Below are 72,089 nucleotides of genomic sequence, written 5' to 3' on the forward strand. Positions count from 1 at the left end.
CGACTTCCAAATCAGCTGATTTGGGAAGACATGTTCACCACCTGACCAAGACTGGAGAACAGCGGCATTTCACATCAAAGGACTCAGATATCACAGCGGAGATTGTAAAGGCGATCCATAAATAGGCAGGCGCTGATATCCCAGTCCGGGTGTCAGAATTGAGACCCAAAAGGCAACAATTCACCTTCCGGCCCGAGAGGCCAAGAAACTAGCAAGCAAAGACCGGATAATTTTGGGATGGCATTCCTGCAAAATAGAACCCCGAACGGATGAAATAAAGTGCTACAGATGCTGGAGGTTTGGGCTTTCATCGGCAAATTACAAAGAGCCCAACCGTGCCAATCTCTTTCAATTGCGGAAGGGTTGGCTACAAGATTGGCGATTGCGTAAAACCTACAATGCCTAGATTGCGGCGTAAGGGGACACCGGTCCGGTGGCCGGAAGTGTGAACATCATAGAGTATGAACTGCCTCCAGATTAATGTTGACAGAAGGTCGATCGCGCATGAGTTACAAACTGGCCGCTCTTTTCGGAATTCTGTTTATCGACTATAAACATTCGGAGAGTTCGGACTTTCATTGGACGTGGAGAAGGAGAATCTACAATTGACATCACAGTAGTTACAGACGGACTTCTTCTGGACAAAGATCTGACGAGTGATCACCTGGCAAAACGATACAGCATTAGACTGCAGATTCCGATTAAGACATGCTGAGAGTAGTAAATGGAAACCGTCGACGGCACAGACAATCTTATCAATGCCGTGATTGAGGGACTGGAATCCAGGACTGGACAACAGAGGTTTTCCTACAAATTCTTCATGAAGAAAACGAAAATATAAAACCGAGGAATGAGGGGGCAAGACGAAAAGTCCACTGGTGGACTGATGAAATCGAGGCTGCGACATTTGTGGCGAGGGGAAAAATGCAAAGAGCAAGACTGAACCGACTCGCGGAGGTGGCAGAAGCTGAGCTTGCATACAAGACTGCACGTGGAAATCTTAGTGTGTGCACTAGGAAATCTTAAACTGGTAAAACGTGAGAAAAGAAAGGATCTAAACATTAACCCGTGGGGTAGGGCGTATTGGGTCATACTTCGGAAAATTGGTACGCCGCTCCCTACATTATCCAGAGATCAAGCTCAGAATGCGATTCAGGAATTATTTTAAATCACGAAGTGCCGCGTGAAAGGAAGAGAGAAGTTTAATTCATCTATGAATAGATTAATTAAACGAGGCAGTTGGTAAAATAAATAAAGAAAAGCACAGGCCCAGACGGTGTTCCGGGCACCCTAATAAAGGCGCGCTAGCGAAGCCGCACCACCCATGGCTCCTACTAGAGGCACTCAACAAGGCGTTGATTATAGGGAGCTTCCCTACAACATGGAAATTGGATAAATTGCTGTTGATCCCTAAACATGCCGACGATTGGCAAGTTATACGAAAGGCTGTTGGCGGGACGAGTTCAAACTGAACTCGTCCCGATTTTCACTAATGGAAAATCCACAGTGGAGATGCCCTCAACAAGATAGTGAGATGGATTAACACAAGTAGAGCGGGCACCTGGAGGACCAGAAAGATACCCTTGATGGTCCTCCTGGATGTCCGCAATGCTTTTAATAGCGTTCCGTGGAGGCATATTTTGGAAGAAATGAGGAGTAGTAATATAAGATCATACTTAAAGAGCCTCAATAAGCAAGTATCTACAAGACTAAGAGCTGCTGACACCAGTGGAGGGAGGAGAAATAAGTTTCCAGTTGTATGGGTGGGGGTCCCCAAGGATCCATATTAAGCCCCCCTCTTGTGGAACCTCTTCTTTGATGAAGTCTTGAGGTTGGGGTTTACAGAAGGTGTGACACACTCATAGCGTATGCCCAACGACTATGCGATGCTCGTTCATGGTCTCACAGAAGAAGTGGAATAAGAGGTGAATCAAGCCATAAGACAGATAAGCAATTGGCTGAGAACAAGGGGACTATGACTTGCGCCACAAAAACGCAACTCAAAGCTGTAGTGGGCCGATGTAAAATCAGAAGAATTTGCATCACGGTCGATGAGGTCAAACTAGAAACAATGCTCTGTGTAAAATATCTTGGGGTATGGTTTGATCAGAATGGACTTTTCAACCGACATCTTAAGGAAGTATCCAATAAGGTGGAGCGTAATACCCTAATTAGATTGATGGGTGTCAAATGGGGACTCAGAGCAGCTAAAAGGAAACTATGATAGCGGCTACCTCTGTAGTGTTATATGAAGTGCCTGCCTGGTTTTCGGCACTATACAGCACAAAGAACGTGCAGATGTCTCTGCAACAATGTATGAATTTAAAGATCGTGGAGCATACCGAAGGCTATCAGCAGAGGCGGTGAAGTCCTAGCTGGGATCCTGCCGATCCAGTTAAGAGCAATCCACATGTAGAGGATCTATGAGGGCATGGAAAGAGAGAAGACAAATGATTTATTACTGACAAAAAGGGCAGGAGAAGTAGAACCTCACCACAAAAGGGGTGTGGACAAATAAGCTCATCCCCGAGGTAAGACCGTGGCTGGGGAGGAAACACTGTGATGTGGGATTTTACTTATCGTAGTTCCTCTCTATCACAGAGAATTTGGCGTATATTTGTACAGTTCAGGAGAAGAGCACCCAAATTGTGTATACTGTGGGCAAGAAGACACTGTGAGTCATACCTTTTTTGAATGTCCATGTTGGGAGGATCTAAAAGCACGGTATAGCCTCTGAAGAGATTACCCCAGAATCCAGTAGCATACTTGTTAAGAGGAAAAGATAAATGGTTGGCAATTGACACAATTGCAGCAGAGATGATAAAGGCAAAGGAAGTGGATTACGACCTGGCTGCTGGGATGGGCCTGGGAAGGGCATAGCCGGGCCCGGTGTCCCTGGTCTCAATGGTTAGAGGCGAAACTTACAAATTTAAAACTTACAAATTACGTTTAATACCTTATCTTCTCGTGCTAAATCGGCTTTTGCAGATAATAATTTAGATACAATTTTACTGTCATCTCTTGACCCAGCCATCATTAGTGGTGTAACGCCTCTACCATTAACACAGTTAACATCAGCCCCTTCTTCAATAAATTCCTCTAATACTGAATCCCATTGCCTCTTTACTGCATAATGTAGTGCTGTAAATCCAGCCTGAAATTTAGATAACTCAAACATAAAAATACAAAAATAAATTTTTATTTTTGAGGGATTCCCTCAATTAAAATTATTGTTTAATAAACCTAACCAAATTTATTCATATTCTTGGTAGACAGTCTCATTACACTAGAGCAATCCTTTACACTGTGGTCCTTGCTGAAGTAAGGTGCAGCATTTAAACGCAGACATAATCTATTTGATTTGAATTGCATTTGTTCATTATGTTAATTTGCACTAATATGGTCCTTTTTTTATAAATTAGTATTTGTAAGAGGTAGTTGGCAAGATTTTATTCTATATTTTTTCATTGTTTAATTCCTCAGTGTTATTTATAATTTTTTAATTAATAAGAATGCTTTAATTAAACCATGGCATTTGCAATTGGCATTTATTTTCTCAATTCATAATCACGAAAAGTTTCTGTTTTCAGATTTCAATGGAAACATCCATCTTGACCATCCCTGAGTCAAGACTAGTTTCGGTGTGATGTATCTGTATGTATGTATCTTGCATAACTCAAAAACCATTAGTCGTAGAAAGTTGAAATTTTGTATTTAGGACTGCTTTAACATCTCTAGTTGTGCATCTCCCTTTTGACTGCAATCAACTAGGCCAAAAATGTGTATACAGTCAGACCTCCAAATAAAGCAGGGTTTCAATTTTGAAATATTTGGATTTTGGAATTTTTCTTAACTACAGTAATAAGCCTTTGTTGAGAGCTTTCAACGAGATATTAAAAAGTGGTACTTGATTTTCATTAGTTCCAGAGTTATAGCCAAATAAAATTTTAATTACTCTAATATTTGTATCTTGCAAGGGGAAGGCACATCAGTTCGAACAACTTTAAATATATTGATTTAATAATTATCAACCTCAGATTGTAAATAAATTTTAATAATAACAATGCAAAAAGAATATGAAAAAAATTATAAGTTATTAGTGAAACAAAATTTTACAATCAGAGTAATAATTTATCAGAGTAATTATTAATATATCAATATATTTAAATTTAAAAGTTAAAAAAAGATATATGAAGTTGGATTAAACCGATGTATGCATGGTAATGGATTCAACATGTTCTCACTTACAACCACATATCTACTTAAGCAACGTGAAACCAAAAAAAACACTAAGGAAATTTTTAGGGCCATTTTTCTTGAGTATAATTGAATATTGTGTGTTAATTTGAAGAATATGAAGACACGTAAACAGTGTACTATTCACACATTCAACATGTTCAAAAATCCATGTTCTGAAGCCTGTATATCTTCCCCTAGTCAGCTACTGGAATTTTTTATAGGAAAAAGTTATTTTTTATTTTATAGTTATTTTCTTTCAGAATTAGGAACTTATGAAAAACAATTTATTTTTAAACATTAAGCATATTTGTATATTAGAATATACTAATATATATTTCCAAAGGCTATCTTACCTTTTAGACATTCTCAAAAACGATTAGCCGTAGAATATTGATTGTTGTAACATCTAGATGTACACTTCCCTTAATACATAATTTTATTTATGCATTTTTTTCAGTCTACTTGATAATAAATATTGCTGTAAAATTAGTAACCTTCTTCAGTTTCATTTTGTTAATGGTTACCATCCAATTTAAAAAACATATTGTTAGATAGATAAAGGACTTACATTTATTTGAAGAGTTATAAAGAGACTTTTACTCTATCCTAATATTTCAGGTAAGACTATTGAATTAATAATTGTATAAAGTGCAGCAAAAAATGTGTTTATGTAATTTAATAGGCATACAAGGAAGTCATGTGGTGTCCCATCAGATTTTTTTACTGTTTTCAGGAGTTGAGCTAACAAATTGTGAGGGATACACAGTTTTTAATCTCATATCTGAAAACATTATTTCATCAGATGACAGGATTGTATATGTATTAAATTTCTGCAGCTCGAACTCAATTAAGATATAATTTGGAAGTTTTGTCCTTTTACGATTCCATTTTAAGTTACCAGTTAATATATGTAACTAAACCTTTCAAAAAGGCTTCCCAGTAAACCAGAAAAAGAAAGATTCTCTCAATCTATAATATAAGGTCCATAAATAGTGAAGTGGTGATAATTTCATTTATCTTTTAAAATTTTTTTTTTTACAATCCAAATAAAAGAAAATATGTTACTGGCAAAAATTGATGTTCATTCCTTTCAAATTATTCAATGAATAATTATATAAAGTAGGGTCTTTCTAATTCTTGTATTTGCTTTCTAATAATTGTATTTTACAAATTCAATGATGAAATTCTTTGGAAACACATAAAAGCTATCAATTACAATCACACCTCATTTAATTTTACCTCTGATAACAAAGCCTCAATATAACAAAGGCCAAAATTTAATCTTTTTATGGTTATGTTTTAAAATCTTATTTTATAAAAATGGTTTCTTAAGAGTATGAAGATAAAACACTGTAGACCAGTGAACCATACAAACCTATGCATTATTTATTAGTTATTTCCAACTAATAAATACGAAATATGCTTTCACATTCAAAATAATAATAAGAGGCTGCTTCTTGGATGTTAAAAATATTAGTAAAATAGGGTTAAAACTATGATGAAAACTAAGATAATAATAGGGAAAAATTCTAATAGTAAAAGAAACAAATTAGAATAATACATGAAACCTAAATAACAAAATTATCAGAATTTTTGATAGGTCATTAATTAAATATATTAATTTTGGAAGTAACAATAACCAGTCTAGTACATTCTTGTCATTTCCTAGAATGCCCCATATGTCCCTCGGCAATTTAAATTTGCGACAAGGCCACATAGCATATGCAATACACAAGGATGTAGTACACAGTTAAGCGGCAGTCATGTCAAGACACATGGTGGTGCACTCTCCATTGACATCAGGGGTGTCCTAAACATTCTAATCACAGTCAACACAGGTCCTTCTCACAGCGAAATTTCCTGTATGAAGATTTCCATGGTAACAGTGTCTTATGTGCGAGTTTATTATCCTCTGTAGCAATCAAGTCATCTTCCCACCTTCTTCAAAGTGTACATTTAATGGAATTAATGAAATCTATAGTTTAACTCAAGTGGAGAAAGACTGTTGACAAAATAATAGTAGAGAGAATTATATTAAAGGATTATTGAAGAACAGTTTTATGTAACTCAAATATACCATTTAAGTAATAAAGATTATTTTATTAATAGTTGATCAAAAAATCAGAAAAAAATTTCGAATAATGACAAGGTTTGTCATTTGGAAGTGGTTCATATGTGCAGTGAAAGGTGTGAACATATGACTATTTTAGGAAATATTATAAATAAGTTCAAATTTGTAGTCTGCAAGACTATTGTGAAAATTCAATCCATGGGGTTTGAATGCTTAAAAAAAATTACATTGTATGAATCAAACATGCAAACTCAATTCCAGTATTATGAATTTGTTGGGAGTTACTATATTAAATTGTAAGTAACAATTCTTTACCTGAACATGAATATGTTTATTTCTGTTTATTATAATTGCTGGGATGGACCTTAGCCAGAAATATAAATACTGCTGAGAAACAACAGTGAAACAAGTGAAGAGTGCATCATGAGTATTACATTTTGGAGAGTGGTTGAAAATGAGAAGTCGTTTGATAAGTTCTTAGTGAACAGGAATGGAAAGTGACATTTTACAAAGTGTTACTCAATATTGTGAGTTCTACCTCTGATTCAAACAAAAGGTTACTGCATTTATTATTAGATGACTGTACAGTATAAGATAGAACACTTTTACAACTCTCATTAAAATGCGTTTAAATATTATGAATTAATTATATGTTTTTCATTCTAAATATATTTTTTTCATATAAAACTGAACTTTTTAATAAAATACATTCTGTATTACATTTTTTTATGATATTAAGCCTATTTAATAACGCAATTAATGGGAGAATATACATTTATTGATATTATTACTTTTTTTTTAGTTGGCTTGGTCTGTATTTTGTTTTGTATACATGCCATAAATATAAAATAGTATATTTGATATACTATAAATAAAATTTCAGAATCTTATTTGTTGAGCTGTATGCTAAAAATGTCTAATGTAAGAAAAGTTTTGCTTCTAAATCTTTTCATACCTAATTATGCAGCTTCATCGGTGGATATCTATGGCTGTATTATTAATTCTGCTCATTTTTAAAGTGATTTGCAATGCCTTTAATATGCAACTAAATACTACTAATGTTTGATTTGTATTCATACTTGTTCCATTCAATTTTTTTTTCTTCATGTTCACAGTTTGTAAATTTTCTATGAGATGTAATTTATCTCTGTCAATTCTGTTGTAATGCTTTTATGCACTTTTTCATCTATCCTGTCTGCCCAATATAGTGTTTAATTCAATCACTTCGGTTTAATTTATACATTTTTAGGTTGCTGTGTTTGAAGTCTATTTTGTGTTAACTTGCTATATGATTTTGTTTGTATTCAAAGTTTGACACATACAGTTTTTTGAAGTTTACAGTTTCTATGTGATTTGAGGCAAGCCATTAATAAAATGTTTTGATTGGTATCTGATTCCGTGGCATTAAGAATGTTTAGTATTGACCATAAATTAAAGATTCCCTTTGTTTTGCCAAATTTCAAGTTGAATCCTGCAGTCTTTTTATCATTGTTGGGTTTTATATGCATTTTCAATACTAATGTATGAAAAAAATTGCTTTAAAAATTACTCTGTGATATACTAATAAAATTATTCTAATTTTTTTCTTTCCATTTTTGGTTATGGGAATATAAAAATAAATAAAACAATGTTATATATGTGTCCTCATAGGGAAGACTGGGACACATTTAAAGTATCTGATGTAGAAGTACTTGCTTTGAGTGCAATGATACTCTCAAAAGCAATGATAGTCAGGAAGGACTGTACAACCAGTCCTTCCGGTGATTGGAATAGAGAAAACAGGAAACTACTTAACTTTTCACTTCCTGTAGTATTTCTGGCTTGGGGTGTTTGTTAATTCTTGAGAATGGCTGTATCAAATTTTTGAGAAGGATTTGTTACTCGTGTCATGTCACCTACATGACAAGCCATGTCATGGACATGGCTTTTAATATAATCATTTCATTAATTTTAATGGAGATAATATTAACAATGGCCAACTAATGATTACACAGAACAGTCTCATACTGACAACAAAGACACTGCCAACACCCTCTATCTTTGCTGTTAATGCTGTATTGCCATCAGTGGAATAGCTATATAAAAACATATTACAGAATTAATATAACTTTGTCATATTATGACAAATAATCATTTGTTAACCAGATTCCACAGTTAAGAGGCAACTTAAAAATAATAATAATAAATAACACATACTTTATTAGATTGATTTAATAGTGCTGTACTATTTTCCCGGATTGAATGCCAGAAATCAAGGAATGTGTCTTGGTCCCAATCATTTGATTGTATAGCTATTAATAATGCATTGTCTCCATTTACATCAACAGCTGATGTATCGGCACCGCGTCTTATTAATAAATCCATCATTTCCAGCCTTTTACATTTAACCGCCCACATTAATGATGTCATATTATCCTGTATATAAAAATGAAAAGTTTATTTTATTAACACTAATAACTAATTATATCACTTATATAATTATTTAATATTGTTAGCTCTTAATTTTAAAAGGGACTATACCCTTAATGTTAAAACCTAAAATTTGATATAAACTAATGAAAAAACTAGAATTGAGATATTAATTCTTAATATTTCAATACTGACCACTCCCGCATAATTTATTGGTGAGCCCTGCTTTAATAATCGTTTTACAACATCAAATTTACCAAGAACGACAGCACCTAACAACATGTGGTTATCAGTCTGTAAAAAATTTTTAACAAATATTAATATATTTATATCAGAAATTTATTTACATTTAAATCTTTGTTTGCATTAAGTTTTATTTGTACATTAATGATGGTTGTTCATTGTTCACAGCATTATATATTTTGCTCTCAAACAACTCACTTAACACACTTAAAAGCATAAGAAGAAATGAGTTCATTTCTTCATTGTTTTTACTATTTGGAAGTTTTAAAGTGTACTTCCATTATCACATGGTCTTGAATTTCATTGAATCTATTCTGCCCTTGATCTTACTATACTACTTTTTCCCATTTATTTACACAAATGTAGGAGGAGTTCAACCACATTTTTCCAGCTTCAGCTTGCTGAATCTTCCTTTAGTGGTGGAAGTGGTAGCCATCCTTTTTGTGAATCACACTTCACCTAACCACTTTTAAACTTCTCAATCCACTTGTACATACTTCTACATGGTAGAACACTGGATAATTTCTCTTTGTTCCTCTTTGTACACAGTAACAAGAAAAATGACTTAGGCCAAACTTTGATAATATGACCACAGCATAACAGTTCTAACCATGCTTTCCAGATGACAGTGTGAAAAACATTAAGATATGTTATGCTCTATGTGCAAATAATTTTTGATTCTTAATTAGTCATTTCATTGAAGTCAGTACTCCAATAACCAAAATATTCTTCTTATTTTTATTGGTATGATTTCATTTTAGTTTACCTGCAGGCTGAAAAGTAAGTGGAAATATTAGTCCATTAGGATCCTGATAGAAAAATTGTATGCATTTTAATTATATGTCAAAGGTGAAATTTTATACTTACAACAATTAATAGGACTAGGTGGGATGATTCAGTTTTCCAAAATTTATTATGAACAATAGTCCATATACTACAAATTAAGTACATAGCTCTTGGAATAAAAATAATGAAAACCAAACATATTTTAAGTACACATAAAACAAATTAGAAGTAGTCAGGGTTGTATAGACTCCCACAAATTATGCAGGTTGAGAGCATGTTTAGGTAGACCATTTTTCTTGTTGTAGCAGATTGTCAATACAATAATCTTGAGGTATTATAACAATGCAGAGGGTTAAGTCTATCCCAGAAAATTGACAAGTTGAGATCAAATTGGTCAAGTTATACTTAATTGGTTATTGGCTCCTCAATTATGGTTTCCTGACCATAATTCTGTTTGTGTTCAGAATAATAATACTCAGATCTGGGGTTAAGTTACACATAATGTAAAAAAAACGTTTTGAATGTTATATGAATCTGTCAAAAGCAACAACCAAATAGAATTGAATTCTAAAAAAAATATTATTTCTGTCTTCTTGATAAAGCATGTTAGTATAAAATTGTGTAAAAATTATAAACATATTTTTTTTTATGCTAAACAAAGCTAATATAATATTTTTAGTACTTGTCTACTTTACAAATTATTGGCTTTACATATTTTGAACAAGCTGGTACCACTTTTTTCTTCAAATCAGTGGCTATTTGGAGGCATTTGTAAAGAAATTATAAATATAATCAACCAAATTTAGTTTACGCTCACTAATCAAGGTTAGTGAGCGTAGTTAAGTGTAATTAGATTATATTTATAATTATAAGTAATAATGCTTATATTGGACTTTTTCCAATAAGACTGAAGAGTAGAAATAAAAAAAATTAAGACTAATCTAAGATTATTGTTAATATGGAAAACTGGTTCTTTTTCAGTAAAAATGTTATTTTATTATTGTTATATAATCAAATGCATATTTGTGCGTTTTTATTATTTTTGAGAAAAAAGAAAAAAGCAGTATCTGCTTACAGATACATGTTCCCAGATTCTTGCCAGGAATTAAAGCAGAATTACTATATAGTCTATAGTCATTCATTAGTCAAAATATAAATTTTTACATTTGGTTATTACTAAACAGCTCATAGCTCTTGTGATTTGTGACATGACCACTTTGGAGGAATAATTTTGATGAGTTTTGTCTAAGCTCTTTTCTTTAGTCATTATAACTATGACAGCACTGTCTGTTACCAACATCCTGGAGCTTGCATTATAATGTAAAAATGCGATTCTAGTTTATCAAAAGAATTTTTTTCTATTTTACATTTGTAATGATTGAAGTAATTAAAAAGTTTACTATCAGTAGTATATGCGATCAAAATGTCTAACTGTAAAATTTTGGTTGTTCACATTATTTATACATTTCATCTAAATATTTATAAGAGTGGAAAAATTATTGATAAATTAGCAAGAAGTTGCTTAATGTCCAAAGCAATCAATTTACTCTTGCCAGTTTTTGTCTTATTAGTTTCAGTGATTTGTGCACATCGTAGGATGCTGCTCCTTTATAGAAAACTGTATTTAGTTTTGATTTTTTTTGCTGTATTTAATTTTTTTAGTAACAATGGTTATCTGTAACCATTGCTTACAATTTATGTTTTAGTTTTCAATGTGTGCCATTAATGTCTCATTTTAATTTTTATCAAGTACATCAGTCCTGTTCAAAAAAAGACTATGCATAGTTAAATTTTAGTTAACAGGACTGGTATAATGGACCTGAGGAACTGATTTCTACCAATTAAGAAGAGAGTAGTGGAAAATATAATAATGGAAGGAATCCAGAACAGGGCTAAAAGAAACTCTTTAGTAAAGGTAATAGGGTCTGTTTAACAATTGTCTTTTGTAATACTGGCTACTGAAACACACATGTCATGTGTATTTCAGTAAACATCTAAACACATGTCATTCTGTGAGAAGAGTTACTGAAGCAAGATTTGAAATTTCATGGGAAAATTTGAGGGCATTTTCACACTTGAAGTAGGTAAAGAGGATAGGAGTATAAATACGCGAGATGCGAGTCCGCAAGATGTCAGTCAGTGAGAGTATTCTAGGAAGAGGCCAGTGAAGAAGCAAATTTCTAGTGAATTAAGTTCTTGATGGGATTAGGATGACATTACAAATAATTCCAGTACATTAAAACAATAAATGGTTTGGTGAATTGCTGTTAAGATTAAATGAAAGAGAATGTACTAAATTTCATTCATAAACTGTTAGGGTAGTTTTATTTGTGAAAAAATTAAGTAGGGTAGTGAAAGAACTTGTACTATTGTTGTTAGTACAAGACTAGTGGTTAAAAGTCAATGGGACTGAATTCTGGTTTTCATTATTTATCTACCTGTGAATAAATCCTTATGATTACTTTAAATTCTGTTTTGTATTAATCACTTTATTATTATTATTATTATTGACTATTATTATTATTGTTGAGGTTGTGTTTACTACAATCATTAATTGTTTATTTATTAATTATTGTCATTATTCTAATTATTTTTAATCATTTATTATTGTTGATTATCTCTCAATATCCTGATCGAGCTGCGAACACGTGACAGTATTATTGTCTGACGCTGTTCATTTAATTTCTTTTTGTAGCCTTTAATATTTATTAGTGTGTCACAACTTACAGAATTTCCTGTCTCTTTCAAAATTACCATATTATATATATATATATATATATAAGGTCAAAATCTGTTATATGCTCACAATGCTTCGTTACATATTCAACGCTTAAATATTTTTCTATGACTTACTGTTAAGGGACAATTATAATCTAACCAAACTTAACCTACGCTCACTTCACGTGTTAGTCAAGGTTAGCAAACCTAGATTAAGTTTGGTAAGATTATATTTATAATTTTATAAATATAATCATTTTGAAAACATTGTTTAACAAAGTATATAAAATATATATATATATTAGAAATAGAAATTTGAATTAAAAAATTAAATTAAATTAAGGAAATATATATACCAGAGTTGAGAAATATTTGTAAAATACTGCATTACTAAAGCAATGTATGCGTAAGATAAAAGTGCAGTTAGAACTGACAATTTTTTTTTCTTTATATAAGAGGTTTTTTTATAAAGCTTATACAACTATTTGCATTATTATCCCTCCAACTAATTGTTATGCTATTAGTCTAATTATGGTTTAAAGTACAGGAAAGAATAATATATATATATAGGGATAATAATAATGCCAATAGTTGTATAAGCTTTATGTACTATATAATCTCATTTCTTTAGAAATTAGGAATACAGGAAGAACAATAGCATGTGACTATTTCCCTTTTAAGAGTTAGGTATCCAATTGCATTACAATAAATTTGGTCAGAGCATCTGTGAAGTTTTATATGTTATGAAATCTGTGTGGTGTAATATAAAAAAACCTCTTATATAAAGAAAAAAAAAAGTCAGTTCCAATTGCACTTTTATCTTATGCATACATTGCTTTAGTAATGCAGTATTTTACAAATTTATCAACTCTGGTATATATATTTCCTTATTTAATTTAATTTTGTAATTCAAATGCTGTTTTGTTTTTAAAAATAACTTTTGTATTCAAAAAATAAATAAAACTCTGTTTGAAAAAATTCAATATCAGAAAGGAATATTTGCATCCTTAGAAAGACAATTTTCCTATCCATACAGTTTTACACAGATATTTATTATGGTTAAAGAAATTTACACAGCATTTCATTTTATAAATAAAAAAAATAAGAAATAAAAAAATAGATATAGAAATTTTGCTGGACTTTTTAAATATTATTGGAGAGTATGTGAATTACTTTTTCTGCTTGCTCTCTTAAATGCTCTGGTAACATAGTTATCAGAAAATTTAGAATAGATTATTACATTTTAAATGCAATTTTTTCAGTTGTGACTGAAGGAGAAAAAGGCTTTTTTTGTGTTTTGATAAGGTATTTCATTAAATATTTGATAAGTGCGGTAATAATAAAGTAAATGTTTACAAAAACAACTATTTGGGCTGTAATAATAATTGTTATTACAAGAAAAATTAACACATAATAAATTAAAAGATTGCTGAAGCGTGTGGTAATTTTTTTTTATAATTAGTTATTTCAGATGAAACCTCCCGCCAAGTAATTATTGTAATATGAAAACTTATTTGTTCAAAATTCAAAAACAAAGGGCATTTTTTGACAAACGGTAGTAGTGAAAGTATTAAGAAAATACACTGTCAAAATATGCAAAGTAGTATAACTATATTATCATAACATTTCCTTTAAAAGAGAATGTTGAAAATTAGGTGGGTAAATAAAATATGAAATAAATTTGTCTTAAGACAATTAGGAGAGGATAAAAATTTGTGGCAGAATTTTTTAAGAGCTGAACTAGGTAAAGGTTGGTTAAATCATTTTATTAAGTAATTTTAATTTGTCCAATTTATTAACAGTGGCTGTGTGAAACAATTGTTTTACAAATTGTCATTTTTAAAAATTATGAAAAAATCAGATTCATTTTGTTATGTTCAAACTGTAGAGGAACACCAATATATTTATTTTTCTTAATACTTAAAACAGATACAAGTAGCTGAGTAGCCTGCTTTTTATGTTTTGTTCACTTCATTCACCCTTTATAATTTTATTATTATTATAAGTAACAAAAACCTCTGATATGTTAGTGTGAACTTAGTATTTAGGGAAGAGGTTAGCAAAGTGTTATGTATGGAGTGAAGTGTCTTGTTGTGTGGGAGTGAAGCATTGACTGAGGAAAAGGTTGCACAGCATTTAAGCTTTTGAGATGTGGATATGGAGAATAATTGATAAAAATTGGTTGATGAATTGAGGAATAAGAAAGTGATGAACAGAATTAAAGAAGAAAGAGCACTTGTGCTGAAGTATAAAAAGATGAAACCGATTTGGACATGTGGGTAGAGGAAAAATAAATGTGTGGTAATCTTAATAATGATGTGGGTGAGATCTTAATAAATTCATCAGAAGGGTCAGTAGAAGGAAAAATGAAACGAGGAAGAAAAATAATGAAGTTAATGGATAAAGTGAAGATTGACAAAGGGAGACAGCAATGACATAAGGGACCTACTGTCAAAAGAACGTCTTTTGGCAGTACTGGAAAATTAGTTGAAACTTTGCTCTATTATTACTTGAGATACTAAGAAAATTGGGTAGAGTAAAAAGACAAAATTTTATGTATAAAAAAAGATAATTTTCCAATGTGAATTGAAAACAAAGATTTTTAAAATGACCATCCATGTATTGGGCAAAATTTATACAAAACTTTTATACAAAAGTTTCACTCCAAAATAATAAATTGGGGTATAAATAAAAATGATATATTGCTTATAATTGGCATTGGTAACATTACTTTGAAGGAGGCTGTGGAATCTAATAAACATTAATAATACTTTTTATTCTAATTGAACTATTTTAAATTAAAAATAAATATTTCATAGTATCCTGCTAACTTGAAAAAAAATGTTTATCTCAGCCAAATCAATAAACAGTTAAGATGTGTGTGTAGTGTTATTTATCAAAAATATTTAACTTAATGTGTACAGTTAATAAATTAACTTGAAACTTAAGACAACAGTAAACAAAATAATGTTAACTGCTTACCAAAATTTTTACTAACAGTTTATTCCTTATTTGTTGTAGCTCATCCTTTTTAAAAAACGCTATAACTGTTGTACCATACCTTTCTTCATGTTCTTTCACATTTACATCACCCGCTTCATCACTTTTTTCTTTTTTATCATTCTCATGACCTGCTGTCCCCTTTTTATCTTTCCTTTTAATCTTTTTGCCCTTTGCCATTTTGTTATTTTATCTTTTTAAAAAGTAATTAAAATATAAGTAATGTATATCGTTTAAAAAATGTAAAAACAATTCTTTTAAAATGAACCCCATAAAACACAATCTATTAATGAAAAGGTTTTTAAAAAAATTCACTACTACCCTAATTAAAAGAGTAATAAAACAGTTTTCTTATTAACAATTAATGAATATGTAGTTATGTTGAACAATAAAATCATATGTTACTTAAAACTTGTTATTTATACTTTAAAAAAAATAAATATTTTAAACATTTTTACAAGCTATTTTTTTGTTTTTAAAATTTTAATTTTTTAATAAGTGTTTTTATGTTTGTATTCTTTACTTGGTAGAAATTTTTATAATTTTACAATATAAAACATAAAATTTGGTTTATGTAATGAATATAAGTTAAAAATATTTTAAAATCCTATTCAGTACATAGACACTGTTAATATTTCTTGTTCTTGAATTAATCCTTTATAAAACTGATTAATTAATTATACAAATTTAAATAAAGGACTGCACCATAAGAGAATTGTTTTAAGATAACAGGCTTGTTTTAAAATATATTAGTATTTTAAGCTGTTTGAATTTTGTACAGTAAGCCATATGACATCCCAACAATATAAAAAATCTATCTATGTAGGCATATATATAAAGTATTACTAAGATCAATATGTAATTAAATTAATTTAATTATTGCTGATATGAGATTCATTCACCTGTTGTTTTTTAATAGAAAAAAAATGTATTATAATTAACCAAATGTTGGATGAATTATATAAAAAAAATTTAAAACAACTAGGAATATATATACTTTAACTATGGTACTAATAAACGGTACTACAGATTTACATTCATTTGATGTTATATAAAGTAAATGTGTCGCTGGAGTAAGTCTAGCAGCACATATAAATCTATTGAAAATGCATAACAATCATTTTTTGTATGGTAGGTTAATGCTTTGCATAAACTTAATATATGATATTTTTTAAAATTCGGTGTCTAGTCCTCGGTAGTATAGTGGCGAGTATCCCCGCCTGTCACGCGGGAGACCGGGGTTCGATTCCCCGCCGGGGAGGATTTTTTTTTTCACTTCTTAGAAATCATTTTAATGTATGTTAGTTATTAATTTTTTTTTTTGATAATAGAATGTTACATCTAAAAAATTTAATAGTAAAAGATTTTGGAGTTAATAACTTCCACGAAAAACCCAAACCGCCCTATCGTAACTAGGGATCTTTGGTTTAGCAGTCGCAACTTTGCTTTCTACTGAAATTTGTACAACCTATTACGACAGAAGGATAAAAATATGACATGAAAACCAAAATTAAGGCGTATTCTAATTATACAGTGAGAAAAATACGTAGATGTATAAAATTGCTTGAATCAAAAAATACAAATTTTTAAATAATAGTTAATGAAATTATTTACAGAAGTATTAATTTTGGTGTAGTTGGGACTGATTTCTTACTGAAAAAACAGTTATGGATTCCCTCACTTTCAAATTAACTGCATCTGCAAGGTCGAAGTTGTGCTGAAATATATTTTGTTTTAAAATATACACTGGAGATCGGATCCAGTAAAAATTATAACGGACTTGTGTCTGAGTATATAACCACATTATGGTGAACTCAATGTTACCTGCCATATATAATTTCTTTACTTAGCTTTTTGCTGAAAATATATTTAAGTACATTGTTTACTCCACCAAAGTTTATGAGCATCGTTGGTTCAGTGGTAGAATGCTCGCCTGCCACGCGGGCGGCCCGGGTTCGATTCCCGGACGATGCATAATTTTTATTTCATGAAATATATTCAAAAAGTAGTTTTTGAGTGAAGTGAAATATCTAGTGAAAAATATTCCAGTGATTTTTAATTCTGTACATATAACTAGCGGATTGATAAAATTTTGACCTTGTGAAAAACCTGTGCGATTAAAATTATGTGTTTGTGTTATTTGTTTTGCAGATGAAGTTATTTACATTTATATAAGTGAAAGGTAATTAAATGAAAAATTACATCGTCTACTTACACGTTTTGATGATAGTTTTTTGTCGTAATCCTTTCTTAGTCTGAGTTTTTTACAGCGTAGTCATAATACAGGGATAAGTAGAAGTGCGTAGATAAGAAGTAAAAGCCTATTTCTGATATTCCAAATATTTTCACACAAAATTAAAGAAAAAAATTACTTGGGAACTTAGGAGGAAACGTTTATTAAGTTTAGAGTACTTATTCCCTTTATCCAGAAAATTTAGGTATTCTCGTTCAGGTAGCAGACTGCCTCATTCCTCTAAATGCATCTCTTATCTTTAGTAAGGCGTAGATCACGAAACTCCTTTGCGTTTCTTAAAACTTTTGTTTGTAAGTGAAAATAAATTTTAAAAAAAGTTTTTTTTTATTCATACTGAAAACTAAAAAAAGGTTATTACTATTTGTTTCTTAAATTTTGACTTTAGGAAGTTGGTGCCAGTTTAAAAACAACTAAAAATTTACCATGTCTTGACTGGGTGCCGACTTCTAAAAGGCTAAATTTAAATATACATTGAGACAGTATTAGTTTTTAAATTTTACTCCATATTTTTTATTATCTTTTTATTTACGAACATTCTAAGAAATTGGTCTTTTACCTCCAATTCAGGGGAATCTTTTACTACTGCCCCAGTTACATTAGAATGGTTAGTATGTACATGTAATCCACCGTGTTGGTCTAATGGTGAACTCGTTATCGCAAATCAGCTGATTTCGAAGTCGGGAGTTCCAACGTTCAAATCCTAGTAAAGGCAGTTACTTTTATACGGATTTGAATACTAGAGCGTGGATACCGGTGTTCTTTGGTGGTTGGTTTCAATTAACCACACTTCTCAGAAACGGGTGACCTAAAACTGTACAAGACTATACTTTGTTTACATTCATACATATCATACTCATTCATCCTCTGAAGCTTAATATATCTTACGGTGGTTCCGGAGGCTAAACAGAAAAAGAAAAGTATGTACACATTTATTCAGTAATATTTTTTTGATGCATAATTACGGCTTTAAATGAAAACTCGTCGAGTTGTTATTGAAGTTTGTCGGAAGGTCCGTCGAAGCCTTCTTAGACTAGTATTATTAGTCGGTATTGGTTCCTCGCTATTCTCATGCTTAGGTTTTTGTTATTCGATACTAATATACATAGCATAGGACGCAATTACGTAAGGGCCTCGAAAAATTTGCGCTGAATTTCCATCTAGACTTCGTAAGTATTAACTAAAAAAAAAAAAAATAATGATCATATTTGTTTTTCTTGTGAGTTCCGTAACTTATTTTCTTTATTAAATTTTATGAGTAGTGGAGTAAATTTTACACTTTTTTTGTTTTTTGGAGTCTTTTCATTTTTTGTTTTACAATCTCCTTAGTGCTTTTCGTTTGTGCATTAAATGTATTGTTTCTTACGTATTTTGTTTTTGTCTAAACTAAAATTATATGTTTGGTAAACGCCCATAAATAATAATATAATTATTATTAGTAAGGAAAGAAAGCTTCTTTTATATATATATATATATATATATATATATAAACTTGAGAATTTTTCCTAATTTTACTGCCGTAAAAAAAAACGAAAAAAAACATTCCCATGCCGGGAATCGAACCCGGGCCTCCTGGGTGAAAGCCAGGTATCCTAGCCACTAGACCACATGGGAGCCATTTCTTGTTTGCCGAATTATCCTTTTAAATATATTTGAGGTATGTGTTTTTGTTTTATTTGTCAGAGAACAAGCGTAATTAAAGTATTTTACATCTTGTTTCTGTTTTAGCCGGAACCACCGTAATAAGATATTACTTCAGAGGAGGATGAAAATGTAAATGTGTATAGTCTTGTACAGTCTCAGGTCGACCGTTCCTGAGATGTAAAATATTTATTTTACTTGGATGCAATAAAAATTCATTCTGATCTGAACTATTTTTTTTTCTTTATATTTTGTCTGTGTAATTTATGATAGAATTAATTTTAGTTACGTTTTAAATGTTTTTCTTTTATACTTTTAACATATAATACTTTGACTAGGCTTCCTCTAAATTTCTTTTAACGTCTCTTTTTTGCAAATTGTAGTCCATATTAAAAAAAAATACAATGTTATTTTATTTTTAATTTATTTAAAATTTAGACTAATGCTTTTTTTAATATATCGGATTTGTTGTACAACCCACCCAGAAATAGATTGGTTGATGAATTTATTTTTAGTCATTGCTTTGAGCACAGAATCAGAACCGTTAATAAAGAATTTAAATTATAGCCCAACAGCAAATTACGCCGAAATGAATAACACCGAATGAAGTTATTGTTTCAGTTCATTGAATTGAATTCTTTTGTCGTACTTCATTATATACTTTTACTTATCGGTTCAGTTTTTGGTTTCTCTCTTTTTTTCTTTTCTGAATTAATTTATTTTTTTATTAGCATCAGCTATCGTGGACATTAGACCTTTGTGCCCTTTAGCATTCTAAGAAAAACAATAAAGAAAAGTTACCTATTTTTGCCTTCGTTTCATTTGACGTCCGTGTGAAAAGTGCGAAAAAAATCTAGAAATATGCCCTTGCTATCAAATAATTCATCTTTTCTCATCGTTCTCCTTAATTTAGATACTTTAGCTAACCGTTTACAACTGGAATGCACAACGCCCATTTTTAAAAAAATAGCTCATCTTTTCCTTTTCTTATCCAAAAAATCGACTCCAAAGAAGCACGGGAAGATTCAAACCTAATTAAAAGTTATATTTCATTCACCCTACCGCCAAATATTATACCGGTTCAAGAAAGCGATACTTCGTTTTGTCCCCAGAAAAAAAGTACAAGAAAGAAATTTCGTATAAGCTAATATATGTACAGAAACCTCTTTTTAACCATTTATTTGCCATTTTGTGTTTTTCTTTTAAGTAAAAATTTATAACTCCAGAAGGGATTGAATTATTTTAACGAAGTTTGGAATATTTTTTTACGAAATAGATTACTTTTTTATAATATGTACGTTGCAGTCTCTATAACTAGTGAACGAAAAGCAACTCTCCCCCCACAGCCTATGAGATAAGAATGATATGTATGACATGTAAAAGAAGTGTAGTCTAACTCAGGCCGACTATTTCTGAGACGTTTGGTTAATTGAACCCCAATCACCAGAGTACACCGTTAACCACTGTCTAGTATGAAGATCCGTATAAAAGCGACTAACTTTTACTAGCATTTCAATCTCAAAACCTTTGACTTCGAAATTAGCTGTTAAACAACTGATTTGCGACGACGAGTTAACCATTAGACCAGCCCGGTAGGCTATGAAATAAATAATTATGGGAAATTAAAATGGCGGCTGTATATATATTTTTTTTCACTCACTACATCTCTAGGTAAAGGTGTAAGCAGTAGTTGTTCATTAGATAAATTTTAATTGTTTAATTGGGTTTTTCACCTTTCAAATCGTATTTCAAACGGCTGAATTATAATGAAAAATGTTAGCGTGAGTTTGTGCTCAAACGAGAATATAATTTCCTGCATTTTAATCTCGTCCACTTTTTTATATTAGTACCATTCAGACAGTTTATATATATATTAATTTAACTCTAAACCGGCGTAACAAAAATGTGTACTTATTTTCATTTTCAGATCCTATGCATCAAAATGAAAAAAATATTTCCTGTGGGAAAAAATGAATATTTTCCTTTTGTATTCCATCTGTTCGCCAATTTGTCGTTTTTAAAGAAATATTTACATCTCAAGATCGGATGGTGGAATCAGCATAATACTTGGCAACATGATTACAATAGCTTTTTCTAATAAATAAAAAATTACGAGGTAAGGACTTTCTTAAATTTTAAATTGGCGCTATGTCATTATTTAATTTTTTACATCTTGGTAATCAGTTTTATCAGAATCGTTTTTATTAGTGAAAATGTTAGTCTTTCCATTGAAAAAAATGACACCTTATTTTTTAAAATCGGTCGAAAAACATCTGATGTATTGTAGAAAAATTATGACGTAATTTTAATCGGATTTCATCTCGATCAATTGTTTGAATAAACAGCTGTCGTATTGGGTACAGTATTATGATATGATTTTTAAATCATTTTATTTCTAAGGATGTAATTATCTAAGGTTATGTTCCAATATAATAGAAATATCTCATTTATTTAAGTGCTGTTTATCCCACTTGAGATCCAGTTATGCTATCATGAATGATTCTTTTTAGGTGAACTTAATCAGATGTACAAAAAAACTTTTTCTACTTTTTTAAACATGTTTACTTCTTTGTAGGAAGTAAAGGAATTATTGTTATCGTGAAAAATTTCGGTTTTCAGATTTCAACGGAAATATTCATTTTGACATCTCTGAATCAATTTTGACTAGTTTTGTGACGTCCGTACGTACTTACGTATCTCACATAACTCAAAAACGATTAGCCGTAGGATGTTGACATTTTGGATTTAGAGCTGTTGTAACCACTGAAATAAATATTTCAGTGGTTACAACATCCAGTTGTGCAAAGAATTTGGATTTTTTCTTAACTGTAGTAATAAGCTCCCATTGAGAGCTTTTAAACGATATACGTATCATAAGTGGTATTTATTTTCATTGGCTCCAGAGTTATAGACAAATAAAATTTTAATTAATGAAATATTTCTCTCTTAAAGGGGAAGGCACATCGGTTTGAACCAGACTTCATCTTCTTTTTTATTTAAATTTATTGATTTATTAATAATTATTAACCTCCGATTGTAAAAACGTTTTCACAATAAATAATAAATAATTCAATAATAACAACAAAAAAAGAAAATATATCAGAAGTTATTAATCAAATAAAATTTTATGTACGTTTCATTTAAAAAAAAGATGTGTATATGTAATTTAATAGGCGTACAAGGAAGTCATGTGGTGCCCAGATCAGATTTTTTTCTATTACTAACGCTGCCTTTGTTGCATTTTAGTTTCAGCTGAATTTATGTCAACGACCTTTTTTGATTAAGCTTAATATCCGTTTTACCAAGATAGAATTTATACATTTTTTTTTTTTGTAATGCTTTATAAAATTGCTTGCTAAAGATGTAATTTTTATTATTTTTTTAAAATTTATTTTTGTCCGCAGTTTAGTAACTGTAATACAAAAACCCCGTTTTTTTGTATATTTCTATGTACAAGGTGTCCCATAAGTTTCCATACATAGAAAAATAAAACTATAAAAACAATAAAGGTTCAACTTACCAATAATAATGACTGTTAAATTATTCAAGGGCTTTCGGATTTTATTCGTCCATCATCAGGAATAGTCGATTAATTATAAAATTTACAGTTGTGCATTTAAATAGTAGAATCGAAATTAAAATGAAATAAAATAAATGGTTAAAATTTGTATATTCATAACATAATTTGTATTATTAAACTTAAATAAAATAAATATTTAATGAAATAAAATAAGCAGATAATTTCTAGTGAAATGTTTTTGACTATAAGACTACATTAATTTAAATTATTGAATGTACTGCAATATAAATACTTTGTTTTATAAATAATTTTATTAACTCTTATTTCTTGAAAGAAAGAAAAAGTACAAAATAAAAATTAATTTTATATCTCGTATAAATTGTTGGCTAGCTATGAACAATATTTTTAAATTAACGGTATGCTCGTATCTAATAGTGATTTATATAAAAATAATTCTACAACAGCGTAATTAAATGTTAATATGAATAAATGTAAAAATCTGATGTGGACATCACATGACTTCCTTGTACGCCTATTAAATTACATATTCACATTTTTAAAAGTACATAAAAATGTTATTTCACTAATAAATTCTGATATTTTTTCATATTTTTTTTTATTGTTATTATTGAATTATTATTTATCGTAAAACATTTTTTACAATCGGAGGTTAATAATTCTTAATAAATCAATATATTTAAATTAAAAAGAAGCTAAAAAAAAGATGAAGTCTGATTCGAACCGATGTGCCTTCTCCTTGATCCAAATATTTCATTAATTAAAGGTTTATTTGGCTATAACTGTGGAACCAATGAAAATAAGTACCACTTATGATATATCGTTGAAAAGCTCTCAATGAGGACTTAGTACTGCAGTAAGAAAAGGTCCAAATTCAGATTTGTTTGGATTTTGGGCTTTTTTACACACTTTTGGTTCAGTCGATTGCAATCAAAAGGGGAGGTGTACAACTAGACGTTACAATAGTCCTAAATCCAAAATTTCAACATCCTACGGCTAATCGTTTTTGAGTTATGCGAGATACATACGTACGTACAGACGTCACGCCGAAACTAGTCAATGCGGATTCAGGGATTGGTGATTTCCGTTGAAATCTGAAAACCGAAATTTTTCGAGATCACAATATTTCCTTTACTTCGTACAAGGAAGTAAAAATTGTAATTTTAAATTATAGTAATAAAGCACCTTTTAATAAATTCTGCGATTTATAGATAACGTATCGAGTTTTTATTATAGTATTATATTGAGGTTGTACCTGGTTCTAAAGTAAAGGTAGAGAGCTGCAAATTGGAAGCATAGTCTACTATGCCTTTTTATTTTTTGATTCGAAAAATGAAATCGATAACGGTATTAGGTCGTCGCCCCAGAGGAAATATTCACAACTTCACCCCCAAGGAGGGTAGGGCCTCGATCTATGACTTAAAACCTATCTGGCTTTTAACCTTCACTACGAATGTATCCTGAAAATTTGAAAGCAATCGGTCGGTTGGTCCTCGCGTGATGCTGCAAATGGACAGAACCGCCACAAACGTTCGCATTTACATATTAGTCTGTTGGTGTAGATTAATTATTCCTATTTTTTTGGTAGCTTTAACACAAGTAAAGAACTTGAGGTTCGATAGATACCACGCAGAATCACTTTCTCTGAGATTAGTGATATGATTATACAGCTAGTTCTAGTGATGGTGTCAAGCGTAGGAGGTCTGCTTTATGGTAGTAAAGTTGGCGTGCTGATAAGCAATCGTGAATTCGGATCAACGTAGTAGTAGTAAATGGGAAACCAATTTACTATTTACTCTGGATTTTCGTTAGTTCGCCTAACATCAGAAGCTTGTCATTCTTGAATATGGATATGTCATTTTGTAGGAGCGACTTGTGATTCATAACGGATTGTACACTCCCATTACGGTGTTACCGTAACGTTACATTATGTCTAATTAAAAGTATACTACTTACTATTTTTTACATATATAAATAGATAAGATGCACTTTTGGAGCGGTTGTCTCCATATTCAGTTCGAATTATTTAAGAATAATTTTATTTGACCTTTGAGCTCGATTACTTCGAAAACTGTTAAGTTTGGTAGAAAGAGGAAATCAGTGTCGTTAGATGATTTTTGATTCTCTATTAGAATATAACATTTGTTTTGCTCGATTTTGTATTTTATTTTCTCTTTTTCTTCTTCTCCCCCGGGCCGGATCTTGCAGTTAAGTATTGCACAGTCAGAGGAGTGTCTTTTACTCTAACGGGCTTCCACGTCCCGGCCCCCCATTCGGACCTCACTTTGCGCCCGCCTCAAACCCCCATAGTAGTATACACCAGGCCCGGGTATGCCGTCCCTGGGTCCCCACTCCGGGAGCCGGGACTCGGTTTTTATGCCAATGACTAAATTTTTTTATTTTTATTTTTTTAACTTCTCTACTCCCGGGCCGGACCGACTTGATGGTATTACGCCACCCAGGGGAGTGTCCGTTACTCTAATAGGCCCTCCCCACCTACCGGCTATATACCGGCATGGCAGGTCAGGCCTACCGGTTGGCTCTTTTGAGATTTTTTTTCCCTTTTTTAACTTAGTTAAGAAAACCTGACAGTCAACCCAAGGAGTCCTCAGCGGCTCATCGAAACCAGCACACCTCAGCATGCTGGCTCTCACCGCTGACGCTGTCCACCCAAACTACAATCTAAAAACCCATATTCCTTTCATCTGTAATTTTTTGTTTAAGGACTGACCTTATGAACTCTACAACCTTTCTCCAATTCTCTACCCTACTGAGCATATGATCTATTATCTCTGTCGGAGTCTTTCCGTCAATACCAGCATTGTATCTTAGCATTTGCCATTTTTGGAAATTCAGGAAAGTATGCTCTACATCGTCACGTTCGTTACAATACATGCACGTAGGTTGATCTCTTTTGCCAACTTTTTGGAGGTATTCATTAAAGCAGCCATGGCCAGTTAAAAACTGTGTGACATGGTAATCTATTTCTCCGTGGCGTCTGCCTGCCCATCTAACTATATCAGGAATCAAGGATCTGGTCCATCTGGCTACCCCAACCTGCAGCCATCTTTCCTGCCATATATTATTAATATCTTGTCTGACTTCATTATCCACACGTCCTAAAAACCTCTCAACCCTGTGTCTAGCAATGAGATCAATAGGGGGCACACCAGAAAGCACACAGAGGGCCTCATACGAGACCGTTCTGTAAGCGGATGCTACCTTCCTGTGTACTTTTTACTCTCCTGTGTATCTTTTTTAATCTGTCCTTGTTCCTGTTAATAGTCATAGCGGGCCACCATGCAGGAACCGCATACAAAATCGATAAGACTACGGTTGTTGCAAGTAGTCTCCTTTTTGATACCCTAGGAGCTCTGTGCTTTGACATAATAACGTTCAAGCTTTTAATCGTTTTCTCTGCGCTATGACAGACGTTCAACACATGTTCAGTGAAACGACAATTTCTTTGCAGAGTAACTCCCAAGTATCTCAATACCTGAACTTCAGCAATGTTATTACCTGCTATATATATATATATCCACTGGTTCCAACACCCTTCTACCGGTAAATTTGATATATTTGCACTTATCCACCGAGAGCTGTAGTCCTCTTGAATGCAGCCATCTATCGACTATTGCGAGTGCTGAATTTGCCTTATCCTTTACCTCATCAATTGTTTTGGCCTGAATGAGTACTGCCAAGTCGTCAGCGTAAGCCAAAAGCTAAACCCCTGACTCTATTAATGCTCGATTTTGTATTAGCATTAACAACACCCACGCGCGCGCACACATACATATTCAATCTTTTTAATAGTGGAGATTATTTTTTTATGATTTTTTAAATAATCTATCAAGAAAGTATATATTTTTGCACCCGTTTAACGTCTAATAAAAATGTTCACAAGTAATTTCCATTAATATTTGGAAAATCTCTTTTTTTATATATTTAATATATTCTGTATATTTAATATATTCACTTGCTTTTTATCATCTGTGGCGGCTCGCGTATAGGGACTGTGGAACTGCAGCACCCGTATTTCCATTCGATATTATAAATAACATTTAATATAATGAGTCCTTTTTCTTTAATTCTTTCTTTATACTTGTACAATACATAATCCTTAAGCTTAATGTCAGTAGCCATCTCCCAGTTTACGAAAAAGATACAAAAATCTTTGTATGGAACTGTGCACTTCATTTTCAGCGGCGTGGTGTTTGGTTGTTGTGCGCATGCGCACATAGGAAGCTGCACGCGAGACTTCGAGGGAGAGAGAGCACTGTCGTTCTAGCATGTTGGTGGAAGATAAGTTTTTTTTTCTCCGCGTGTGTTTTACTTAAAAACCGTGTACGATATTCTTGAATGTGATAAAGTTTAGAATTAGATTATTATCCTGCTTCCAGCTCTTCTATTTGATTCATTTTTTTCAGTTCTTTTATTTTACAGAAAACTGTAACCATGACCTTGAAAATACCCAGAAAAACATTTCCTGAAGCAGCACCCCTACAAATTTTAAGCTACGAGCTGCCACTGTTTATAAGTATTTTTATTTATTAACAAGAATTTAATCACTTATTTTTTTTTTTTGTAATAATGTAATTAATTATGTATTTTTCGACGTTGGACGGAGTTTAATATTATTTCCTTTGAACCGTCCAGCAAATGTTATTCAGTTCTTTTTTTTATTCCAGTAATAGCAGACCTACCTATTAATAATGTACAAAAAATCTGATGTGGATACCACATGATTTGCTTGTACGCCTACTAAATTACACATATACATTTTCTGAAAATGAAAAGTACATAAAATTGTATTTCACTAAAACCTCTGATATTTTTAATTTTTTTTATTGTTATTATTGAAATTATTATTTATCGTAATTTTTTTTACAATCAGAGGTTAATAATTATTAATAAATCAATATATTTGAATTAAACAAAAAAAAAGGTAAAGAAAAAAGGATGAAGTCTGATTGGAACCAATGTGCCTTCTCCTTGCAAGATCCAAATATTTTATTAATTACTTTTATTTGGCTGTAACCCTGGAACCGATGAAAATATGTACCACTTATGATATGTTATTGAAAAGCTCTCAATGACGGCTTATTATTACAGTTAAGAAAAAATCCATATAGATATTCAAATGATCCACCGTTCCGAGGAAAAAGATTGTATTAAAAAAATTGTTTTTTTTTTACCAAAATTCAATGGATTTATATGAAAACGCTTCATTACCTATTTTTTTAATGTTTAAGTTTTACATTAAAAAAAAGATTCTAAACTTTTTCCTCTCTTCAGTAATAATTATACTTGGATAATAAATAAAAGTAATTTATCGATTTTTCTCCGAGATAATTATAAATTCCAACGATCTTTTTGTTTTAAAGATATATTAATGTAAACATTAGAGTCGTCATCTTTTGTGGAACATTCCAGAACATATATAAAACATATAAACATTTAGAATTAACCTGTTTGCTGTTGGTATTAAGTAAATGATGAAATTGTATATTTTATTTTTATAATAAATCTGCGATCGATTATATTAATTTAATATCTTCCATATATTTAACTATGAGAAGAAGAGTAGACGTGTAAAGGAACTGTAAAGTATATAATGAGACGAAAAGAAAGGTTGGTTGTTTGTATAACTGGCTTCACTGAATGTCGGTTGTCAAGTTGGAAACGGTAAACCGTAATTTGAAGCAGGTGAGAGAGAAGAGAATTCAAGAAGCTGAGATAAATAAAAGGAGCTTGCATCGTGCGAATCACACGGTAGACGGGAAGGGAAGACTGGATCTACGAATTATCATGAATTGAATTAGACACGCTGCTTGAATATAAATATAATATTCATTTGAACCAGTTTTTCGTGTTATGTGATGCTGTATAACACTAGTGATAAGGTGTGCTAACCGTTCTTTAAAATAAAAGGGAAAATAAATTTTTCTTAATAAACTCGATTATCCGTCATTCGATTTACCATCGATTATTTTTTTTTTTATTGTTGTACGATTAAAATTAAAATCTTATACCGGGTAACTTATAAGTCCACTGAACAATTTAAATAACCGTTATTAATTAACAAATTACGGTATTATGGATTTAAATGTTTTTACATTGAAACAGTGGTAAACTTTTTTTTTTTATATTACAGTCCTTCAATGTGTCCGTCCAAATTTGAGTATTCGGAAGATTCGTAAAGTTATAATGAAATTCCGTCTTTCCGGGATATGACATCCGGACGGCTTTGACATTGTGATATTTAAATTTATTTTTTTTTGTAGGAAACTTCAGAACCCCATTTTTGACCATTATTTCAGTCCGATATTTACATCCTGGGTCGATTGGTGGTAGTAGCACCATAGCTATGAAGGGAAGGTGTAGTATAAGGATTGGGCAAACCAATCACTATAGTGATTGGGATATTAGTAGTCGTTTCATGACGTCCTTAGTCTAAAAAAAAAAAAACAATTATTGAAATTTCCAGATGTGTGTACGTTTGTGTGTTGGGCAGAATGTATTAATATCTCCGGACTGGATCAAATAAATTCTTCAAAAATATCCAAAAAAAGTTTTATACATTGATGTTATTAAATTTTGGACCAAATTAAAAAAAGGGAAGGAAGTTTCGGCGTTTCGAATTTTTTATTTTTTTAATAGTCGTAGAAAATTGAATTTTAATAAAAGTACTTATTAAGTTACTGCATTTGATATTCAAAGTTTTAAGTAAATCGGATTTAGGGATGAGGGATATCAAACATTGCTATTTCTAAACGTTTTTTCCTCACCTCCAAAACCTTGTTGAGAAAATTCACCGAATCTGAGTTAACTTTTGCGATAATAATGGTTTTTATTACAGAAAGCAGGACCTGTGGTGAGCAGAATGACGGTGTCGCACTTTTTGGGCTCAGTGTCACTTACATTTCAGTGCTCTTGGCTTGATATGCAACTTTATATTTGGTTTGTTGAAAAAAGACAGGAAACTACTGCAATCCTCGTTTTCTTTTTTAACTCTGGCATGGGATGCTTTTTTGTCTTCAGTCATTTGACTGGTTTGATGCAGCTCTCCAAAATTCTCTATCTAGTGCCAGTCGTTTCATTTCGGTATACCCCCTATATCCTACATCCCAAACAATTTGTTTTACATATTCCAAACGTTGGCTACCTATACAATTTTTTCCTTCTATCTGTCCCTCCAATATTAAAGCGACTATTCCAGGATGCCTTAATATGTGGCTTATAAGTCTGTCTCTTCTTTTAGCTATATTTTTCCAAATGCTTCTTTCTTCATCTATTTGCCGCAACACCTCTTCATTTGTCACTTTATCCACCCGTCTGATTTTTAACATTCTCCTATACCACCGCATTTCAAAAGCTTCTAATCTTTTCTTCTCAGATACTCCGATCGTCCAAGTTTCACTTCCATATGAAGCGACACTCCAAACGTATACTTTCAAAAATCTTTTCCTGACTTTTAAATTAATTTGTGACGTAAACAAATTATATTTCTGACTGAAGGCTCGTTTCGCCTGTGCTATTCGGCACTTTATATCATTCCTGCTTCGTCCATCTATAGTAATTCTAGTTCCCAAATAACAAAATTCTTCTACCTCCATAATCTTTTCTCCTCCTATTTTCACATTCAATGGTCTATCTTTGTTATTTCTACAACATTTCATTACTTTCGTTTCTTTCTTGTTTATTTTCATGCGGTAGTTCTTGCGCAGGACTTCATCCATGCCATTTATTGTTTCTTCTAAATCCTTTTTCCTCTCAGCTAGAATTACTACTATATCATCAGAAAATCGTGGCATCTTTATCTTTTCACCTTGTACTGTTTCTCCGAATCTAAATTGTTCTTTAACATCATTAACTGCTAGTTCCATGTAAAGATTAAAAAGTAACGGGGCTAGGGAACATCCTTGTCGGACTCCCTTTCTTATTACGGCTTCTTTCTTATGCTCTGCAATTATTACTGTTGCATGGGATGTTTATTATATTAAAATTTTCTGTTATTTTTTTGTCTTGCACCTACTTGTCTACACCCCATTTCCTGGTTACGGCGCTTAACATAAACCGTATCAAAATTGTTTTCTAATTTTTAGAATTTTTTTAAATTCTAAAAATAAATTAATTTTTTTTTTAAGTTTTTAAAATTTTTTAACAAATATTTCATATTTATTCAACCCTAAATTAAATACCTCCGTTGTGGACCGGTAGAGTTTGAGCCTTTCATTCGGAAGATATCGGGTTGGAATCCAACATTGCATCTTTCATACGCTAAAAAAAAAAATTCTTTTCTATATTCCTACGCTCAAGCATCGAACTTATATAGTGAATTAATCATAAAAAAATGTATATTAATTATAAAGCCATCACTTACATGTTTGTGCTAATATACAAGTATCAACTATTATGACCGCAATAGCTCAATGAACTTGGCTGTCGCTCGTTTGAATCAGTTTGTATGATGTAGTAACTACACTGTAGATCTAATACATAAGTTTTCGATTTTTTTTTTCAAAATGTATATTACTGTAAGTAAAATTTGAATTTATTATTAATATATACAGTAAAAAATAATTTCAAGTAAGTTTCTGAATTCTATGTTTTACATTAATTTTGGTCTCAATGGGCTGTATGATAATAACTAGGTGGACTGTATGATATGGTTTACCCGGAGTATTCTACGTTCGGTCTCATCGAATGTTTAAGGTTATATTGTGTACTATTTCATTTTATATACGTGTAAAAATGTCACCGGTCGTTATCTGTTAACTGCAATAATGTTACGATTTCGATGTTCTGTGTAACAGCATGAATTGGAAGCACAAAAACATTTCTTGTTTAATCCATGTAAGTAAAAAATCGTGGGATTTAAATCCGGTAATCTACCAAAGTAATTCTAGACTTTGTTATTCGGTAGAATCTATCCGGAGGGAAAAGATAAATAAATAAATATAAAAAAATAAATAAGAATCCACCATAATTTAATCGGTACCCTGATCTTTAAAACAGAAAATCCAATAGTTTCGTACAAAGTTTGTTAAAATTTCTACGAGCTGAAATTTTTTTGTATAATCCACCCTGAGTGAAACGATTACATAAAGGAGATCTGAATTATTAAAATTAATTTATTTGATATCTTTTATTTTTTGTTCTTTCATGATACGTTGTGAAACAACTCGGGACAGCGGGATAATTCGTTACAATATTATTTTATATGAAACGTAATAATTTTATAAATAAAGTAAATTCTGTACGACTTACAAAAGTATTTTAACTTTATATAAAATATCGAACGACATTGCCGATTGATTTTTAACTGATGTAATACGTTGTATATACACAGTATAATTTAATATACTGCAACACGTCACGGACCTTAGAACATGATAAGGTTATAGCTAGCCACTGAAACGATTACAGCGTATTCTTACGGTGAGAATGTGGTAAAATATTATTACCTATTATAACACTACATATTAGCAACATTTTATATTATGTTATTAACTTAAAATACATTGACCGCCTTCTTAGATGGTCTATTCTGTATTTAGAATTTACTTTTCTGTCTGAAAGACTTTTTATTTTATTGATCACGACTTGTACTCTAGACTATCATAACTTGTAAATACATTACTACCATCTTCTATAGTTTTGACGTTACAAGTTTCTTTTATTTATTTTATTTTTTATTGTTTATAGAAGTTTTATATAGATAATGAAAACTACTGTAAATTTATCGGTCGATGCATCCTTATGATTTCTATTTTATGAACGTAAAAGCTAAATCGATATTCAAATAAATTGTTACATGAAATATAAAATAGCAACTCCGGACATACAACCCGCCTATATGTACCGTGGTACGCTATAACTAATTGTTATACTTAATTGTTTTTTTTTTTTTTTACTTTTAATGAAAAAGTGACAAATGAAGAGGTGCTGCGGCAAATTGATGAAGAAAGAAGCATTTGGAAAAATATAGTTAAAAGAAGAGACAGACTTATAGGCCACATACTAAGGCATCCTTGAATAGTCGCTTTGATATTGAGAGGTAGATGGGAAAAATTGTGCAGGCAGGCAACGTTTGGAATATGCAAAACAAGTTGTTTAGGATGTAGGATATCGGGGGTATACCGAAATGAAACGACTGGTACTAGATAGGGAATCTTAGAGAGCTGCATCAAACCAGTCGAATAACTGATGACAAAAAAAAATGTGATGTGGACAACACATGACATCCTTGTAAGCCTATTAAATTATATTTACACATTTTTTTTAAAATGAAAAGGACATAAAAGTTTATTTCATTAAAACCTTCTGATATTTTTTCATACTTTTTTTTTGTTATTATTGAATTATTATTCATCGTAAATTTTTTTTAGAATGGGAGGTTAATAGTTATTAATACATCGATATATTTAAATAAAAAAGTTTAAAAAAAAAGGATGTGGTGTTAGATTCTAACCGATGTCCTTACCCTAAGATCCAAATATTTCATTAATTAAAATTTTATTTGGCTTTAGCTCTGGAACCAACGGAAATAAGTACCACTTATGATATATCGTTGAAAAGCTCTCAATGAAAACTTATTACTGCAGTTAAAAATCCAAATTTGTTTGGATTTTGGGCTTTTTTGACACTTTTGGTTCAGTCGATTGCAATCAAAATGGGAGGTGCACAAGCAGTCCTAAATTCAAAATTTCAACATCCTTCGGCTAATAGTTTTTGAGTTATGCGAGTAATATACGCAGGTACGTACGTACAGACATCACGCCGAAACGAGTCAAAATGGAATCAGGGATGGTCAAAATGGATATCTCTGTTAAAATCTGAAAACCGAAATATTTCACGATCACAATACACGACCATATTACGTCGTATAGGAAGTGAAAAATGAAAATCATTGGAAGTCTTTTAAAAAAAATTTTTAAATAGTTATATTTTAGTATTACGCACGCTTCTGAAATCATATTAGGTTTGCTAAAATGCGACTAAAAAATATGGAAAAAAATGGTGTTGAAGAACAATATGGATTTAATTGAGAAATCGTTATAAGAAGCAGTCTATTATATTGCATTGTTTTTCAACATAAAAGGTTTCATTAATGTTCTATTTTACTTTGTCCCCAGTATTTTTCTTGGCTATAACAGATGTAGTAGGTTTATAAAAGGCACATCACAGTCGCTTTCTTGAAAATGATTAAGTTCATTATATCTCTTTGGAAAATAAGAATACGCTTAAAAAAACCGTTTATAGAATATTTCATTTAAAATCTAAACTTAAATAACCATTTCGATTGTTAAACCATCATCATTATTAGATACTATGGAAAAATTTATATTAATATATATGTATAATTTAGTGTAAAAAAAGAACATCGGGGTTTTGATTTGTTATTATATCTCTTGGATGAGGTGTAGTGTTGATTTACGTTTAGAATCTAAGAGCAAAAAGAAGATTGATTCACTACATTTCCGTATGATAGCGTCACTAGCAAAGATGGTGGCTTATAAACAGAAAGTCTTCCTTGTTCGCTGTTTACTAAATGTGAATCTGTAATTACAGTTCAATGTCCGTTCTGTAGAAAGTTTAATTGTGTTTATCCGAGTGACAATAACATTTGTCGATGTCTTAATCAGTTTAAAACGATCGGATATCTATGTAACGGTAAGATGACGATTTTCTTGATCTTATTCCGTTTAGTGATGAGTCAATATTTCATGTTAGTAGAAAAGTTAACATAAATAATGTCCGTATCAGAGGATCAGAAAATCCCCATGAACTCTTACGATTCAAAAGGGACTCCCAACAAATAAATGTTTTCTGTACAATATCTCGACGACAAGCTTACGGGCTGTTCTTTTTCGTTGAAGCAAGCGTAATAGGAGGAGTTGTGCTTATTTAGATGTGCTGTTGCGTACATGACTGTTTCCTCGACTGCAAGGTAGACCAGAGAATTTTATTTGCAGAAAAATGGTGCGTCTGCTTATTGTCATAAGTCCAGGATCGGTTATACGCGTTTTCCCCAACTGTTGGATCGGTCGGCTTGGACCCGATGACATAGTTTATTTGCGGGGGTCACCAAGTTCATTTGATCTGACCTCGTGTGATATTTTCCTTTGAGGGTTTTATAAAACATTTTGTGTAATGTACCTCCGCTACCTAATAATCTGCTCGATTTGTGACACAGAATTTAAGTAGCTGTCGTTGCCGTTACTCAGACATACTGGTTAAAGTACGGGATGAACTCTACTATAGATTGGATGGTATGCTGCGCAACTAAAGTTCTCACATTGAATACTTAGGGAAAAACCATAAGAGTTTCTCTTTCATTTTGTTTGTATTTCATTATTGTAAGTCGAAGTTAAGAGATATTAAATAACTGTAAAACCCTGATATTCATTTTTGTACACTCTGTATATTAAAAATGTGTAAGCATGAGTGTGTGTTTGTGTATGTGTATGTGTGTGCGTGCGCGCGCGCGCGCGCGCGTGTGTGTAAAACAATAAAAATAATTAATGTGTATTTTTTTTTTAAACTGTGTTTGGAGCGTAATTTTGTTTCTCAATTAGTCGATAATATTTACGCATAGCTTTTTATTTGTATATCTCTTTGCTGAACAAAGTGAAAATACCACTTGTAAGGAGGGCTAAATATCTTTCATGTTCCGGTGTGCGTAGCGTATTGATATAAAAACGATACATTCAGCTTAGTCAAAAGATAAAGGAAAACTAATTTACTTCATTTTTCCCTGTTAAATTTCGTATGGAATGATTGTTGTTCTTGAGAATGTCTATATAGAAGTGATTTTATGTGGATTTCGATGGGATTCCAGATACTTTTCAAAATTAGACTAACAAACTTTACACGTCCTATAGGTTTTTAAAAACTACTTTTTATGGTCTTCGAATTGTCCAGATCCATGCAATCTTATATTTAAATTTTTGAAAAATTACAAATACTTAAGTATTTTGTCTATTTCAGTATGAAATAAATCGTGGGTATAGTATTTTCGTCTTTTAATTTCTCCCGCTGTTTTTAGAGGTAAGAAATATTAAGGTTCCCGGCGTAAAAGACTTCTAAATATTTGGTTAGAAAATCCAAGTTTTCACAACATTCTACGGCTAATCGTTTTTGAATTATGCGAGATACACACGTACGTACGTACAGACGTCATGCCGAAACTAGTCGAAATGGATTTAGGGATGGCCAAAGTGGATATTTCCGTTGAAATCTGAAAACCGGAATTTTTCGCGACTGTAATACTTCCTTTACTTCGTACAAGGAAGTGAAAAAAAAATTGTATTAAATTTTTATTGATATAATTTAAAAAGAAATTGGTAGACAGAAAAACATAAAAAAAAATTTTACAATAATACAAGATTTATAACAATTCTATTGTTAAACAATCATCATCATCAGTAAAAGTAAGAAAATAGTATACATATGTGTAAGAAAATAAATAAATTTTTATTTAAAAGAATTCTTTAATTATAACAAAATATTACTGCGGCTGTGAAGAAAATTGTCCTTTGCCCTTAGAGACGTCAAAGATTAAGCTAAACCGTCGGAAAAGCATTTGTGAATTGAAAAGTAAGTTCAATAATTGCAGTAGAATATGTAGGGAGAAAATTCAAACTGGAATAAATGTGTATTTAGTTCAGTAAAAAATCTAAAAGACTAGAGAAATCGGCTGTAGCCGAACATTGTCAGAAAACTGATCGTAAAATTAATCAGTTAAGTAATTTATAAAAATGTACGTAATTAAGAGAAATTACTTAGTTGGAACATAGATTTTATCGATGCAAAACACTATCTTAAATAACCGTTAGGTAATACACGTTAAAATTTATTAAAAATTTTTATTTGAATATTTTCGACCATTAAGAAATTTAAAGGTTTAAATTAAGGCTTAATTTAAGGTTTAATTAAGACTTTAATTTTTGTTCATGAGTGGGGGATATTTCTTTGATTGGTTGAAGGTTCATACTATCTCTATCGTTCTTCAGGTAGATTTTATTTAGCCAGCCTATATAAGAGATGTGAGTTAGTCCATGATGGGTAAGCTGAGTTAGAGTTTTCAGTGATGTAGATGTTTTCAAGCTAGATTTACGTCTTCGATTAGGACTATTTAAAATAACAGATTGTTTGTATTTTTTATTTTTATTGTAAAAACACTGTTACAAGTACTACGTTTTGTAGCGTTTCGTAAATATTGGTAAATAGTTACTTTTTTGATTTTTTTCTTTTTTTTATGTATTTTCTTTTGTACACCATTTCTTAGAATATTGATGAAGGTTGTTCAAATGATTTAAAATTTTTAAAGTTTTTAAACATTTTTTGAAGCTTTTCTAATTTAGTACAATGCTTTATTTCTATTAAACTAATAAAATTTGTTATGGGTATAAAAAATATCTATCTAGAAAATTTATCATTATTTTTCTTTAATAAGAAAAATTTTTTAAAAATAGTGGTTTGATATAGTTTAAGATTATATTTTAAGTAGAGATTTTGAAGTAATAGAAAGATTTATAGAGAGTTAGGGCGGTCTATGATACATACCTCTATCCAGGATATTGATTAATTGAAAGAAGGTAAGTAAAAAAATAAATAAGGTAATAAAGTCATAATAATGACTACATTTTATCACTAGTAGCAGGGAAATAGCTTAATGAGAAATCGAGATCTTCATAAACGAGAGCAATTGTGATCAATATATAATTATTATATAGCCGAATATGAACACAGTAAATGAAAACGTTCTTTATATGATTACAGAATACAATCAACAATTACAGACAGTCAGTCACAGTACCTCAAACCATCTACCCAAAATAAACTATCTGGTTTTAAAAGTACGACCAACAAATTATCGGAATAAATAAACTAAACTTTACCGATTATAAAACGTTCTGCATTGGTCAAACAGGACGAAGTTTCAAACAGAGGTATAATAAAGAATTTGTAGCCTTGTTAAACAATACGATCAATATTCAGTATAAGAATAGTTTAGTCACTGAAGATGATCGCAAAATCGACTGAAAATATGTCTTAAAACAAATTATTAAAATGTTATATGTTAAAATTTGATTTTGCTTTTCATTGTAAAAGTTTATTATTATTATTTTTTTAAATAGAACTATTCGTCAAAAAATACTAGGAAATATAATATTCTGAATTTCTAGACTGGAAATTTTACTTGTTAAATCCATCTAAAAAGAAAATCCTGGTTACACGTTCCTTACTGTAAGAGAGATTAAATTTAGGATCCGTAGAAATTACATGAAAATTTCAGCTATATCATCGTTTGATTAAATGAAGGTGCAGATAAAATTAATAATAATAATTATTAATAAATTAATGCGTGGATTAGTCGTTACAAGACTACAAAAATCATTTACATCAGGTGGCAATGTACTGATGACGTAATGTCTCAAGGTCGATGATGTCTAAAAAAGGATATTGTAAAACAGTAGGCAGGAAGGGTGGGTTCCTTTTTATGGATTGAGAAGAGGGGATATTGGTAGCATCGGCATGTACTATGTGTAAAACAAGATAAGGTTTCCCGCTTATTGACCTTGATATAATATAGGCTATGCGTCGTTTACTTGACTTGTACGCTGTTTGCCTCGTTTAATTCAATAAAAATTTAATTTAGGCCTACTATAGAATAGTTCGTATTTCGGTTTGAAAATAACTTACATTTTTAATATCGCATAAAAATTTAAATGTATTTTAAATGTAAAATTATTATTTACTGACATACATAAATATACGGTTTTCGATTTCGATTTTTTTTTAAACTAATATTTAATCTCCAATAACTTGTATTGAATTGAAAATTACTGTAATTTTCTTTAAATTTAATAATCATCGTACAGTTTTATCTACCGAAATAATAAATTTATACAATACTCGCACAAACGAATAGAATATTCTCTTTATTACTAATATTTTTTTTTTAATTTTTGAAGTAACCTTATAATTTGCTTTATCTCAAATTATCTGATTACCCTAATTCCCAGCGATCATTATTTATTACCAGATCTAGGTTAAAATTTCCCCGAAAAAGTAACTCGAATTGATTTTTTTTTTAAATAAAAAAATAAATAAAGAGTTTAATTAAGTCTAGAAGAAGTTTGATTTTTTCCTTTTCAAAAAATAAGTTTTTTTGAGGAAAAAATGGAATACATTTTTACTTTCCCATCTAGATAGCGCTATAGCTTTAGAAGGGAGAGTATTGTAATCGGTACAATTTGAGCATATGCGGTTTAAACCGGATCTTGATGTTTAGACACTTAAGGAATCAAAAAAACCGGATGGAAATTTCTCGGATGTTCGTACGTACGTGTGTGTATTCGGTGTCGCCTTCTAAATCACCGTATATCTCCAGAATTACTAGACCGATTTTGACCAAACTTGGTCAGATTACTTCTATATATGGGGCATTGATTCCATTAAATTGTCAAGGGGGTGAGGCTGTAGAGCAAGGTCACCTTCAGTATCTCGATATTTCGCCTAATAAGATATTTCTTTAGGCACATTTGTTAACAACTAAAAAATAACAATATTTGCAACAAAGAAAACTTGCAAAATTGCACTCCCATCCTGAAACTGCTCAAACCTAGTGGCTAAATGGGCATACTGCGTCAATAATACCCCTTATCACCACAAGGAGCGCTAGTGTAGCACTGACGTATAGCTGTTGTAGTCGTTTGCTATGTTATGACGTTACAGGTGAACTGTAGAATTAAATGAATACTACTTAAAGTGTCAAAAAGTAACTCATCTGGGTAGATTTCAAACTCGATCGCCCGATTGACTAGGTAGATGGTGCATTAAGCCTTGCGGCAACACCTGCTTGCCGACCGTACAAGCGAAATTTGTTCTACGCAAGTTGTAAAATTACATTAGTTTAGTTAGTGCCGACCGTCGCCGCTAGTACCGCCACACCCGCCCGAATTAAATACGGTATACGCGTGCGCTTTAGTTAGAATCATTGAATTAAATAAACTAAACAATATTATATTTATATGAAATGATAAATATTTTAAATTAAGTTGTGTGTGTAAGCCGTGCATCAGAAACAACCTATAGTTGCACGACTTTCCCGGAAAGCGGCTTTAGCCGCGTGATGGAGTGGAAACTTTCTTGGGTAGCTTTCTTTTCAAGGCAAAACTTCCATATCGCGTAATATAGACGCGACTTATTTCAAAACTAACGTATCTAGCATGTTTTACTGTTGATTCTTCGTAGAATAACATCAAATGTAATCACCGGTTTTGTTTTTGAATCTAACATTCTACTATCAAACATATATATCGATTCATTGGTGTAATATCAACCTGTTTGGAAAAAGAGAGATTTACCTCTGCTGTTTTCCTTGTTTCTTGATGTAGCATTAGCCTTTGGTAAAGTGTGGCACAAAAGTTTACTACTTCAAATTTAAACAGTTTTGTTATATTCGTGCTAGCTTATTTTGAAGTTATTTTTTACAGGCTGATTTTTTTTAATGAGATATAGTACCGTCTATTCAGATAAAAAATTTCAAGGCAGGTGTTCCACAAGGATCTACATTTTTGCCCATTCTGTTTTCAATTTACACATCGCACTTCCCTGTTACTTTGAAAGTACAACAGCGACTTACGTTAACGACACTGTCATTATTTCACAAGACTGTTCTATTCAAATCTTTACTTTAAACTTTAAAGATCATTCCCGTTAAATAAAAGGTGGCTTGAATACTGGAAGATTAATCCTCTAAAAATCAACATGTATTATTTAATTTTAGTTTAAAGTAGAAGTTTTGTCTGTACAAATCTTGTCTTAAACCCATCTGATGCTTAGGTTTTGGTTGCGCTAAAAAGAATAATTTAAAATGGACCTAAGCTTTACCGTCTTAATTCTTCGTGAAGTCACTAATTCCCCATATTATGTCTAATCATACGTTACATTCAGGTGTAACGTCCATTCGATGGAGGATGTATAAAAGAATTATAACCAAGATTTTATTTCAAATTGCCGGCCCACAAGAAAGTTCTATGCCAGACTGATCTACGGAATTTTATTCTAAACTTAAAAAAAGATTGAGCGGTGATTTTTTCCATTAAAAATTTATTAAATCGATTTATTAAAAATTTTACTGTTTTATTGATAATTTCTTTTTAGAATTACCCATAAAAGGATATTAATTTTGAAATTGCTGTATATTCACGCCATTCCATGTTTATATCTAATATTTTGTTTTAATAGCTTGTTATTTTTTCTTTGTGGTACAAAATTATATGAATTTTCTGAAAAAATCCGAAGTAATGTGAAGAGGAGGATTCGCTGTTCGAAATTTCAAAAAATTATTTTCTATTTAAATCAATTATTTAATATTTTATAATTTAATTTTTTTTCCTAGAATGTATTCTTAATGATGAAATATATTAAAAAATTGTTCCCGCAATACAGAGATTAGAGTCCTCTTTATATTTATATTCTCTCTTCCTCTTCCTTTTTCCTCTTCTCTCTCTCTCTCCCACATCAATCCCTCTCCATAACCACTCTAAGTAATGAAAGGAAAAAAATTGTTTTTATTAAAACAGGAGATTATTTTAAATTTAACATGGTATCACATATTGGAGGCAATATGATATTGGTTATTGATATTCGGTAACATTATACGCTCTTCTATAACATAAAGAAAAAACTTACTTTCTCCCCTTTTTAATGATTTGTTTTGGCCCAATCATGCGTAGAGTTCTCTTAATTTTAATAGAAATTTATAAATTTTCGATAAATTATTTTTAAATGAAGTGAAATTGAAATGCAGTGAAATGGAACGTGTGTTTTTAAGAAATTTATTTTGGGTTGATATGAGATCTTTTTTTTTAATTTGTTAATGTAATTATGAAACAAGTTATTAAGGTACTAACTCATCGGTAATTTTAACGAATATAGGTTATTTTTTAGCCTCCTGGAGTACCGTTAGGTACTGCTTCAGAGGATGAGATGAAATGGAAATTTTTGTACCGTGTGAAAATGCCACTCCTGACCGGGATTCGAACCCGGGACCTCCGGATGAAAGGCTGAGACGCTACCACTCGCGCCGCGGAGGTCGGCAACGAATATAGTTTAGCAAAGGTTTAGGGCCTTAACTGATTGGGTTGACTATAACTACCTTTCAGATATATTAAACTGGATTAGATTTATATATTTATACTAGCCGGTTAAGGCTCTAGTCTAACTAGAGGGCTCTGCCCCTGGAACCCCTGAGTTTATTAAACACATACTTGTGAGAATTATAGTGATAAATAAAAATTAAAGCCTGTACAATTTTTAATTGTACAATACGATATCAGTGTGTTGTGATTTTTGTGTTGTGAAGCAACAGCTTTGTCAGTTCAGAACCAGAAACTTTTATTGATCTGAAGAATGTGGGTTTCAAAATAATCGGTCTTCATCTAAAAATTGTAGTTATTGCTGGATATTCGTCCTTCGTGCGGGTAAAAATCTATTTTGCCCGGTTCTTAGCGTTACCCGATAAACACATCTAGGAAGTGACCTTATTTCGTTTCTCATTTCTTTTTATTTTATATTTTTTAGTCAAGTAACCGGAGGCAGCCAGTCGCATCGCACGTACATAACAGTGGCTGTGTTGGTTGAGCAGCTGCACTGTACACCGTCGCTTTCCTTAAAAAATCGAAATTAAAAACTCAGAAAATCGTTTTTAGATATTTAACTAAAGATTATTTGTAAGCCCAAATCAAGTGAATATCTCGTTTAGTATAGTCAGAAATGAGGAAAATTTAGAAAATTTTTATATCTTTCTTCACCCCGTTCAAAGTCTAATTTTAGGAATATCTAGAAATTGCATTTTAGATATTCACATGAAGATTACACACAATAAAAATCAAGGTGATAGTAGTCTTCATTTGTTTCCTAGAAGTTAAAAAAATAGTAAAATTTAATTTTACCCCATTTTAACCCTTTAAAATCGGAATTTCAAAAAGTCCTATCTTAATGTGCACTTACACGTTAAGAAGAACGTTTATATAAATTTTCATCAATTTATCTTGTGTAGTTTTTTCTGGGCGTTAGTCAGGGTGCTTTATAGGTACAGATAAATATATATATATTTTTTTTCTTCTTTCTTCACCGGCCACTACAGGACCACGTTTAATATTTAATTCCTGGCTGATTTCCTTTTCTTCCAACTCTCATTTTCAAACTATGTTGTTCCTTCCTTTCTTGTGGCCATTTTTTACTGCCACACATTCTGGTTCCTTTCTGAAAAGCTTCACAAATTAGGATCTTTTTCCTTAACGTATCTCTGTCCCTTATATCTGTTGGATTTATCCCTGCAATCCCGAGATATTTTTTCAATCGAGTGAACCACTTAATATACGTTTTGCGTATATTAATCTTCTCGAAATCCTCTTCGTCAATCTGTTTTCACCCATTATAATCAAGTACGCGAAGAAGGACAATCTTCTTTTTCGAATGGCATCTATGAGTCTGTCTATACTAAGGTAAAGATTTTTGTTCTTCCGTAACCTCCAACCTTCATCAGTTTTCCGTGGTCGAATATCTTTCTTAGTATTATCCTTTTTGCCAACTCTAATTTATAAATTTTTCCTCGGTTTAGAGTTACACACTCTGTAGCTTTCAGTACTGTAGATGTAACTACTTGATATAATGTCGACTCTCCCATCTTTGATATCCTCTTTGTATTATATGACGTAGGTCTTCAGCAGTTTATTTATTCTAGCCTTATTTGCCTCTCTAACTAACCCAACTGGTTGTATTACTTCGCCAAGATGTCTGAATTTCAACGTCTTTCTATTCAAGATTTAATACTATTTCCTTTTTTCCTGTTTAGCCTCCGGGAATTACCGTTCAGGTATTACTTCAGTGGATGAATGAGAATGATATGTATGAGTACAAGTGAAGTATAGTCTTGTACGTCGACCACTCCTGAGATGTGTGGATAATTGAAACCCAACTACCAAAGAACACCGGTATCCTCTATCTAGTATTCAAACCGGTATAAAAGTAACTGCCTTTACTAGAACTTGAACGCTGGAATTCTCGACTTCCAAATCAACTGATTGGGAAGACACGTTCACCACTAGACCAACCCGGCGGGTTGTTTTTACTAAATAATTTCGTGAATTCCTAATGTTGGTCTTGTATTCAGTAAATATATATATATAATTTTTTTTTCTGAAACCTTTACAAAAATAATAAGTCTTCTTATGTTAGGTAGGTTATATTCCACTAGTAATGTAATTAACGTAAGAGAATAGCGATGATTGCAATAAACGTATCAAAGTTTATTATACTGAAAAATTAGTTAAATAAAATTATTTTAACGTTGTAATATATATATATATATATATAATTACTTTGCTTGACAGTACCACCAGCGGATGTTATATGGAAACAGAAATTTTACATTCCACTTCGGATTCCTTTTTCATCTTTCTACAACATAAAGAAGATCACGTTTATGTTATTTTTCTTCTTATTACTTGAGTCTTTTATAATAATTTTTAACCTCTTTAAGAGAAGATATATGTCAAGAATAAACAGCATACTAGTTGTATACCATCCCTCTATTTATCTATTTATACTTGTTCTAGTCTGGATGGTATGAACCCCTGCTGAGTTTTTCACAGCGGGAGATTCAACGACAAACTGCAAAAACCTTCTTATACTATTAAGAGACGACACACACAAGTCGATAGAAAATAATTGCTAGTTGATTGAAAAGTTACACTCGTGGTTATTTTATTTATTTTTTTGTAATTTTTATTGAATGATTTATTTATTTTTTGTAGTATATATATAAACCAGAAATAACTGTTTGTTATTTTATTAATAGATTTGCAACACATTGTAAATTATGCTGCAAGTATTGTTTATTTTGAAACAAAAAATTGCTACATTGTATATTTGTATTCGTTACAAATTTATAAATATCGTTTACAGACATTATAAATAGGTGTAATTTTTTAGTGTACATCTTTTTAATATTTTTTGACGTGTTTTTAACTTGACAGAAGTTATTTTTTTAATAGATTTTCAAAATGAACTCTTTTACAACATCAGATACATTTTGAGTATATAGTCTTCGGAGAATTAAATTTTTTATCTACTTTTTCTAGTTTTAATTTATATATATATATATTAAGTAAAATGTTGAAAATGTTACCTTATACAAACTTTCTTTAGTAAATAGTTGCAACGGAAGAGCAATTTATCTTCAAAAAAGCTTCAATAAGGCAAGAATCGTTTTTTTAATCTCACTACTATAAAAAGAAACAACGTCTTTCTGTTTTTAACCACAAAAACTATTGAACCAATCATTAAGCAATTTTAACAGTAGCCTTCCTCGGGATGTTTACCATAGTTCAGACGTCACCAATTTTACTATTACAGTCTTATGTAGATTAATCTGAGCAAGAGTATATTTTCAAAAATAATCAAATCTATTACGTACAAAGAGTGTACAGTGTTTATTACAGTATTTAAGTATTTACATATGTCCTCGTTCTTAAATAACCATTTAAATTCTTTTAGGCATTGAATCTATAAGTTTTTTACATATTTTTTTAATCTCTTGATCATGAAACCATACCTATATCAGAGCAAAAATAATCTTCTCTTTAATAGTACAGTCCATTTTTCTCAGTCTTTTCTCCCACAAATTTTCAATTGTGTTTAGGTATTGTGAATTTCCAGGCCAGTCCAAACACTGAATCCCTTTTTAAGACGTGAAAAGCTTAACTTTCTTTGAGTGGCAGGGGGTCAAATCTTGTTGAAAAACATCGTTTTCGACTCCAAGTAAATCTGCAAGTTTTTGAAGTTCTGGTAGAGTCCTTCTTTCCAATAATGGAATGTAATTTTCACTTTTCATCATCTTAGAGACGGGTACTAAAGTTTTAGGCCCAAAGTAGCTAAAGAATCCCCAAGATATCTTCTTTAAAGGATGTTTTACAACTTGTTTGATGTGTTTTGGCGAAATCCGGTCATCATCGTTTCTTTACACATGTAACACGTTTACGCCTTGAAATAGAAAATGACACCTGTCAGAGAAAAGGAATTCTCTACAAGTCTCAGCACTCCAGGTTTTGCATTTTTTTTGCCAAAAGAAGCCTTCTGTTGTTCATGGCGTCCGTAAGAAGTTGTTTTTTATAGGCCTTCGTGTCCCGGGACCACTTTTCAGAGATTTTCTGCGTAAAATAGAATCATGAATTTTCACACCGGCTAATTGTAAGTCTTTTTATAACTCAAAACTACGTTCCTGAGGATTAATTTTATTTATTGTACGTAAAATAGCATCGTCTTTAAAGGTGGTGTTACGTTTTCTTCCAAAGCGAGCTTTTCCTCGGGGTGAAATTGACCTATCTCAAAATTTTGTCTAATTATCTTATTAACCACATTTAGACTAACCTTATACTCTGCTGCTATCAATCATTAAGTCATACGAGTATTTTCATTGACTGTTTTATCTTGCTTCTTTTCTTTGGAGAAAAGACTTTAGCTCCTAAGTTAAATCTATATTGCTAATATTCTAAATTTATTAATTGTATCACAAGAAGATCACTTTCACTAGAAGAAACCAAAATAAAATAGGTATTTAATACACATAACCTCTCCAGACAAACAAGATATTTTCAGGCAATACTTTAAATGAAGGAAAACAGCTGTATGACAACAGGAATCAATGATACAACATAACTTATTAAAGATTAACTCGTATTCACATAATTTGCCAAGACTGTATATAAATCATAACTAAATAAATAACCTAGAATTTGTAGTAAATTTATATCATTGTTTATATCGATAAAAATTGACTATATCGATCATTGTCTATGTCAATAACGATTTCTTCAGACAGTAATTAAGTGATTTACTAAATTTAATATCATTGTTTATAAAAGATCAATTTGTATTATTATCGTAATATACATAAAAAAAAATAATTTGGTAATACATTTTTGAGAATGACCGCTTTTTATATATTCAGCCACTGAAAAGTTGTTATTCTTCCAAATTAATCTAATTTATCCGGTAAGTTGTGAATAGATATAACTCTGAAAGCAACAGCCCACAAATAATTATTAAAAAACTACAATCTTTGAAGTTCTTTACGTATATTTAGCAGGAATGCTAGTTTTCTGCATATAGTGTTTCATAAGTTTTCATTGGCAGGAAAAATAAACTTAAATATATAAAAAATGTAAATCAACTCAAGGAACGTATCACCAACACTGTTGCAAGCTGTAATTGTTAACTCCAGCTGTGTCTTAGAAGTTTTTTTCAGAAGTGGAGGGCACCCATCAAAATGAGTTTTTAAATTAATTGTTGCTGTATACAGCTTATTATATAAATAAAAATGATTGTAAAAAAAAAATTATTTTTCTATGAATGGAACTTATGGGAAACTATAATAAAAACACTTTTAAATGTTCCCGTCTTTTTAAATGAAATTATTAGCTCCCCCTCCAAAAAGTAAAAGAATTCTTTTCAGAAGTGACCTTAGAAATTATGTTTTTTTATTTATTTTTTACGAATTAATAAAAAGAGTTTTTAAATTTTTTATTTGATTTTTGGAAAAAATGAATGATTATATTTTTAAAATATAACGATTTTCCGGTAAATAAAACTCGCCTCACTCTTCGTACTTTATGTTTTTTTTCCTGTTTGGGTAATTCCTTTGGTGATTCCTTTATAATAATTTATTATTTATTAATTTAAGCGGAAAACTTTTAAATGAAAAATTATATTGTCGATAATCGCGATTTAAAGATATTTATTTTTGTTAATCGTCCTCATTGCTTAGTATTATATTACTTTTGCGTAATGATATATACATAACATAATGTTATTCAAAGAATTTTAGCACGAAAATGAAGAAATTAGTTGTAAAACGTATGATAAAATATAATATTACTACATTCCAGAGTGACTAAACTTAATGCTTAGTAGCAGTAGGTGTAGCTCATCTTGTTATTTTTTTATCAAGACGCAGGTTTCTCGGCTATGTGAACGTTTATTTTAATATGGCCAGCGGTTTTTTTTCTCTTAAACCTACGCATATTTTAAAGTAATCTAAAATAGAATAACATTTTTAAAAAAGTAATTAAACTGACTAAAAACGCAATAAAAAAATTAATGTTTTTTAATTATCCTTTAAAATTTAACTTATAGAATTTAATTAGAAATTAGAAAATTGGTAATTTGTTGGTTGCAATATAAATTTTGTGCTATTAAAATTTAATTTAAAAAAGAAATTGAAAAATCGTTATAATTTGTAAATTTTATTGCGTGTTTAAGTCGTCTTTCTTTAAAAAACAAAAACAAAAAGCAAACGTTTATTACATTTTTGTTTTTATTGGTTTAACAAATAAACCTATTTTTCCTAAGTTGTAAGGGTCAAAATAATTTGCATTTTTTTATTACTGAAGAGGTATTAAACTTTAACCTTTATATTATATTCAGGGACAGTTCAGTAACTTATAAATAAATATGTTTTTTTTTTTTTTATTTTTAAAGATTATTCGCAATTTTCCCTTGAAACATAAGATATAAAAAACATTTTTTATTCGTGAAAAGATATTTTCGTGAATGAGATAAAAACTTAAAAATTCGGTTAGAATCCATCATTATTTCTTTTACAATATACTTGGAAAGTGGCTAAAGTTCTTTTATCCTTGTACGGAGCAGGTGGGAAATCCCATTAAGCTGTAATAAATCCAGCTTAATCGGGCTATACTGCTGCCAATTCACCGCTGATATCGCTCACTGCTGCTGGAAAATGTGGGGAAGATAAGATGTGGTGGCGAGCGCCCGGTGTCTTCATTCGTGTTGAGATGACCTTAGTCGTAGTCGAGTGCGAAACGATGGCGGATACGAGTGCGTTCGCTGTGGAAGAGCGAAGAACATTATAAATTACTTCTTTGTGCGTTTTGGGAAGTCGTCATCATCACAGCAAACGTTACTGACACGGGAAAAGTAGGCTTTTGCAATGGGAAGTGTTCTTGATGCGCCACGCAGTGGGAGGCCGAGTACTCAAGTTGAAACTTGTGATGCTGAAGAGGAGGCATCGATTCAACGATCACCGATGAAATCAACGCGCAAACGTTCTACAGAGTTACGTATTCCCAGATTGACAATGCGGGAGCATATGCGGAAGGACGTGAAATTTAAATATTTTCGTCCAGTCACAGTTAATGAGTTGAGTGACAATGACCTTGGTCGACGTGTTTATGCATGTCAGTTATTGCTTGAAAGCTTTCCAAAAGCAAACGATAAAAAGAACGGCATGTTCTGAGATGAGTGTCCGAGATTTATCGAAACTCTTGTAACCGAAATGTTTTTTTCTGGGAGAAAGACTATCCTCGCCTTTTTGAGGAAATCGAACACTATCGGCTTCGTATTATGATTTGGACCGGGATGACAGCTGAACATCTCCTTGGTCCTTATTTTTCCGATGGCGCAGTTAATCAACACAGTTATCTGAGCATGATCGACGAGAGGTTGTTTCCGGAATTAACGTCAAAAAGGATCGTTGACATCATTACTTTTCAGTTAACTTCAAAATAACGCACTTTTAAAAAAGTGCGTTATTTTGAAGTCTAGGTTTAAAACGCGACGCAAAAAGTCTGATGAAAATTTAATTTTAAAGATATATGTTCTGAAGTAGTCTTTATAGAAGTAAAATTGTAAAAGAATAACCTTTTACTTTCCCGGCGAATATATAAATAGAATAGCTACTTTAAAGGGGATATTACGGTGATCATGTCAAAAATTTGGTATCCAGAAGTTTGTTTGCAAATCTTTACGTTTTAAGATCCAACTAGTTCATCTAAACCAAAACAATTATAAGTAGGTAAGTATGTATGTGTGTTGCTCTGCTTTTTGCCTTACGTCTTAGATTAGATCGAACCGATTTTCTTCAAATTTGACACAAACACTTATACATATGGAGAATTGATAGTAATTTATTTTTTTAATTCGTTAAAGAAGTGGGGAAATATCGCGACAAAATCTGATTTTTATCTTCAGAGAGCATTTTAGAGAAAATTATATTAAAACGAATTTGTAACCTACAAATGCACACATAAATAATCCAAAAATATTTAAATGAACTCCTACCTCCTAAAATTGAAATAAACGTTTTTTGTTCTTCATTCGGTTTAAATGGCTTTCAAACATTTTTGAAAGTTTATACATCATATATAGAGGTATCAAGAAATGTCTAAAAAATTTTAAAATTATAGATCTCGGATGTAAAATGCAGAAAAGCTTTTTGAAAACTTTGTTTCCTTATTTTCGCTTTTATTGAAGAGTGTTAAATTTAGAGAAAACTTTAAGTAAATTTTTTAATTAACCTATGTATGAATATTATTACAAATATTTTTCTCAAAATCTGTTCCCCACCGCTGAAAAATATATATTCCCTTTTTTTTTTTGTTTTTTGGCTCTAAATCTTTTAATTTTTATTATTAATAGCCGGGAGATACTTTGCCAGCCTTTTTTACTGGTAATAATTACTTAATTTTTTCGATAAAAATATTAATTTACGATCGTTATTTCTAATACGGTGAACGAAGCTCCAGTCCAACTAATCGGAATTTTTAAACGTTATGATTTTTAGTTTACTGGGAGTGAACAAAAAAAATTCTTTTAAATTACTTAATTATTGTTATAAAAGAAAGGTGTCACTGCACTTTTAGTTATGGAGAAAATTATATATTAAATTAAAAAAAGAAGGTACAAAGATACAAACAAATCTTTAATGAAGCGTAACATAACGGTAAGAAAAATAATAACGTAAAAAGAAATAATAACGTAAAAGGAATAATAAAGAATAAAGTATTAAACTTGTCAGTTAGTTTTAGCTGTATATAAAGAAAATGTAGTTCATATTAAAATTAAAAGAAATAATAAAATATTTAGAAAAAAATAAAAATAAAAATAACCAGCAAAACTGTCTGAAGTATTAGTTTCCACATTAACTTTTCGTAGATTTTTTATTTATAAAATGAGAAATATTAATTTTTTTAAATGCAATTTAAATTACACAGACTAGTTGGCATTCAGTGTTAACACATCTTTAACAGATTTCAAAAAACGAGGTTATCAATTCGACAAGTTTTTTTTTTAATGTATGTTACGCATTATCTCCGACGTTAGTAAACCGATTTTGATAATATTTTTTTAATCGAAAGAGTATATTTTTCGGAATGGTTCCCTATAAATTTTAACCGTATCCGATGATAATAGGAAAAATACCAAAAAAACCGAACGGCTTGATACACTTAGCCGCTGACTTCTCGCACAGTACAAAGGAGGAGGTTTATAAAATAATTTATAAAAAATAAAAACAGATTTCAACAAATAATAGTACTAAAAAGTTACAAATAATTATATTTTTATTTATTAACTAATAGTTATTTGTTTACAACAAATAACTATTTTTGAAGTCGGTGCCAGCCAACACAAAGTAAACATAAAGTTAGTACCTAAAGTGATTGCTAGGCGGCTAAACGTGATTCCCACATGTAAATTGGGATCTCGAAAGCATATAAGAGAGAGTATCTCACGATCGTACGCTATCGCATCTCACGAGCAACGCATGAGTTCGCTAAGGCCTATGTAGTGGGTGATAATATGACCCACCTGGTTGGTCTAGTGGTGAACGCGTCTTCGCAAATCAGCTAATTTCGAAGTCGAAGTTCCAGCGTTCAGATCCTAGTAAAACCAGTTGGGTTTTACTAGGATCTGAAATCATATAAAAGTAGTTACTTTTATACGGATTTGAATACTAGATCGTGGATACCGGTGTTCTTTGGTGGTTGGGTTTCAATTAACCACATATCTCAGAAATGGTGGACCTGAAACTGTACAAGACTATACTTCACTTATACTCATACATATCATTCTCATTCATCCTCTGAAGTAATACCTGACGGTGATTCCCGGAGGCTAAATAGGAAAGAAAAGTTGGTGATAATATATGTACCTAAGCATCTATAAAGTATTCTTACATCATATTTCTGTATGTCGAATTTTATTCTTATATTATATTTTTGTAGATCTCATTTTATTGTAGTAAAACTTCTATTACAAATTTTGCATTGTTTGAAGTAATATTTGTAATATATAGTCATAGGTTTTTTTATTACTTTGTGTTTGGCTGGCACAGACTTTAAAATAGTTATTTATTGTAAATACTTTTCCTTTAGTTAATAAATAAGAATGTAATTATTAGTAACATTTTAGTACTATTATTTTTGAAGTCGGTGTTTATTTTTTTAAAATTATTTTATTGGAAAATTTAACTGGTAAGATTTCAAGTTAATATTGCATCATCATTAAACTGAGGTGAGCCTTGAGAAAAATAATTAAAAAATTTCATAAATAGTGTTCGCTATAAAATATTCTACATGAAATCCAGTAAAATCGTACGAATGTAGAAAGAGGAGAATAAAAATTCCTCTCCGCCGATCTCCATGACAGAGTGGTAGCGTCTAGGCCTTTCATCCGGAGATCCCGGGTTCGAATCCCGGTCAGGCAAGGAATATTTCATACGCTAAAAAATCGCATTTCAACATTCCCACGGACAAACCTTAAACTTATGTATGAAATTAATTTATCAGGCAAAAAAAAAGTTATCTAAGAAAAGTTCTCCCAGCGCATGAGTTTAGCACGAATTTGAACAGTTAAGTCATATTGTTTTGTCTTTTTTTTCATTGTACTATATTCGTCAACAATTTTAAATCAACATGTATAGCATGACGGAATATTTAAAACTTAGATGATAAATGGGTTTTTCCTACACATTCATTTTGTATTTTAATTCGGTTGGTAACTACATAGTTTAATTAGTGATTTCTGAAAATTTTAGTGGACCTCGGAGAAGTAGTAGGTCAAACTTCGTTGTTGTTCATTAAAAGTATTTTGTAGTACTAGAATATTAAGCCCTATTTTGGTTCTGAAATTAGTTAAGAATAAAATCAAGTTGTTATTATAGCGGTCTATTAAGGAATAAAGTAGTCTTCTTGCAGGCGCGAGATTCGTGCTTTCGTGGACACGGTTAACAGTTCTGAGGGCTACGAAATAGAACAAAAGAGTGACGATGTCCGAAAAAGCCTAAAGCGAAGACAAAAGCTGAGAATAAATCACCGATCGAAATGTTTACAAAGGCATTACATCGTACAGATACCTAACAAATAACTGCGATATGTAATCAGTGTTTGTGAGGGTCAATAAAATGATCTCTGGTAAAGCCCATCATGAATAAGAAAGGAGAGAATGATATGACAGCCGGAATCACTACAAGACGAGTATTATCTCTACGAAGTCAGGATGTTGCTTCTACAGTTATTTTTAATAAGGAATGGAGTATTATCGTGACACTGGATAAATTTATTCCTATACTAATACATAGTTAGGCTTACGATTTTAACAAAACGTAATAAACATTAGAAATACCACAAATCTATTTATTGTTAGACAGTGTTGTTGAAATGCCAAAATGAAATAGAATGCTACTACTTAACATGTACTTTCGTATTTCTTCATTCACAAACGTTTTAGACATTTTTCAAATGTTCTCCACTATTTGTTTAATTCTGGTCCAGTTTATTACGCATATATCATATCGGTGCTTGGGCCACAGTTCTTAATAAGAAGGTAGTTGAGGTAAAGTATTGCAACCTTGAGTTACAAATTGAATATATGTTATACTTTATAGTAATCTCGGACACTCTGGAGAATGTGCCGGCCACGGAACATTCATCAATAAGGCATTATATTACCTAAAAACATTTCTCAAACTACAATTACGGGATGCTCTAGCAGTTCGAAATGTTATCCATTCTTACTGGAATCATAGTTTTGGATGTATACCCCGACAACGCAGTTATGCAATAAGGAAGTTGCTTAACTTCTACATGGGTCAAGAAAATGTCACCTTGCTTTTTCAGTGCTTACTGATGTTCCTACGATGGTTACACGACCTGATTGTATAGTTTTTGTTCCAGAAGCAAACGTTTTACATCCAAAAATTTATCGTATTCTAGTACGAAAAGGTACGTTGAAATGGAATGCTGAAATGATAACGATATCGTTAACTAAGTACACGATATCGTTTTAACCAAGTATTTTTTTAAATGTTTCCATCAGGAATGCATGATGTCCATTGTTTTATTTTCATTAAACTAGCATCCATTAAGCGTGCACCTATATCTGAATTCGCTTTCGGTCTAAATAACAATAGTACCGAATTATTGGAATTTCAAAATCGTCAGAAGTCGTGACCCATCTTTTATTTTCTGCAAAGCCACGTAGAAAACCCGATGGTTTATAAATTAAACTTGTTTGTATAAATCTAACATCTCTCGTGAAATAATAGACCAACAATAATCTTCCGTACTGATATCTTTCAGTGCTATTCCATTGTATGTAATTTAATTTTTATTTCGCAATATTTATAATTTTTCTATAGAATTACTACATATTAATGATATTACATGTAATTTTAGTTATTTTTTTATGTTAATAATTCCTTTATATTTGTATTGTTCTAAAATCGTTATAATACACGTATTTTGTAATGTTTTTATTATTGTGAAGCATATTCAAGTTACAGAACACGACTAAATAAAAATAAGATAAAAGAATATTTATTTTATACGAAAAATAAAGATTTTATTTATTGGAATGTAGTAAACTTGATAAAAGTCGTGGTGTTTAGTTACGATTAAGAAATAATCAAATCGTAGACATTTACTAAAAGCGACTGTACCCCTATACAATATACTCGTATTACTCTAGTCTGTCTTTGGTATGTTCTAAACATGATAGGAGTGTTCTCTGTAAAATTAAAAAAAAAATGGTTTTTACATCGGCATACGTAAAATAAAATTCATATTTAAACTGAATGATCGTTTACACAAACTGACCGACATAGCTTGTATATAATTAGTTAATTTAGAAATCCTAATGAACTGAGACTACATTGAAAATTGTTTATAAATACTTATAAAAAAGTAATCTAGTGATGAATTAGTCAAAGTGTTGTGTTTAGCGATATTTTCTTTATCCTTTAAATTTATTCCGCCAATAAATTTAACATAATTTTTTTTTAACTTTCAAATTTTCTGAGTACATAAATCTACGTAGAGAAGTAAATATATAGAAAAACTTGAATTATATTTTTAGCTAATTCTGAACCATAGTTCAATGAATTAGTGAATATTGCATTAAGCTAATATATGAATGTGAAAAATTATTTTACAGGAAATATAAATATAAATACTTATAAATACCATGTAAATAAAATAAACAGGTTTATTTTTGTGCTTTAAAAATTAAATCAAATGAACTAGTTTATTTGCATATACGATATTTCTATACCTTTTATATTTTTACTTAAAAATATATTTATAAATAGAATATAAATTTATACCTATTTCCTGTAAAGGTTATTTTCCATTCTCTAGCTACAACTGAATTACTCATTTCCTGTGAACTCATTTCCATATTTATTTTGTCAGGAAATTAAGCGTTATTATAATATCTTATTAATATACTGATTCAATTAACTGTTTTCTCTTCTAAATTAAAAATAGTGTTCCAGGTTCGTCTATACAGTTAATATATTACTTGCAGATTAACGGAACTCCAGATTCAGGTTAAGTTAACAATTTCGTTAAAATTTCACTTTATTCTTTTTGTTGCACAGTTGTCTTTTTTAATAAGTTTAGAGGATTGAAAAAAAAAATTTATTAAATTTGTATGGAATAAAAAGAAGGATAATTTAAATTCAAAATAGATTCGAATAACTTACCAAAGTTTGTAAATTTATCACTATATACTTTTTAAAGAATGCTCTTGTATGCACAGCTGATGACCATTTGTGTAAACAAGTTTCTTTTTTCCTCCTTTTCCGACTCGCACTTTCTCTTAACCTTCTCCAAATCAGTGTAATTTTGATTTCTGGTTAGACTCATACCAACTAACTACATAGGAGAGGTTATCTCTAAAATAAAGATCGTTTCATTGTAAAAAAATTTATTCTGAAAACTATATAAATATATTTTATTTCTCTTAACCTACATACCGTATACAACTTCTCCATATAATCGCCACATGAAATAAGACATTTGTCGTAGCGATACATCAACTTCAATATACCCTCGTTGTTATCTTCTGCCACCATTCCATTTAGCCACTGATTAACAGCATTTTTAAGTTCATCGTCACCCGCGAATTGCTTACCACTCAAGAATTCTTCTAGTAGAGGAGGAATAGGGGAGAGAAGAGGGAAGAGAAAGAAGATAAAAGAGAGAGTTAAAGAGCATGAAGCACTGAATACAGGTGAAGAACTGATCGGAGAGCGAACGGGCGATAGACAGCCCTCTGCGGAGCCGTCGTTCGTCCGCGCTTGCGTGATGGTCGATGGTGATGAGGCACCTGGACTCTTGACCGCCGAGCTCAAAGGCACCCTTGGGGTAGCGTATTGCTTAACTGCGGATTCGACTCGAGTGGGGAGGAACGGTGAAATAGGAGTCTGTAGGGTGCGAGCACATCAGGGTCCTAATATCAACATCTAGCCGAACCTGTGCATCCGACACTAGTCCGACACTCCCCAACTTATGGGGGGTACGTAAATGGTATTTCTCCGCAACACGTTAACAAATGAAAAAAAAGGACGACGCCGTCCGTCAGCCGCCCCCGTCGCCGATTTTGAATGGCGCGCCGTAACTTATGTAGAGTTTCACAGTAGGATTCTGCATTTATAGTCGTTTCACGTGGCATGAAATCAATCAGCAGTATGCCAAACCGATCCCAAAAGACTGTGGCCATCAGTTTGCGTCCAAATGGCTGTGGCTTGACCTTTGTTGGTCGGGTTGGTGATTGAGGATGACGCTATTCACTTGACTGCCGTTTTATATCTTGCGTGTAATACGAAATCCATGTTTGATCGCCGGCAACAATTGAATTAAGAACTCACTACGTTTTTCTGTGTTGCGTGTCAAAAATGTCAAAGCAGATCCCATTCGGATTTTTTTGTGACGTTCCGTTAAGATGTGCGGCACCCGACGTGCATAAACCTTTCTGAAGACTAAACGGTCATGAACAATGCGACCGATAACAGCTCTTGAAACATGAAATATAAGGGCCAGGTCGGAAATCAAGGAGCGACGATCTTTTCTTGTTTCATCATCGACGCGTTTCAACACGTTCTCGGTGATTACCGAGGGCCTCCCCCACCGTTCTTCAACGTCCACATTAATTCGGTTATTTCTAATTCTAAACCTTTTACACCATTTTCGGCCGTTTCTTTCATTCATTACATTATCACTGTACACAGAAACTAACTGCTTATAAATTTCAGCCGGCTTAACGTTTTGGTGGTTTAAAAAACGTATGACTCCACGTATTTCACAGTCGGCGGCTACATCGATTTTCCTATTCATTTTATAGCGTAATAACTCACACGTAAACTACAACGCGACAACTTACACACAGCAGTGCAGTGTGTACATTAATAGCGTGGCCATGAACGACACAGGTTCGCCAACGTTAGGAAGAGAAATTTCCCTTTACTTTACAGATATCCCACGAATATATATATATATATATATATATATATATATATATATATATATATATTACTGTTGATTATAAAGAGGTAGTTATTGTATTAATACTACTGTTACAGTTAACTGGCCGTGTAAAATTGTCCATGAGTTAAGCAATCTGTTCGTGAATTGGAGTTTTTGAGAAATGGTGAAATACGAATAATTCTATTTTCAAATGTGTGTCTGAATATAAATTTTGAACACCTTCGGTTCCTAAGATAGGGAATTTTCATTTTAACAAAATTGCATCCTTTTTTAGCCTCTTATTAACGAATTTTTTTCAAATTAAATTAAATTAAATTTTTTTTTTTTTTTTTTAAATTAAATTAAATTTTTATTCAAATTAGTAGGATGCCTACGATATAGAAACAATGTACCTTCAAAAATGTCATCTACCTAGATTAAGCGGTTTGAGCTGTACATTGATGAGTCAATCAGTCAGGACATTTTGAACCTTAGTTCAGTAAATTGGTGAATATTGCATTTTGTTAATAGATGACGTGAGAAATTATTTTACAGGAAATATAAGTATAAATACTTATAAATGTCGTGTAAATAAAATAAACAGGTTTTTTTGTGCTTTACAAATCAAATAAAATAAACTAGTTTATTTGCATATACGATATTTTTATACCTTTTATATTTTTGCTTACAAATATATTTATAAATAGATTTTGTTTTACAGCTTTTTGAGTTTTGCAATTTGCTAAATGTGAATCTATAGTTAAAGATCAACAAGCATCCCGTAGAATTGTGCTCTTCCAAGTGACAATAACATTCTTCGATGGCGTAATCAGTTTGAAACGGCCGAATGTCTGTGTAAAGGGAAGGGTACGGGACAACCGAAGGTGATTGAACGTGACAGGGAGTCTTCCCTGCGTAGTTCTAAAAATCTGTTAGAAAAGCCAGCCGTAAAATAACATTACCAGTGATGATACTGCTGGAATATTTTAAGAAAATGCTTACATACGCATATACATGCTGTTACGCATATATGTATTCATAGGCAAAATACGTACAGTTTTATTTTAAAAGTAATGTTTGAATACTAATGTTCAAATTCATCCTCATTAGGCTTTGAGGTCTAACGACTAGGCTGTGCGTGCCGAATTCGCACTCGAAATGTTGCAGCGTGAAGATGAGTGTCTTCTTCGTACTATATTAACTTTTCATCGTAGTGAAAAAGTTAAAAAACGCATAGTATCTGGGGATCGGAAAATTCCCATGAACTCTTACGATGCGAAAGGAACTTCCCAAAATTAAATGTTTTCTCTGCAATATCCCGAAGACAACTTTACGGGCCTTTACGGGCCTTTTTCGCTGAAGTAAGCGTAACAGGATTTGCTTATTTGGATATACTGTGCACACGGCTCTTTCTCAACTATAAGATATACCAGAGAATTTTATTTTGCAACAATACGGGATCGGTTGAATGTGTTTTCCTCGCGCGCTCGGTCGGTCGGCATGAACAGATGATATAGTTTGGGTTGGTTTCCAAGGTCATCCGATCTGATCCCATGTGATTTTTTCCTTTATGGTTTATAAAGGATCTTGTGTGTATGCTTCGGTTAATCTGAACACTTGTAGGGAATCATTCTAAGTTACTTTTTCATTTTATTTGTGATTTATTACTGCGAGTCAAAGTTAAGAGATATTAGATGGTCCGACATACTTTTTTATACAGTGTATTTTTTTTTAAATTCTTAAATCTAAATTTGTTATATAAAAAATATTTTTATACCTGAATATTCTTCTTTGTTAGTCTTCATTACTTCATCGGTCTTCTGTAATTTTACTATTTAAATAACAAAATTCCCCCACTTCTTGTGTATTTTATTTTCATATGTAAATATTCATAATTCTTCATTATTATTCTTTCTTTCACATTTAATTACGTTTGTTTTGCGTTTATTTATTTTTAGACTAAAGTTCTCTCCTAGTAATATACCCATTTCATTTGTTTTAACTTATTTTGTGTTGTATTTATTTAAGAAATTAGATTAAATATCCATCCGTTTCTTTCCTCCCTTTTTTTTGTCTTCACTAATGTAGACTCAGGATCGTTAACCTTGAACTGATACGTAGGTTATAAATATTACCGATCTCTCAAACCAAACTGTTTTGAACTAGCATATTCACATATTCCTGTTACGATTTGAATTGGCACTCGTTACTACGTATAGGTACTAATCCGTATAAGATTTAATAATTTCTAAAATTATCCAATAAAACTATTCTCTCACTGTGAAGAATCGTACTGGAGATCGATAAAAAGTATCGATCCCGGTTCGTACCATCTTGATTGAAGTTTATTACTTTCCCATCTAGCGCTATAGCAGTAAAAGGGAAAGTATTGTAATCGGTCTAATTTGGAAATATGCGGTTTTCACCGGATCTTCATGTTTTGATTCCTAAGGGACCTAAAAAACGAGATGTTCCGGATTTTCTGGATGTTCGTATGTACGTGTCTGTATCGGGTGTCACTCTAAATCACCTTATATCTCCAGAACTATTGGACCGATTTTGTTCAAACTTGGTCAGACTACTTCTATATATGGGGTATTGAGACCATTAAATTGTCAACTTAAAATGTGAAGGGAGTGAGGCTATAGAGCAAGGTCACCTTCAGTATCTCGAGATTTCGCCTAATTTCCTCCTATTACCACAAGGAGCGCTAGTGTAACACTGACATCCTAATTTTTTATGTTTTTATTAATCGCAGTACATTACTTACACAAAAATAAATTGTTTCTAAAAGAATCGCCAAGCAATAGACAAAGTAAAGTTTTTTTTAACTGAAAGGAGAAAATTAAGTCCGTAATTTTTGCAGTAGATTTTTGTAAAAAAAAATCCTGGAAACAAAATTCCATTTTAAAGTGATGAGATGTCTTTTTTTTTATCCTTTTTATTATTATTACTAGTCGGCCCGTCTAGCCAGAACCTGTACCCTCAGCGCCCAGGTCGGCCCAGGCGAACCCCGGAGCCAACTCAGGGTCTCCTTGGGGCCTCCCGAGGCCACATAGCCTACCCCAGGGCCGCAGAACTCGCTTCGCTCGCCATTACCTTGTTGCAGGGGAACGGCGCCTTGGACACCTGCAGAGCTCGCTTTTAGACCCAGTGGACTGCGCCCCTTGGATCCCCGCACTGTTCGTTATCCTCATGATTGTGAGAATAATACTGATAAATAACAATTAATATTCAGGCTTTATAGGAACCTGAAAAAGAGAATAAATGACAAAAGACAGAATAATAGTAGCTTTTGTTTTTTTTTTGTTTCCGATGAGTGTGAGGAACCCCATTTACGGGCAAAGTGTTGGGCTCGCTAACAGGTTCTACAAGATATTATTAAGAGTGCCGTTGTATACCCTACGCCCTACCTACTAAACCTCATATCTCATCGATTCTCCCCTTCCGAGGTCGGTCCAGAGATTAGCCCCAGGAAGTGCCTTTGAGCTCAGGGGTTCAGGAGTCTACGTGCTTCATCGCCACTGCCCATCCATGCAAGCACGGACGAACGGCGGCTCCGCAGAAGGCTGTCCTTTTCCCCTCACTCTCAGGTCAAGCTCTTCTTTCTAGCTCTTGGCTAGTTAGGCTATCAGTGCAAAGCACTAATAGCCCCTTCTCCTGCCCTCTGCATCCTTACGCCGAAGAACAACCGTGGCAAATTCGTTGGAAGCGCTCCAATTGCTGGGTGAGTCTAGGATGTGCGACACCAGATCCTGCGGTTGAAGATCAACAATACCGGCTTGTGTGCGCTGGATGCACCACTCTGGACAGTGGAACAGGGTGTGTTCCGCTAATAGAATAGAATAATAGTAGCTATAGTTACTAAACTACACACGCCTTTGACGAAGAAAAATTCATAACTTATTTCTTGCCATGGAGGCAGAAGTATAATAATGAAGTAAAAGGATTAATCTTTATTTTCCTTAATGAATATCTTTAATTTACAACTTCACTCTCCTTGCGAGTGAAGAATTAATGACTATTTTTAATATTTTAACCTTCAAGGAAGCTAGGGCCTCGGTCTGTAGCTTAAAACCTTCCATGGTATAACACGAATATATCCTGAAATCGATCGGTTAGTTCTTCGAAATTTTTCGAGATGAAATATATCTACAAACCTTCTCAGTTATGCCAAGAAACATGGGTAAAAATATGGTTGCCATTGATCAAGTAGTTTTTTTATGTTTATCCCGAACAAACAAAAACCCTCTTCGTCTTTATACAATAGTGTAGATTATTATAGAAAGTACGGTATACACAAAATAAATTAACAGAATATTAAAATATTAAATTCAGAATTTTTGTATTCCTGTATAATTAATTATATGTGAATAATATATTCATGTGCCTACAGGAGGTGCTGGTAGTTCGGAGGGCCGCACAGCGGTTGCTCTCTCGGTGAACCCTATTACTGTTAGCTACTAATACAGCCTATTATAAAATATAAATAAATAGTAGGTTAAATTCTGCGGGCATGACTCTCTACCTACATATGTTGCAATTAATAACTTTATTTGTGATGATGAGAAATAATAGGTTAAGAAAACAATAGATAATTCATCTATTTACTGTACGTTATTCTCATTAACACAAAATAAATTATTATTCATCCCCGGCAAATGTAATATAACTGTTACTATTTTGCTTTTAATGAATTCTAAAAGAAAAATACTTTCGAGTTGAAATAATTGGTATTAGTACGGCAAAAATAACTGTTTTATCGATGGAAGAATTGATAATCTGCGTATTGTTGTATTGTTATTTAGAATGGTGTGATTTTTGACCCGATTAATTTAAATAGGCTAATGATTGGTATTACAAGCATACAAATTATTCTATAGTATGTTTAAATTATAAATTTAAATTGTCTTAGTTATAAATATTACTGCGGTGATTTTTTAAAAGTTTTAATTAGTTCTAAGATTTCGCAATTGTTTTCTTGTTTTATATTAAGACCATCTGTTTTTATAAAAGAAAGACTACATTCTTAAACAGTGCCACTTTAAAAGTATGCGATGCCCTGGGCAGTTTTGAGTTTTTTTTCTGTACTACACTGTCTGCATCTATAATCTTATTGAAAAATTTCTAGCGTTTTTCCCGCTTAAAAATGTATGAACGTTAATTTTTAAAGTACCAGTTTCAAAAAACTTTTACTCAACTATGAAAGGAATGTAATGTGTTTAATAACAGTTGCGTATATTTATTTCTGCATTATTTCAAAACGGCTGCACCGATTTTCATTATACTCGTACTTGTCTTATAATCCTACTTTGTAATACTAGGTAAATAATCTGAAAAAATTCAACATTATTTATCAACAAGCTGATTTCCTTGACAAAATGATAGCGTCTTTGTCTTTCATGCAGAGGTTTTGGGGTTACAATCCCGGTCCTGGCAATTTTTCATACGCTACAAAAAATTAATTTTGCTATCAATCATCTTCAGCTGTTATAGGGTGTAGCCAAAATAAAACTGAATATAGAGAAGTTAATTTCTGTTGGGCTTTCCTTCAACTCAATTATAGACATTTCACATATTCATTTTATCTATTCATTGTTCCTAGGAAACACATAGTAAATATTCAATTGTTGGTTTTCTTCTTCCTCCTGTTCGATTATATTTTATTTACCTTTTATATACGTACTACTTTCCGGGCATCAAAGCTCTAGAGCATTGTTTCTCAAGCTTTTTCGCTTACCGCCCACATTGAGAATCAAAAATTTTCTAGTACTCCCAAAATTTTTAAACTTACCATCTGTTAAAAATAATAATTGCAATTGCTGTTTTTAAGATGGGCTCTTAAAAACAGCAATTGTAATTATTGTTTTTAAACGTGGCATAGCTTGGGTTAAGCTGAGAGCTGGTGATACATATTGCAGTCTCAATATTTACAGATTTTAATACCTCGGTACAAAATGAAAAAAAGCAAAAAACTGCAACGCTACATTAATGACCTCACAATTTGTCATTAAAGCTAGATCAAAACTCTTTAATTTCTATATATATATTTGTATCAACCAATACTTTTTTTAGATCGGGCATATGCAGCATTAAAGACAAAGGTGGCATTTTTTCTTTAAAGTGGAATATTTCGGTTCAGAAAAATCGTAGAGACATAAAAAAAAAATAAATTAAAGCTAAAGACTTACGTTTTTAAACGATTTTAATGCAGTTTACTGAAAAAATTTCGTTTCCCTCATGCACTCCATCAAACACGAAGTAAAACTTTCAACTTTTTAAAACGTTTCTTTTTTTCTTAATCTGATGATTTTTGAAATCTGAAGTATATTGTCAAAAAGTAGAGTATTCAACTTTAATTGTTTTTTTATTCGTGTCTCTAAGCCTCTTGATTGCAAAGTTAAAATAGTTTGAATACGATCATTTTTTATCATAAAATATAGGTGTCCCTTTAATTTTTTGTATTAGTGTAGTAGGAATTTAATTTTAATTTGAAATATCGGGAAAACATAATTTTTACCCTTTTTTTTTTTTTTAATCAGCCATCGCCTTCCTAGACCGTCTGAACGCCCCCAATTTTTTGTAGGCCTTCTACAGCCTCCTCCTGAAGGTCTTCAGCGCCCACAAGGGGGTGTTATCGCCCATTTTGAGAACGAATGCTCTAGAGCTATGCTGCAAGAAGGAATTTATGGTAATAAATCAAAACGTAGGGTATGAATTTTTTACATTTCTCGACGTTTCATGATCCAGGGACCTCAAAAAATAACAAAAAGGAGAGTAAATTTTCGCACGTACATATGTGTGTTTGAAACTTAATAACTTTTGACTGAATAAACCGATTTTGATGAAATTTGGCTGAGAGATCGTGTATATGGGACAATTTTGTGGTAAACGTTTGGGGTCAATATCTCTAGGGGTTGGGGTAGATAGTTCCTTGAGATCAATTTTCTCAAAATTTTGTAAACATAACCTTACTTTATATTAGGCTCAGTACATGCTTATTTTACCATTTAAAAAAAGGATTTTGCCCCCAAATTCTCCCTTCCACAAAAATTGAAAAAAGCTATCTTTTTATTTATTGCATATTATTTAATCAATTTTTTTTTAATGTTGTTTTATTAAGTATGGTAACAGTGTAAGCGGCCACAAGAAAATACTTGAGAGAAATATTGGGGAGAGGAGAAGCCGATTAATGTTTAAATCTTAAAATTTTTTTTAGTCTTGTTTGGCCTTGCTTTGGCTTATCGTTACCATCCAAGGAGCACCATATCATCACAAAATAATACTCGATTTAAAACAAAATTTTTTACCAATGTGAAAAATGAAATGCAAAATAAATGAAGGGTGTAAATAAATGATTTCGTAGTGGTGGCTGGCGATTTTAATGACAGAATCGTAAATAGGCCGGTAGAAAACACTATTGGCACATTTTTGCTTTTCAACAGTTTTTAAAATGATGTCTCTTAATCCTGTCCTTTCCATTAAAAATATTTGTTGCCTCCCGATCGCAGGCTTGGGATTGGGTAGTCTTACACTGAAAACTAAATCGTTTCGAGGTAAGAGCATTTACTAAATTTTATTTTTCTACGTTTAACGATTAAAAAGTTATTTAAGTGTTTCCATATTTTGTTAATACTGTATATTTTATAAGTAAACAACATTGATGTACAGTTGAATTGAATTTATCAACTTAATTTATTTATATGGGTTATCATTATAATTTATTTTTCTTAGAGAAACAATTTTCAAAGTAGAAAACAAGAACGTTATCGCAAAAGAAATAATTTTTAAAACAAATAAATGTGATTTAAAAATGATTAAATGTAACTGTACGTTGTATTTAGGAATTTTTTTAACGTTTTCTGTAATAGTAGACTGTACTATCTGCTTTTTCGATTAAAATACTAATTAGGTTTAATTAAAAATAGGTTTAAGAAAAGTTTTTTTTTTTCTTTGAGAATGCTCATTGTCATTGTATATTCGTTAATGAAACTGTAAATTTCGAAAAAGGAAGTTCATTTTTATTATTAAAAAATAAGTACATTTAATTACGTTGATTAGGAAGCTTGAAGCATATTTCTTTTACGAGTTTATGACTCGTAAAGGTGATGACAGAGAGATATGGAGAAACGTGGGGAGTTTGAAAGTTAATGATATTGTATATGGTAAGGTAAAAAAAAAGAAAACAAATTCAGTTTGTGAGCTTCAGGCAATTACCGGTGCCTTAATTTACATACTGTTTCTTGACTCGTAATAATGGTCGAGGAAGGGGGGATATACCAAGAGTAACTAATAATTCTTTGGTGTTATAATAAGACGACTGGAATTACATAATAACTGTAGTTAGTTTAATTTTATACTTGTACCCATTTTCAATGTAATCAAATGAAATTAAATATCTTTATATACATACATACATACACACACACACACACACACACACACACCTTTCTCTTTTGATTGTGTGGCTTTGTTTTTTTTTTAATACAAACAAGGTGTGTGGGGGGTCTCCCTTGGGTGTTTTATTTGAGTTAAGCATAACATGTTTAGGGATGATTTTATTATACCTGTATCTAAATTTAAAAATATTATTCATTTATACCACAATAGTTTATCACAATAATAGTACAAGAAAATTTGTTTAAAAAAAAATAAATACTATTATTAATAATTAGTAAAAACAAGAAAGTAATATGAATTTTTCAAATTTCAGAGCTAACAGAATATACTTGTAGAAATTAGGTAAAATTATAATTAATTCATACTTGTAGAGATTTTACGTAATTTTGGTTATATCGTGGTTATACTTAGCAGTTTGGAATTACATATTATTCAAATTGTTTGTTTACAATTTATTTATGTACAGACCAATATGCTTTTCAGTTTACACCACGCTCAGTATTTTTGACGAAAATATTTTCATTTTATGAAGTTATTTGTAAAGATATATTGTGTAATACCTAATAAAAAAGCTAAACTTTCTTTGCTTCTACAAGAATTTAAAATGTAAGTCTTTCAAGAATAACATTTTGAAAATTATTTTTATTCTTACATTTATGTATTTTCTTATCAAAAGAAAAAAAAACAATTTGTTAAGTCAATAAAAGTTCTAAAAAAATTACAAATTGTTAAATCTGTGCAAGGTACTCATATCGTAGCTTTTAAGGTTATTGTAAAATTTAAATAAAAAAATCATTCTAATGACAATATTTTGGATTATATGTGTAAAATATACATTAAAATTAAAAGTACAATATCCTCTATCTCTGAGATTAAATAAAGGTGGTTAATTATTTAATATTTTTATAAAAACATTTTTTTTTAATAAATAATAACAATAAAATTAAAGGTGATAGGTTAAAGGAATAAAAATTGACTGAATTCCTATTTTTAAGGGCGGTGGATTATTAAAGCTGTTTGGTTTAAAAATTGTTTTTATCCCGATATGACTTAATTTTACAGAAAATTTATATATATATATATATATATATATATATATGTGTGTGTGTGTGTAAAACCCGCCCGGTTAATCGAGTAGTTAAACTCGTCAACGCAAAATCAGCTGATTTTCGAAGTCGAGTCGAGAGTTGTAAGGTTCGAATTCTTGTGAAGTCAGTGAGTATTGCTTTTATATGGATTTGAATGCTAGACTGTGGATACCGGTGTTCTTTGGTGGTTGGGTTTCAATTAACATGTCTCAGGAGTGGTCGACCTGAGTCTATTCCAGACTAATATTTACCGGTACATTTATACTTACATTGCACTACGTCTGCAGCCACGACAAGCCTAGCAAACCGGTAGCGGTAATTACATTTTCTATCTATACACAGACGACCCGGCAGTTGGTGGAGACCTGGTTGGAGAAAACAACCACACATACATTGGCGGATCGTAGCTAAAATTAGTCGGAGTGTTGCTCAGAAAATTTTTTCTGGGCCTTTTCAAGGCTATGGTTAAAGTTTTTTGTCAGATAAAAGAACCGAAAAAAATGAATCGAATAGAATAGTTGGGAGCAGGATAATAATCTAATTTTAAGTACATACGGTTTTAAGACCATTGTGCTTAAAAACCGTATTCGGTTTAACCGAATAAATAATAAAATGTCAATACAGATAATATTTTTTTAGTATTATTAGATGATAACTTAATAAAATGTCCGCTTAAAAGCACTATAGTCCAACGGTGCTTAATTTAAATTTCTATGTACACAGAAACAAATACGTAATAGTTTTTACTAATTACCATATGCCTCCAGCGTGTTTTGCCCTTCCAGCGTGTTTTTGGACAGATTTGGCAATCAAAGAGCCCTTGCTTTCCACCATTTTCTGATCACTACTGGAAAAACAACTAAAACGCTTCCATATTCCTTCCACCGACTAAACTAGAAAAGGGAACGAACAAGGAACGTTCCATACACACGCGGAGTAAAAAAAAACTACCTTCCACCAGCACGCCAGGATCGGCACTACGGGAGCGACAGTACTCTCTCTCCTCGCAGCCTCGCGTACAGCTTCCTGTGTGCGCATACTCACAACAGCCAAACACCACCCCGTTGGAACTGTGAAGCGCACAGTTTTTTACAAAGATTTTTGTATCTCTTTCATAAACTGGGGTACTGCTATTAGTTACTGACATAAAGCTTAAGGATTATTTATTTGTAGTACGCTGGCTGTTCAAAAAGTAATGATAAAAACGCTCTACAGAAAGACCGACAACAGACAACAGCTGACAATCCAGCAGTATCAAATATTCAAATTAATATTTACTACGTAAAAAAAATAATAATCAGGTTGGCATCTTCCTTAGGGAAAAGGGAATTTACCACAGGGAAAATGGGAATTCTCAAGATGGTGGCGGATCCAAGATGGCATAGGGGGCGGCACCAGTGGGACGGGGGACACAAACACTAGACGCTAATTGGTCAAGAGCGATTGGTGGAGAGGAGAAGAAGGGGCGCAGCCAAGGGAAATGGTCGGGGAAATAGGTAGATGTAAAAGAGAGGGAAACGGGTGGGGCCTGTGGAGTGGTGGGAAATGCTGCGTTCTGATTAGTTGGTGGCGCAGTACCCATATTTACGTATTACTAAAATCTAAAAATGAATCAAACATTATTAATAATTATTTATTTATTTAATCAACAACAACAGGTTGGCACCCTATAACAGCTGCTGCTTGATAATAATGAAATTTTTTGAGTAGGAGAAAACCACTCCTAAACAGGATTCGAACAAGGAACTTCCTAATAAAAGACAACCCTCCGCTACGGAGATCAGTATGATAAAGTGTCATTCCAATAAAACTGAAGAAAATAATGTTGAAAAAATTTAATTAAAAAAGGGAAAAAGATGTATAAGAATTTAGTTTATTCCACGTCTATAAACATTGGTTCAAATAGTGTACAGATGATTATAGTTTAAACCAGTTGAATGACTGATTTCATGCTAGTTTCCATTCTTTTCTATTCTTTGCCGATCTTTAAATTTCAATATACTCGTAATTACTTCCTATATTTCATTTATCTATTTTATGTATTCCAGTCTTTGTCTTCCTTGCATGGAAGTTTTTACTACCTTCTACGTACTATCTGTATAATTTAATTGGTTAGTCATAGCTATTAATTTAATGTACTCTATAAATGAATTATATAATCACTACAAACTAGAAATAGAATAACAATGAAATGAATAAGTTATTAATTTAATTAAATACTGATTTAACATATTGAATTAAGAAGTTTTTTTTAAATCGTGTCATAATTGAATTAAAGAAAAAAGTAAGATAAGCGGATAACGAGTAGTGTTAAAAAATAAATAAATAGAAAGATTATAACAGTTTTAACAGAAAGGAATAAAAAGAAACACAACCTGATTAAATGACATTTATTTTGTGTAATGGTTATTGGAAGAAATAATGTTAATGAAGGAAATTGTTTTATACTCGTAAAAACCATAATGATAATGTTATAGTTGAAAAACAAGTTTTTCTATATGTATATAAAGTTATTTTCTGTTAATTGATTTGATCAGTTACGGTATATAGCGTATGTAGGTAATATTGTATGAGAAAAAAATTACCCTAAATGCCTTGTCAACATTTACATTGATTTAGTGTTTTTACTTCTTTGTGTTATTGAACTTTTTTGATTATTTTTTCGTTTTTAATAAATATTTTATAATTTAAAAGCATGTGCAGGCGCTTGTGCGTGTATGTGTAGTGATTTATTATACTTATTACCTTTCTATATTTTGACATTGTATAAAACGTCTTGAATTTTACTCAAACAAAAAAAAAACCGGTCTTACATTAATCTAAAATAAAGATTAAGAACATAAAAAAAATTTATTTTTTCCTTTTAACTTTTAAAGGGTACTGGTACTATCTTTTTATATGTGTATGTGTAAAGAAATATAATATATTTATTTATAAATGCATAATTTTCTAACTGGACGTGGGGACATCCAGGATTTTAATATACGAAGCCCTGAGTAGGTCGCATCCCCTCATGAAAGAAGACGGATGTGAAATATTTATATGATGGCACAAGACACTGTTTACTTCAAAAAATGACATAACCATTCTCAGAAACAATATTAATATTATACCAGGCTTACTTGGAAAAAGGTACGGAGTGAAGCAATTTCTTATTGCTTTCCTCATTGAGCCGAATGTACTGTCGTGTATCACATTATGTTGCTGACATTCAGTTCTACAAGTGAGGCCTTCTCTTTGTTTACTTTAGGTATTTTATCTGTTTGGTTAGCATCAATACTCTCAGGAAAAACAAACTCTTAACATTGATGTCGCTTATATCTCAGATACATTGTAACCATAAGATAGAAGGGGTTTATAGCCAAAATCAATAAATCAATATGGAAAAACAATGCGTTATTCATATCTCCAGTTAATAGAGGATAATGTTTTTATAGGGGTAGGAAACTCCTGACTTGTACTACTTGTCTAATTTTCCAAATAGATAGAAAAATGAATTTTGAAAAAGTTATTCCTAAAGAATATTTAGTAAACGAAAGAAAATTTAAAAAAAAATTATTTTCAACATCTGCTTAATGAATTAAATTAAAAGAGATACCGAGTCCGACTTAAAAAAATTGATAAATGGAACGATCGCAAGCATATCGGTAGATGGGTTGTCCTCCCGTGAATCCCAGAGCCTGGACATTTGTCTGTTGTTGCTGTGTCTTTATAATTAAATGCGTTGATGTTGTTTTAACGTCGAGTATTGATTTGGTTTAGTTAATTTTATTTTGATGAAATGTGGCATTCCGTTCTGATCATTTTCTAGATCATTAATCGTTGAAATTATCTTGATAAGCGGTAAGGGTGTACATTTTAAGAATTAAGTTACCGTTAAGAATGAATTTTTTCCTCATTCATGCAAAAATGAGCAAGCACCGACTTCTTCAAAACTATTTTCAAAAAATACCGACTTTTTTTATCTCGATCCAATTGAGTTTGGATGTAATGTTATATATTTTAAAAAATCAGCTAAAAACAGATTCCATTTACAACACGTCTTATCTCCAACCTCGTTGTGTTTCTCTTTCCTTTCCTACCACAGGTAAAATGCGTGCTCAAAACCTATTTTCAATCTGTTGAGACGTTCTATTGGACGGATCGGGGTGATTTTTTTTTATTCTGCTCAATATCGTGTAGATACGTCACCAACCATCGATGTTTCTTCAAAAGGATTCCTGTAAGCAATACCTCTAAAAGTTCTTAAATTACAAAATAAATGGGGATTTTTTGGTGATTTTTCAGAAAAGACCGAAGTTTGGTGTCTGATGAGCTTGATGTCAAATCATTCCGAACAAGATTTTCGTAATTGTTATTTTACCTGCCTTTTTTTTCTTTCATGTACTTCGTACATGAAAGAAAAAATTGGAAATATTGTGGAAGATCTTGATTGTGGAAGCATTAGGAAGTATTGTGATTGCAAAAATTTTCGGTTTTCAAATTTTAACGGAAATATTCATTTTGACATCCCTGAATCCATTTTGACTAGTTTCGACGTGACATCTGTACGTACGTATCTCGCATAACTCAAAAACGATTAGCCGTAGGATGTTGAAATTTTGGATTTAGAACTGTTGTAAACCTAGTTGTGCTTTTTGATTGCAATCGACTGAACCAAAAATTCCAAAAAAGCCCAAAATCCAATAAAATCTGGATTGTGGACGTTTTATTAACTGCAGTAATAAGCCCTCATTGAAAGCTTTTCAACGATATATCATCAGTGGTACTTATTTTCATTGGTTCCGGAGTTATACCCGAATAAAATGTTAATTAATGAAATATCTGGATCTTACAAAGGAAGGCACATCGGTTCGAATTAGACTTCATCTCCTTTCTTTTTTCTGTGACTTTTTTAATTTAAGTATATTGATTTATTAATAATTATTAACCTGTGATTGTAAAAAAAAGTTTTACGATGAATAATTATTCAATAAAAAAAATATATATATGAAAAAATATCAGAAGTTATTAGTGAAATGAAATTTTATGTACTTTTCAGTTTAAAAAATGTCTATTTTTAATTTAATAGGCGAATAAG

General features: G+C 31.5%; 3 non-coding genes across 3 annotated transcripts; 2 read left to right on the top strand and 1 right to left on the bottom strand.

The window, feature by feature from the left end:
• Positions 1 to 16,655: 16,655 nt before the first annotated feature.
• Positions 16,656 to 16,727, top strand: TRNAD-GUC (transfer RNA aspartic acid (anticodon GUC)). Its single transcript has one exon. It is a non-coding gene; the product is annotated as a tRNA-Asp (tRNA).
• Positions 16,728 to 17,369: 642 nt separating this feature from the next.
• Positions 17,370 to 17,440, top strand: TRNAG-GCC (transfer RNA glycine (anticodon GCC)). The gene has a single exon. It is a non-coding gene; the product is annotated as a tRNA-Gly (tRNA).
• A 1,819-nt stretch (positions 17,441 to 19,259) lies between these two features.
• On the bottom strand, positions 19,260 to 19,331 carry TRNAE-UUC (transfer RNA glutamic acid (anticodon UUC)). Its single transcript has one exon. It is a non-coding gene; the product is annotated as a tRNA-Glu (tRNA).
• Between the last annotated feature and the right edge of the window lie 52,758 nt (positions 19,332 to 72,089).

Source organism: Lycorma delicatula, chromosome 4, assembly GCF_047948215.1.
Source record: "Lycorma delicatula isolate Av1 chromosome 4, ASM4794821v1, whole genome shotgun sequence".
Lineage (NCBI taxonomy): Eukaryota > Metazoa > Arthropoda > Insecta > Hemiptera > Fulgoridae > Lycorma > Lycorma delicatula.